Source organism: Puntigrus tetrazona, chromosome 18 (genome assembly GCF_018831695.1).
Source record: "Puntigrus tetrazona isolate hp1 chromosome 18, ASM1883169v1, whole genome shotgun sequence".
Lineage (NCBI taxonomy): Eukaryota > Metazoa > Chordata > Actinopteri > Cypriniformes > Cyprinidae > Puntigrus > Puntigrus tetrazona.
Genome location: NC_056716.1, coordinates 7,836,985 through 7,909,073, shown reverse-complemented (window position 1 = coordinate 7,909,073; position 72,089 = coordinate 7,836,985). Strand labels below are relative to the sequence as shown.

Below are 72,089 nucleotides of genomic sequence, written 5' to 3'. Positions count from 1 at the left end.
CCCAGCGTTGTGTAGTGTGTGCGCGCAACACTGAAGAGGTCTCAGACATTACTCTGGGATGTCGACTCAAGGACATGCGAGCCCGGAGTAGCATGGACATCCAAACTGTAAAATCTAACAAATGTGTGCGGAGAGGACCAACCTGCCGCATCACAGACTTGCTGCAAGGGCGCGCCTCTTGCTAAAGCCATCGACGATGCAACCCCTCTGGTTGAATGAGCTCTAACTCCTAGAGGCGAAGTTTGACCACGCGCCTCATAGGCTAGGGCAATAGCATCTCTCACCCAGTGTGACATAGTCTGTCTAGTGGCAGCCGCCCCCCGTTCTGGCTAGTGCGGTGGACGTAGATCTGGAGAGCACGTACTGGACACAGTAAGTGAAGTTTCTCCTGCTCCGGTGTCATGAATGGCGGAGAGCAGAAGGCTTCAAGGATGACCGGATTTATAGTCGAGAATGGAACTTTCGGAAGATAACTAGGGTGAGGATGCAAAATAGCTTTTACCAGCCCAGGGGCAAAATCTAGGCAGGATGGCGAGACTGACAGAGCCTGCAAATCCCCAATTCTCTTCAGAGAAGTAATAGCTGTTAGAAAAACCATCTTTAGGGTCAGAAACCTGACAGGCGCTGACTCTAGCGGTTCGAAAGGGGTGTCCACCAAGCCTTCAAGCACTATAGCTAGATCCCATGAAGGAACTGTCGCCCTACTGGGCGGCCTCAACCTCTTAGCTCCTCGAATGAAGCGAACAACTAGAGGGTGTTTCCCTACGGAAGCCCCTTCAATCAGAGCATGGCAAGCCGAAATGGCGGCCACGTAAGTTCTGAGAGTATTAGGATGTGTGCCTGAGGACATTTTCTCTTGCAGAAACTCTAGCACTGAAACAATCTGGCAGTAAACTGGGTCTGCATGGTGTGTTGTACACCAACTTTCGAAGATGCGCCATTTCATGGCATATGTTCTTCTAGTGGAGGGAGCCCTAGCGCTAAGAATAGTCTCTATTACATTGGCTGAAAGGCCAGCATCATTTAGTTGGTCCCTCTCAGGGGCCAGACGTGAAGATTCCAGAGCTCGGGACGGGGATGAAATATTGTCCCCTGTGCCTGAGAGAGAGGTCCCTCCTCACCGGAATCGCCCACGGCGAGCCGTCGAGAGAGATATTAGATCTGAGAACCATATTCTGGTTGGCCAACGGGGCGCTATGAGTAAGAGGCGAGACCCCTGTTGACGGACCTTGGCTAGGACTCCGGGGAGCAGAGCAATCGGAGGAAATGCGTAAAGACGCATTCTGGGCCACACATGGGCCATCGCGTCCAGACCCAGGGGAGCTGGATGAGTCAGAGAGAAGTAGAGGGGACATTGTGCTGTCTCCTGTGAAGCAAAGAGGTCCACCTCTGCTTCGTAAAACCTTTCCCAGATTTGACTGACTACTTCGGGGTGGAGTTTCCATTCCCCATGTGTCACAGCTTGTCTGGACAGCAAGTCTGCTCCCCTGTTCATGTGACCGGGAATATAAATCGCCCTGAGGGACAGGAACTTGTCCTGTGCCCAAAGCAGAACCTGCTGCGCTAGCTCGTTCAAGCGGCGCGACCGCAGTCCGCCCTGGTGATTTATGTAAGAGACTACTGCTGTGTTGTCCACCCGCACTAGGACATGGTAGCCTCTCAACTGCTGGAGGAAGTATTTCAGGGCCAGAAATACAGCCTTCATTTCGAGGCAATTGATGTGCCATTCGAGAAGATGACCTCTCCAGATCCCTTGGGCTGGACGGCCATCTAAGACCGCTCCCCAACCCGTGAGGGATGCGTCTGTCGTTAGCATCTTGCGCATGACGACAACACAGACCTAGAGTGGGACCCAAGGTCAGAAACCGGGTCTGAACCACATAGATAGGGTACGAAGCCCTCGGCGCGTAACCCTTATTTGCCTCTGGGGATTGGCCCTTGGATGAAATCCCTGGCTCTGAGCCACAACTGAAACGATCTCATGTGCAGGAGGCCCAAAGGTATCACTGTGGAAGCAGCTGCCATGAGACCTAGAACTCTCTGAAAGTGATGAAGAGTGACTTTCTGGCCTAGCTTGATGCTCTTTAGGTGTTCAGAATGGATTCGAGGCGTGCAGGAGACAGCTGTGCCTGCATTGTGGTCGAATCCCATACGACCCCCAAATATGTTGTCCTCTGAACAGGGAGAGAACGCTTTTCTTGGCGTTGAGTCTCAACCCCAGCGATCCGAGATGAGCTAGGCGACATCCCGATGTCGGCGCAAAGCTCTTGAGACTGAGCCAGAATCAGCCAGTCGTCTATGTAATTTAGAATGCGGATGCCCTGGAGTCGTAAAGGAGCCAAAGCTGCATCCATGCATTTTGTGTATGTGCAGGGTGACAATGCTAGGCCGAAAGGAAGAACCCGATACTGGTAAGCTTCGCTCAGCTGACCGCAAAGCGAACCTCAGGAACTTCCTGTGTTGTGGCAATATTTCTATGTGAAAATATGCGTCCTTTAGATCGATTGTCACAAACCAATCGCCGGTTGGATTTGAGAAACAATCATTTTTATTGTTAACATCTTGAACTTGTATGTTCTGAGGTGATGGTTCAATCTCGAAGATCTAAAATCGGACGCAGCCCCCCATCTTTCTTGGGAACGAGAAAATACCGGCTGTAATAGCCTGACTGTCTGTCTGGTAGAGGAACACCTTCTATGGCCCCTTTGTCCAGCAGAGTTTGCAACTCCTGTATCAACAAATGCGCTGCGTTCGGTTTCACGGAAGTGAAAATCACGCCGCTGAAACGCCGGAGGACGACGATATGCGAACTGAATCCTGTAGCCTCTTTCTATGGTCTTTTGGACCCATGGGGAGATATTTGGCAGAAGCTTCCACGCTGCCAGCTTCTCTGAAAGGGGCACTAATTTTGACACTTCGCTTTGTTGGGGGTTGTTAGATGTTCGGCGTCCTGAAACGTGGCAGGAGGCGCACCGAACATCCAACGCTTCGTTGGAAACCGCTGTTCCCGAAACACCAGTGGCGGCGGAGATTGAACAATGGCTTCCTGAGGGTGCCGGGAAGGAGCCTTTATTTTCTGTTGGAATTTTTCGCGCCTCCCCGGAGGCACTTCACGGTGCTGAGTGCACCGGCATCAGGGCTTCTTTTTGCGCGGAGATTATGCTCTGCAGGTCCGGTCTCCTTGAGGCGGACTGTGAAGCGCGCGCAGCCGCACCCCAGTCTCTACGAGGGGGTGCTTGGCTCGCCACACTGTCCTTCTGTGCGTCACGCCTCAAAGGAACCGGACCTGGTCGGGACCGGGTGGCCGACGGTCCCGACTCTTGAGCACGGCGGGGAAGAAACCTCACAAACGCTTCCTCATAGCGTTTCGCCTCCCGAAACCTAGTGGCGACGGCATTAACTGAGTCGCCAAATAGGCCGGAAGGCGAGACAGGGGCATCAAGGAGGATGGCGCGGTCTTTGTCCTTGATGCCCGTGAGGTTGAGCCACAGATGTCTCTCCGTGGACACCATAGCAGCCATAGAACGGCCGATGGCACGGGCCGTCTGCTTGGTCGCACGGAGAGACAGATCTGTGGCTCGGCGCAGCTCTAAAAACGCCTCTTCATCGATGGACCCGCCTGTGCTCAAGTCCTTCAGCAGGTCAGCCTGGTACGCCTGCAGGACCGCCATGGTGTGCAGGGAAGCACCAGCCTGACCCGCTGCCTGAAAAGCTTTCCCCAACAGTGAAGATGTCATACGGCACGGCTTGGTGGGGAGGGTCGGTTTTTTAGGGGACGATGAAGTCCCAGGGAGAGATAGCCCGCAAGCGCGCTCTTCCACCTGGGGCATCATCGAGCAGCCCCGCGCCTTTGCATCCACGATAGTCGAATAAATCGACGCCGATGGCACGGCGACACGGGACGAATAAGGCTTACTCCACGAGCGCACCAACTCCTCGTGGAGATCGCCAAAGAAGGAGAGAGACCGCCGCTGAGGCCCTCCCCGCCACCCGACAGAAATCTGTCGTCTAGTTTCGAGCGCTTGGGGTTCTCTCGCTCCTGGGGCCAGTCTAGATGTAATCTTTCGACTGCATGAGTTACCACCTCGAGTAGCTCCTCATACGATTTATTGTCGCGGGAGGAGCGCTCTGTGGTGGCACTTTCTGCTTCCCAGAAGCAAGAGATGAAAGTCTCCTCGGTCCGTTCAGAAGAAGCGCCGGGCGCGATAGAGAAACGGACGCGAGGGCTTCGCGATCCGGCGAGAGCGCGAGAGAAAGGGGCTGGTCCGTCTCACGCTGCTCAGCCGGATCGGCACGCGATCCACTCGATCTTCCTTTAAAAAGGCGCAGGCGAGCGCCAAGCACCTTGATGGAAAACAGATCACAGTGCTCGCTTTCGCCTCGAGCCCGAGGATCGCGTGTGCTCTTCCCCAAACACTCGAAACAAAAGTTATGACGATCGCCCTCGGAGAGCTGCCTCTGGCACGGAGGCAAGCATCTCCCTTCCTGATGCGTCATACTTTTTTTCTTTTCTTTTATATATATTTTATATATACTTCTTTTTCTTTTTCTTTTTTTTCTTATTCAGTTATTTATTTATTTATTTTTTCTCCTTCTTCCTCACACACACTCACACACAATGCGGTCCTTGAAGACAAAAGACCTGAGGATGTTTCCGCGTCACATCTATTTATAACCTCCAGGTGTTCATGATCAGGTGACGTCACCTGACCGAGGTTATATAAGCCAAACTTTGGCGTGTTTGACACACGTGCTTCAACACCCGGTTGAACAAAAGACGTTCTCATTAGCGCATTCAGCGCAGCATCGAGAGTAGCTTTTGATAGGGAACTGCATTCACCATTTGTCCCAAGGGGGTTTTTGCTAGTGCCCCTCTGGAACCAGTGCCTAGCCATCCCCTCTCGCCACTGCGCAGAGCCACAGCCCAAGCCTACTGCAGACAAGGGGTGAGGCACATAGTGACCGACAAGCCATCGCCGAAGGGAGCAACAGAGCTGAGGATTGCCATGGAGCCAGAGCCTTACACGTAAGACCAGGTGCGAGAGCCAGCTACAAAGCTCGCCCTGATGGATAGAGCCACAAACAGCAAGAGTGTAGAAGGTGAGCAGTGTTTCTGGGGCTGCAAGACACTGAAATTGACCTAATAGACTGGGAAACTGAACTGGAGTATTATCCGGCTCCTTTCCCCTTGCCCAGAATGGGTTCCCGATACTCCAGTACCCGCTCTTCAAGAATGCCTCATAGGCTCCCTCCAGTGACTCCTCCAGCTCTCCTGAGTTCAGCCTAAAAGATACTCAAAAATGTCTGCACTCCCACAAATTCTTGTCTCCTCCATCGCTGGCTCTTGTCTGACAATGAATTGGCTGTCTGTTTAGGGTCACTTAACAAGATGGGTTGAATCTGCAATTCTGGACTCAAAATATTTTATAACTATGTGATCTGGATACAAACTGAGCAACAGAATTAAGAAAGACTAATGTTAAAGTAGATGCCATTCTTTTTATATGTTATATGTTTATATGTTTTATAAAGAGTGTTCCCAGTTCAGGCTGATCTAAATAATGCAGCCCAACAATCCTTTAACGGATTTGAATAATAGAAGCATATATGTGTGTTATGTGTAGGCTAGGTTAAAAAGATGTGTCCTTAATCTAGATTTAAACTGACAGAGTGTGTCTGCTCCTCGAACAGTGTTAGAGAGATTGTTCCAGAATTTGGGTGCAAAAAAGGATCTGCACCCCGCAGTCGATTTTAATATTCTGGGTATTATCAAACAATGTTTTGAGAATGCAGCGTTTAGCAAGCGTGCAGAACAACCACCCAATGAAGCATTACAATAATCTAACCTTGAGGTCATAAACGCATTAATTAACATTTCTGCATTAGACTTTGAGAGCATAGGTCATAATTTAGATGGAATAACAGTGTAATTTTGAGATGGGAAAAAGTTTTTCAGATGTTAGAATCATGGCTTTTATTTTTCTCGTCAAAATATAAAACTTTGCTACACAGTAGAAAAAGTGCTGCATAAAACAAATAAACAAATAAATATAACAGCTGTCATTTGAAATGACATAAAAACTTTGGCGAGGAAGCAAGGAGGACAAAGAAGAGAAGGTTTTGAAAAGCATGCAAGAGTCAGTTGTTTATTTTGTTGTGGTAGTATGTTTTAGCAGTGGAGACCCTTGCAGAGAAGGAGGAGAGAAGTGACTGATATACACTAATGTCAGTAGTGTTTTAATTTGTACAGTTTTCCTGGAGAACATCAGACAGCCAGGGTGCAGACGGGGTTGTGCGTCTAGATGGAAGGGGGCAAAAGTTGTCTAAGCAAGATGTTACAGTGTAGCAGAAAATCTCAGCAGCAGTGTTTGTGTCCAGTGCTGAAAAATGAGAGGGTGGATGAAGTGAGGATGAAACCATAGAGGATAGGCGAGTGAGGGAGAGCGAGTAAAGGTTACGTCGAAAGGTGACCTGTGGAAGAGTTTGTGTTGTGCCCAGGGTCAGTGTGAGGTTAGAAGTGATGATAAAATTGTCTGAGGTATGCAATGGAGTAACTGCAGTGTTATCAGTTAAGCTATAGCGTGTAGATAAACTCAATTGGTTACCTGATTTGTGAGTAGCTGTGGTAGGCTGGAGTTCTAGAGGTCTGACGGCCCGTTGAAGCCTGACGTAAGCACTGTCCCACACCCTCTCACTACGACGTATTCAGTCATCCACTGCTGGAACTGAGGAAGGTTCACCAGACCACGGGAACATTGGAAGTTGAAACCCCAGGACGCATTGAAAAGGAGTGAGGCCATTGGAGGAGTGGGTCAGGGAGTTTTGGGCGTACTCAGCCCATGGTAGAAATTCGGACCAACTGTGTTGCTCCCTACTACAATATGTTCTTAAATACCTGACGATTTCTTGATTAAGAAGCTTGACTTGGCCATTGGATTTTGGATGGTAGCCAGAGGTCAGGCTGACATTGATGTCGAGCTGCTTACAGAATGCCCGCCAATGTCCTCCAGGAGACCATAAATCCTGAATGCACGATTGAAGAGGGCATGTTTCCATGGCAGTGGGGAGTCCTTTCAGTGGTATTAGGCGGCATGATTTGGAAAAGTGATCAATTACTACTAATATAGTGGTGTAGTCATTGCAAGGAGGTATGTCGGTTACAATGTCTTTTGAAAGATGGGACCAGGGTCGTTGTGGGATAGGTAGAGGTTTGAGGAGACCGGGGAGGAATTCTTTGGGTGCTTTGGATTGAGTACATATGTGGCATGACTTAACGAAGGTTCTGATTTCCTTGATCATTTCTGGCCACCAGAATGAGTTTTGCACTAAATGAATACTGCGAAAGATGCCATGGTGTCCGGCACTGAGAGAGGTATGTGTCCACTGCATTTTGCGTTGTCTCAAGATGGAGGGGACATACTGCTTGTTCGGGGAACACTGGTTAGGTGTATGTTCTTGAGCCTGCTGAATCTCCTCCATGATGTCTGTAGAACTACGGTCATTGGTATCAGTGAAGCAAACTCTCAGAGCACCCTCCAACCAGTGATACCACTCCTCGATGGTGGCTTTCATCGACAGTAACTCCTTATTCCCCACATCATAATTTTTCTCAGCTGAGGTGAGTTTCCGGGAGAAGGCACAAGGGTGCAGTTTAGACTGACTGGATCTCTGAGAAAGAAAAGCTCCAATGGAAAATTAGATGCAGCAACCTCTATGACGAATGGTAGGTCAGGGTCGGGATGCTGGAGAATGGAGGCTGAAGTAAATTTTTCTTTCAGAGCATCAAAGGCTTGATTTGTGTCTTAGGTCCATTTTAGCTTGGTGGGCTTTCCTTTAAGGAGAGACATTAAGGGGGGAGTGACTAGGATGTAATTACGAATAACGCAACGGTAGAAGTTTGCAAAGCCTAGGAATAACAAGATACCCATAGTGCCCCCTAGTGGTGAGAAAAGCCATCTTCCACTCATCACCCTCCTTGATCCTAATGAGGTTATAGGCACTCAGTTATAGGCAGTTTGGGAGCTTTTGCCTTGCTAAAAACTTCAGACAGGTAATTGTAACAGGTGGGAATTTGTACGGGATTGAGGGTCTCATGCTCATGCTTAGGGGAGTCTACAACATATAGAGAGATGGATTCCTGATGTAGTACCCCTATGTGAACAGTGAGGGTTTGTGTCTGATGGGTGATTCCTCCTCCGATTAGTGCGTCGTTGATGGCTGTAATTCAAATGGGGGGATTACAGGGCTGTTTAGAGATCTTGAATTTTGCGACAATGTTCTGGTCAATCAGGTTTAGGACAGCTCCTGAGTCAATCATGGCTGTGAGATTAATAGACATTTAATCAATTTCAATGGTTATCGGTAAGTATTCTGTTACCGAGTAGGGCAAAATTATTAATATTCACCCGTGATTTCTGCTAGTGTGCGAAAGTCAATGGCATAATCAGCAGTGGTGCAGCTTCCCTGGGTGAGGTTTCCATCATTTCCATCAAATTTATTAGGCAGGGCAAAGCTTACCGTCTTGGGTGAAGTGGGAGGAAGTGCTCTGATGAAGTGAGTCAGGTGTTCGTTCACAAATTGCAGCTTGGTGAGTTGTTCCTGGTAGCTTTTGGGCAGTTAACCTAAAAAGTTGAATGCTGCTTGCAGGGTAAAATCCAAAAGTCGTAAAACAGATAAACACAGGCAATGATAAAGGTAAAGAACATTCGGTAAGGCAGGTAATACTGGCAATACTTTGCATTGTATTCTTGGAGGGCCTCTGGTTATAAAGGCCTAAACAGAAAATGAAGGCAGAAGAAGCAGAGGGTCAGCCCAGCTAGTGCCCGGGTGAGGGGACCTTCTGCTGGCTAGAGATGTAACGAATTAGCTCAAAAGGGGGAATATTTATAATTAATTATAGCTAGGTATAAATAATAATAAATATTTAGGTTAGATTTTATAATGAACTGTAGCAGAATTAACATTACAATTATTTGATCTGTTCATCCACCAAGCAGAAAATATAATTATTTATCAGTTCTAGAAAAGGTTATTTTCCTGGCCAAGGAAGAATAGCTTTCTTACTCTGCAGTACTAGCAGTGATTTAGCATGTAGCAATGGTCAACATTCAGTGACTTCCAATTGTGAGCAGCACCCAGACAACAAAACACATTTACATAGGATACAGGAAAGTAAGGAAGAAAGAGAGAGAGAGAAGGAGAAGAATGGCAGTATTTCACATCAATTAACTACAACCTAGTGAGAATCATCAAAAAAATCTAAATTCACCGTAAACTGAAACTTAAACACGCATCCAACTAGTTATAAAAGTTACTTGCATTAGTTTTTGTTGCTGCAAAAGAATCCTGATGTGGTAGACAAGAAGTTCTTGATGATTTCTTTAGGTGTGAGCTGGAGGTTCCTCTTGAAGGTAGGAAAGTCCACGGCGAGATGACAAAGTTATTTGAAGGTAACTTTGGACTCAAGAGTTGAGTCTGTAGAGTATCTGTCTCAAAGAAAGAAAGATTTTGAGCATTGAATAGTTGGTGGGTGTGTCAGGGAACTATCAAAAGTCCCTAACACCATTTCAGTGGAATTGCAAATCAGAGGCATAGATTTTGAGCGGGAGAAAGTCTATTTGTTTGCTTTTATGGCTCATTGACATCTTTATTGCTGGTCTGGAGAGTTGGAGCAACTTTATTCCAAAACACAGTAAAAATGTTATAATGCACTTTTCTATAAAGTAAATCATTATTTGAGGGGTAATGAGAGGAACATTTTGATACCAAGAAAGAACCCTCAAAGATATCAAAGTAGACATACGCCCATAAACATGAATATATGCATTTAGGGTCTAATTAAAGCAAATAACGAGTTTTAATTAGGATAATAAGGTAAAGGGACACACATACAACACAAACATGTATGAGGTATGTTCATAACTGTAAAATAAAGAAAATGTCATTATGTGTGTGCGTGATGTGTATTGCAATCGTGTGGCCAGACCACATCTCTTGTGAATCAACAGGTGAATGCACTTTGACTACATTACAGTTCCCATCACTTCGCCAAATGGTTTTTATTATTTCAAAAGTCTTACAACCATTGATATATATGATATATATGATAAAAACAAAACCTCATTTCCATGTTTAGCCACAAAATTATATATGTACATGTATATGTTAAAATGTATTATGAAACCACATACTCTATCTTTCCTGCTCTATTTTCCTCAGAGATGCACACGCATTAACAAGCATGCTAATGTTGCTAGCGCTACTCTGACAATTGTATCTGTAACATCAACTTGAAAACAACTTGACTTCTCACAAGCGAGGTAACAACAGTGCTGTTAGTGAAAAGGGAACTTAAAGTTTCACTATTAGCCAAAGAGTTTTGAGAGATGCATAGACTCTGAGGTAATTCACATGCAAGGCCTCTGCTGGCCAAATGGGTGCCCTAAGCGGAGTAGTATTGTGGTGCCCCCTTCCTCAAAAAAAACAAAAAAACAAACTACTATAATGGGTCAAAATCGGCCTATGGCTAGGATTTTATGATTGATTTTATGGTTTCAAGCATTCAGAAATCACATAAAATAAAATTAAGCATTTTTAGTATGATAAAACCCATGGCTAATTTTGGTAAGGGTTGTCACGTCCACATTTTGATGAAGAAATTAAATAGGCTGTAGCATTTCTATTGCAAAAATTGGATATTTGAGTTTAATATTTGGTCTATAGCTACTAGCAAAGATTTGATCGTAAATTTACCAACAGCAATTATCAGCCCTTTGCAGGCATTTGTAATAATGTAAATTTGTTTATTTTGTATTACATTATGTATTTTAACACTGTTATTTATTGAAACTGTAATAAAATTTAGCCTACCATATATTACCTAGTTGTTTTTATATAATAATTTATACAAAAAAGTAAACTGTTCAAGCCTCCATGAATCCTATTTACAATAAGGTTTTAAGTATAAAAAACGGAGGTGTGGCATACTGTTAGATTAGCCTTTAGGGTTAGCCTTTAGCCTAGCACGAACACGTGCCCGCTTGCAGCGCTTCTGCTTCCTTGAGCACCACTTCCGGCGTCCTTTCTCCCAGTCGCCGACATCAGATGACGCCGAGGACTGGGGGCCTGGTCTTTGTAGCCGAAGTTGCAGCGTGACTTCTGTGCACACATGCACACAGCTGCGTCTGGTGGCCATGTACATGGAAAAGTCAGGCTAAAAACGTAAAAAGCACAATTTCTGGATCCGGAGAGGGCGCTGCATGCTACTGCCACACTGCCATCTTGGATTACCACAGAGATGTTCAGTGGTTTAAAGCTCTTCTATAGGGATGAATGAATGCTGAAGTTGTGAGGGAGTGCTTTATCAATGTTCGTCAGATCACACACAGCTGTGTGATGGAATATAAACCTTGAAACAGAAAATGCTACTCTCCCCTCATTTCCTGCATTGTTGGGCATTTTTTCAGCATGGCAATGAAGTTATTCATTCTCCCAAGGTAAAAATCCTTCAGTGGACATGTATTACACTTAATCTCAATGGTCTTGAGCAGCTGTGGAGATGAGCTGAGCAAAACTTCCTATTAAAGACCAGAGCATCAAGCATCCTCCAGGAGTTAAACAGCACAGATGTGAAATGTGTCATGGATTGTACTCTCAGTGGCAGGAAGCATTTACTTAAAGTTCTGAAAGACATACTAAGTACTAAAATATTATCAATTTGCTGAATTAAATCTAGGGTGTACTCATATTTAAAATCCTTCATTTAAATAAAATTGGCTAATTTACTTATCTTACAGAAAATTCTGGCATATATTTTGTTGTATTTATTAAGTATATGTTTAATACATTTCAATTTTACAATCTATCCATGAATTATATTAGTGTTCAAATAATTATATTACAAAATTATATTATTACGAAAATCCATATTTTATATTTATTCAGAGGGGGTGTGCTCATTTATGCTTTGCACTGTATACTGACTCCAAGCTTATGAATGGTTATAGTGTATACATGCTGATTTTTAAATATTTCTATTTATCAAAGAATCCTAAAAAAATCGACTTAACTCTTTTTAATATTAATGATGATGATAATAATAATAATAATAATAATAATAATAATAATAATAATAATAATAATGCTTTGAGCAGCAGATCAGAATATTAGAATGATTTTTGAAAGATCATGTGACACTGAATAAAGACGCTAAAAAATTTGCTTTGGTCACCAAAATAAGTTGCATTGTAAAGTTTAAAATACAAATCCGTTATTTGCAATACTAAAAAATATTTCAAATTTTTACCGTTTTTCTGTACTTTGAATCAAATGAATGAAGCCTTGATGAGGACAAGGCCCCTTTATTTTATGATAGTGTTTATTTTTAACAATAAATAAATTATTAACAATCACAGGGTAGGTACACTTAGTGCCCCTTTTTTGGTTTGGGCCACTGCTCATTAAAATGTCTGTGCACTGAATTGGGGGCATTGTGGAAAAAGGAATTATATAATTATATATAATATATAATAAAAGGTATACTATATATATATATATAGGTAAAAGTATATATATATATATATATATATATATATATATATATATATATATATATATATATATATATATATATAAAGGTAAATATAACATTTTAGACATCATTTAGTTTTTGCTTAGCCAAATCAATTCCAAACACAGCCACAGCTACGTTGTACATTTTATGATATCCTCCGACCTCAGTCATAAAGTGAACAGGTGTCATGCCTCAGATTGAAAGGCTTCAAATCTCAGGAAAAACAATGTCAACAGTCACGTTTCTTACAATTAGGCATTGGGCAAAACAAGTAACTACTGAGATCTGTCTGTCAATCATATAATGCAAGTCAATAGGCACACAATCTTAAAAAAGCATGCACAGACATGCTAATTTAACTCAGAATGAATCACAGAGAACTGCCACCTGTGCACTGGTGGTCAGCAGATAAACGTCAATTTTTTTTTTTTTAGTGAACTATTCCTTTAAATCATCTAAAAGCGCACACATGTATGTAAGGGAAATCTAAATATTCTAAATCTAATCTAAATTCTACCAATTTCCATTTTAAGATCTTGGTATTTATAAAAAATCTGCATATAGCCCTGCTTATTTTCCAAGTATATCTATATCAATCAACAGGGCAAAGTCGTGTTCAAGTTGGTGAGAAATAGTGGGAAACTAACCCCTGGCGTTTCGCAAAAATCATGATTGAGTGCTTTCTAGTATAGAGCTGGAATTTGCTGTCTAATTTGCTCCTGAGCAAGCGAAAAAACTGCCGAATAAAGAATGGCTCATATACTATAGGAATTCCTTGGTAGATATGTGATCATCTCAGTCAGCTGATGCAAGTTGAACTCACAAGACCTGCCAAAACTAACTTTTTAAAAGTTTACTACATAAGGCATTAATGGGAAACTTACTATACTATAAAACAAATAACTTGACTTTTTCATTTCTTTCTAAGGGAAAAATTAAAAGCAACTGATCATAATTTAAAACAATATTTGTAGCAGACAATTACAAGTACATAAGCTAGAGCAATCCAAACCTGCTGCCACATTCTGGGCCATCTGCATAGGCTTAGTCACATCTGCTTAGTCACACTGGCTGGAAGTCCTGTTTTGTAATGAAAATCTTGAATGAGAAGCTGTTGACTGTGATCAGTTGGTGGTTTGGCAGGGATCCTAAGGAGTTCTGTCTCCATAGATTTGACCTGAATCTAATGTTCCTATGTTAAAGGTATACACATATTTTAGCTGAAATGTTTGGGTTTTCAGGTTGAAATAACAGATGTGAGTAAGATATACATGCCACAATTCCTGGTATTGTACATTGTTATTTTTTTTTTATATATAAGTTGTAAATTAACAACAAAGGCACGTCGAAAAATTATATTTCTGATTTTATGCACGCAAACAGGCAACATAAAAACATTTTTTGGCAGCCAGTTATTTCAAATCTTAAATATCTAGAAATGGAACTGCTGAAGACTGTGGCTGTATTAGAGAATAACTCGTAAAACAGGTTTTGTGGCAAGCCTAATCTAGTAAAGGCAGTCTGCCTGGAAAGTAACCGGATGTCTGTCCTCCCACTCTTTTCCAGCACAAACTCTGAGCAGGGCTGTGTGCCAGGGAATTCCCACCATGTTTCTCAAGACAAACATAGCTTCACTAGACTGTTAAATGTATTACAAGCTCGGATGCTGTGTTTGTAGTGACTGCTTTTTTTTCTGTGGAAAATAACTTGCTGATGATAGGTGGATGATGTGGGGGTATGATTACTAAGGCCAAGATCAGGTTTTTTATTAAAACACAGCAGTGCCATTCCCAGAAGACAACCCCTGATGGGATTCCTAGGAAAATTCTTACACCATTAAGTTACATTTAGTGGTGGGTGTATGATTCTGGTTTGGTCAAAGAATATTTATTTGACATTGGCTCAGAGTGCTGTGATCAAGAGTGAAACTGATTTCTATTAGTTTCCAGAAAAGCCTATAATAGCATCCAGCATGTGATTGCATGGGGCTCTCCTTTTAACGAGCGAATTAAACCTAGTCACTCAACGTTTGAGCTTTTAATTATGTGGAGAAGGTGTTTCTAAGTTACTAAGATCTCTGCAGTACAACAGAGAATGGCTTCTGACGACACATTTTCAGTTAAACATAGCAAAGTATAGCATAAAGAACTGCATAAAAATGGCATAAAATGTTATGATTTCTTGCTGTCTCTCCATCACACCATGCACAGCAACTGAAACTACACTAAGTTCTGTTGTTTCTGTGTCATACTACAACCTTTCATTCGTACTGGTTCTGATCATGGAGAAGGTTATATAAATGCTTGCTTGAATGGAAATACATGCTTTCTCTCTCTCTCTCTTTTTAGTACCGGACATGGTTGCAGACCAGCTACAGACCCAGCCCTTTTAAAGACCTGGAACAAGTCGAAGCTTTACTGAGTTTATACACAGAACAGGGAGACAAAACGATCCAGAGTGGATGATTTACAGTGCATCGGGCAGCATAAGATCAAAGAGACCCTGATTTCAGTTTCTGTTTTCCACCTACTTTAACCCTAGCTGGACAGTAATGACATGTGAGGCAATCTGACATATGTATTTCACATAAAATAGTCATGCTAATGTGAGAACTCTTGAGTTAATCTTGAAAATCAAAGTGATTAACCATTTCATAATTTTCATTAATTCCCTTAAACAGCTTGAATCAGTTAACAACAATGAGAACAACTCAAGCTGTCAAAATACATTGTGCATTTGGATCTTTTAGCTTTGGCAGTAATGGAATATACTGTATAATTTATCAGTAAAAAAAATACACTACAACAATAAAGTAGCCTTTCTGAATGCAATACCTGGACTGTTATTTAATTTTTTTCTGTCTTGTACCACTGTTCTCTCTAAGGCTGGGTACACACCACAAGATAATCGGGCCGATTTTGAGCCGATTTCTCGCCTTCTGACAATTCTAGGTAACGTCCCGATTATCTTTGTGGCTCTAAAGATTATCTCATCAGATTTTCCTGTGGTGTGATTTGTGTAAAGAATGACTGAATTTGCTCAGTAGAACATTGCAAGCACCCAACCGATTTCCCTGAGCGGGAAGTCCTGATGTTTTCGGTGGAGCCTCGAGAAGAAACGCGTGTAAAATCTGGAGATTATTACATCTCTGAGTTTAAAAACAAGATACAATAAAAAAGACATTTACTAAAAAATAAATAAAGTGATATAAAAACAGCCTACGCCTACAGCCTCGGTCAGTTTTGATGTCATGGCGGGTCGCCACACATAAATTAATGTATCGGAAACTCATCTCACGGCACAAATCTGAGACAACTTTATTACTACCATTGGCTGCTTTTGTAGCCGGCGGCAGTAACCAGACCTCCAAACAAACACAGACTGAAAGGTCATTTAGGCCAGGCGCGTATACCAATAAAATCGTCTACAGGAGCAAAACGATTAAATCTAGGATTGTTTGTGGTATTTAAAAAAATCTGTTTGCAGCAAATACTAGGAGAATCTTCGCAGATAATTTTCCCTCAAATTTTAAACAAACCGCATCACAGAGCGCCTCATGTGATCTCGCGCAGCAGGTTCATCATGATCGTTTAGCGATGTTTAGCAAGTATGCTTGCATCTTTCTAAACTGAGGTCATTTCACTCCAGCGCTTCTCTTTCTTCTTACGGTTTTCAACATTATTATCAGTCCATTAATTAGAGAGTCCTGTTATGAAACTGTTTCTACTATCCAACAGAGCGTTACAGTAGCTGTTTTCCGGTCGCGCATTGGCTATTGTAAAAATGACTGACGTATTCATATAGCCGTCATCGTCTCGATTTAAATCCTAAATATCAAACATGTTCGATATGATCATCGGGGTGAGGTCCAAAGTTTAATCGGTGAACGCCTCACATTACCATAACACATCACCCGGGACCGATCTTGTTGCTCGAAAAATGTTTTGCTTCGATTCTCGTCAGGGGAAAATCGGGCTAAAATCTTATAGTGTGCTTCAGGCTTAAAGCAATTAAGGAATTACAATGGGACAATTATACCACAGCTAATATTTGCCTATTACTGTTTAATGCAGCTTTTGTTCCTTTTCACACTTCTCACAGTATCTATAATAATTTGCAAACCATACACATTAAGCAACATAGTGGATATCGCAGTGATTTTAATGATCAAAGACCAGGTTGTAAATACATTCTATATGGAGATGTTATTGCCCACCCCTACTTCACACTTATTGAACCAGTAAGAATGACTTGTTCTGATTTGAGTCGTGTCATGCTCAACTTCCTCTCACGTTGTCTTAAAGAGAGAACTCCTTCACGATGACCACTACCTGTGCTCATATCCTCAAAAAACACCACCAGCATGCAACCTTACCTTTCCAAGATCCGCTTTTTATGGTTTCCGCATGATCTTTAAACTTCCTGACAGGTTAGACGTGGCTGTGACATGGGACGTTAACCATTTCAGAACATGGCATTATTTCAGCATTCATTCTTAAATGTATATATATATATATATATATATATATATATATATATATATATATATATATATATATATATATATATATATATATATATTTAGAAATAATTTTACATACAAACACACACACACACACACACACACACACACACACACACACACACATATATATATATACATATGTGTGTGTGTGTGTGTGTGTGTGTGTATCTAATTACAAATAATGTTAATTGCATTCCCGTAAGATAAAATAAACTGTTTTATGATATAATTATTAATTTTACAGTTTTATGTACAGCATATCTGAATAAGATATATTTCATTTATCGCACGACCCCATTTGTGGGATATTTAAGAGAGTTTAATGAATTGGGTTCAGACAGTATGAAAGTCCCTTTCCCCTCTTCCCTGCAGATCAACTCACACACCTCCAGAGCTTCGTAGAGATTTCTTGTAAATGCCCCCGCTTCTTAGAATCTAATTTACATATTCATACGTCGCCAGCTCTAGCGCACAGTGATTGGACGGTTGGGCGTTGCGCTGGCCAATCCCCTGTCGTGACATTCTATGTTCCTCACTTAAGCGGGTGTCTTTTATAAATAAAGCGGCGTGGATGGTTGAGAATGTAAATTATACAGTCAACCATCAACACGCTGTAACGACGAAAATATGAATCCGGGTGGTCGCAGGCTGAAACAATGGCTTATAGAACAGATCAATAGTAACATCTATAATGGACTGCTGTGGGAGGATGAGAACCGCACTATGTTCAGAATACCCTGAAACATGCTGGAAAACAAGACTACAACCAGGAGGTGGATGCGTCCATCTTCAAAGTAAGCATTATTTTATTATAATTTATAATTTAGTCTATATAAAATGCTGCTGCTGCTGCTGCTACTGTTAACTTACTATAATTACTACTACTACTGATATTTTGTCACACTGATACAAATATGTACTTTTGTAATACGTAGATAATAATCTGGTTATTTAGATTTATTTAGACAATGGCAATTGGTACGCAAAAGTTCTTGCCACAGTTTTACATTTCTGGCTTTCACGCTCATGCAAACTTATTTTTACAGTAACTGGTATAATAAATATTAGCACTCGTCATTTAATTAGTAATTGTTTAGTTATCATTTTTAATTAAAATATGACTAAAGTAAAATTATTATAATTATGCTACAATTTATTACTAAATCATTTTTTATCTAAATGATATTGTATATTGTTTCATTAATAATGTCCTGCAACTGTTTGTCTATTCTAAAATACAAATAAATATCTGCTTCATTCAGCCCCTCAGTTACTTTACAAGTCTATTTTTTGAAAGCAATTGAGATGTTGTGGTGATATCTGACTAAGCATGTGTTTTCACAGGCGTGGGCGATATTTAAAGGGAAGTTTAAGGAGGGGGATAAAGCTGAACCAGCAACATGGAAGACTAGATTGCGCTGTGCACTCAACAAGAGCCCAGATTTTGAGGAAGTTACTGACCGATCCCAGCTTGACATCTCAGAGCCTTACAAAGTGTATCGGATTGTGCCAGAGGAGGAACAGAAGTGTACGTTTGTGCTTTTTTTTTTTTTTTTTGCTTTTCCAAGAAACATTAGAAATAGCACAGAGGCAAATTCTGGTGCAGATATGCATTAATAGAAGTTAAGTGACTACAGAAGGATTTGATATTTAACTAATTATTATGTACGTTATATTATATATATCTTTACAAGTTAAATGCATTTATTATATTTTATTTTGTAGTGGGTAAAGCCTCTGGCTGCATCACTGATACTGAAAAGGGCTGCTCACCAAGCCTGGATGAACTTCTTAAAGAGGTATTGCCATTTATCCACATGTTAAGGATTAGTTCATCTAAAAATGTCTTTTCAACACAAGTTAAGATATTTTTAAAGCAATCTGACAGCTCTCTGACACTCCATATACAGCAAAGATAATACTATGATCAAAACGCAGTAACCTAGGACATTAATAGAATAGTCTATGTGACATTAAGAGTTCACCCTTAATTTTTACAAAGCTATGAGAATGATTTTGTGCACAAAGAGAACAATAATAGCATAGTTTATTGAGCAACTCTTCTCTCAGAATTACTGTTGTCGTCGTTTTCTTTGCTCAGTATTTTAATAGATTTGTCAAATTGAATTCCAAAGATGTCTGAGGGTAATTAATTAATGATAGAATTTTCTTTTTTGAGCAAAATCCGTTTACCCGTTCAGTTTTCCCTTAGAACGGTTAATGATTAAGGTATTACAGGGCGAATAAATATATTTAGTGTGGATTGTGGCAATAACTGACTCGTGACTTTCTACATAATCTGTACATGCAGTCTCCAAATGATGAATACCTGGGCATCCTGAAGCGTAGTCATTCTCCCCTTGATGAAGGCAGTAACATGCCTTCAGTGCAGGAATGGTGGCACCAAGGATCTCACAATGGTACAATTGTTTGTAACTTTTAATATTTCAGTAATATTTAAGATCAAGTAATTTTAACATGAATACTTTCTTGGTTTCTAAAACGTGTGAAAATCACTTTTTCAAAATGATACATGGAAAACAGAGAAATAATTTGGCTGCAAATTTATGCGCTACATAGCCATTACAAGATTGACTAACTTCCGTCAGAGTTGCTGACTTAGTGTGTTGTGTTGTTCTTTCTTTCTTTCTTTCTTTCTTTCTTTCTTTCTTTCTTTCTTTCTTTCTTTCTTTCTTTCTTTCTGCCTTCTTGTAGTGGTAGGTACTAATATTTTGTTTTATATATATTCACAGCTGCCGTTGTTCATCAAGATCCTGCGGGTACATTTAATGCTGGTACGTTATTTCTGTTGTGTATGAGATGTAGATTCTGTTGTGTCATATTAGAACATTTGTTCAGGGCTTTTTATTTTCTTTTTTTAATTACAGATTTACATTTGTGTTGTTTAGATTAGATTCAGTAAAAAGTATCATTGTGCAGAGTACAGAGTCAAATGCAGAGACAGAAAGCATCTAACATCTAGTTAGCATCTAGACGGAAGTGCAAATGACTGTAAATGCTTTGATTAATGAGTAGTATCACTTTTGCGTTCTCCCTGTCTTCAGCATTCTCTCAGATGATGATTTCTTTCTACTATGGCGGTCGGCTGGTGGGTAGCACAGTTACCACTCATCCAGAGGGCTGCCGTATCTCCCCCTGCCAGCCCCCTCTGGCTGGTAGCTTCTTGTATGGACCAGACAGTCTTCAGAATATCCGCTTCCCATCTGCTGATCTCATTGAGAACGAGCGTCAGCGCCACATCACCCTTAAACTTTTCAGCCATTTGGAGCGTGGTGTACTGCTGCGTGCTAACAGAGAGGGCATTTTTATCAAGCGCCTGTGCCAGAGCAGAGTGTTCTGGAGTGGCCAGGACCCTCAGTATAACCCCAACCCCTGTAAACTGGAGCGAGATGCTGTGGTGAAAATCTTTGACACTGCCAGGTTCCTGCAAGGTAAACAAACATCTTCCCAAATGTATTATAACTCCAGACTTTTTTGTAAATGTCTGTTTCAGTACTGCTGAAATACAGTTCACAATTTACTATATAAAAAAAAATTGTAATTACAAGTGAATGTTGTAATTTTGAATAATAAAAATATTTTAAACAAAACAATTTACTATATAAAATCAATATATAAGGTACTTAAAGGTCATTAATAATATGATCATTATCAGTTTATTTTTATTCAACATTTTTTTAAATGCAATTGACCTGATTCATTAGTTATGTACAAATTGGATCAATGGATATTTCAATGGATAAGACAAATCACTTTTTTTCTTCAGTGCTGCAGTTATATCAGGAGGGTCATTATCAGTCTCTGGAGCCCACTGTCACACTCTGTTTTGGGGAAGAGTTTAATGATTTCAGCACTGTCAAGAGCAAATTAATCATTGTACAGGTAATTATTATAAAAATACTTAATATTCACAATAGACTGTTAGTTGTATACATTGACATTAAATTGTTAGTTGTACAAATTGACAGATTTTTACATTACTGCATTAACTAAATAAACCTTGTAAACAGTAAAAATTTTGACTTTCTTAATATGAATTAAATGTGTTAGTTTACTAATAGACAGTAAAAGTACCTTTTTTACTGCAAATTCTTTTCATTTAAAACATGAAACACTGCAGTGACCTAATGTTTTATCTTAAAAGATCACAGCATTGAACTGCCAGCAGTTTGTGGATGCAGTGACCGCCCGGCGATCCCAGTACAGCAGCGGGAATCTGGAAATCTCAGATGAAATGGCCGGTGATCAGATGGCTCGAATATATCAGGATCTATGCAGCTACCCAGTTCCCCAACGAGCTTCCTGTTTCAGGGACAACCTGCCGATTCCAGTCTGAGGCAGATATCTAAGCCAGCTCAAAGAATGAGTTCGTTTTGTTGAACAAAAAGTGATGCCTTTAAAATCTTATTACATAAAAAAATGATTGACTTCTGTCTTTATAGTATCCTGTTTTCTCAGGGCAGAAAATAGTATCTTATAGAAGGTTTGCAATGTTCTCAGGGATGATGTGCTCGCTTGTACTCAAGGAAATTTTATTTCTTTGTCTTTGTTTATATTCTAGTGTTTCCAGAAGATTTTTGGCCAAAACATTGAACTTTATCTTTCTTTTTTATTCACTGTAAAGTTGATAGGTTTTACTATCTGTATTATTTTTTTTTTTTTTTTATACTTTTTAAGAAATGTAATCCTTAATTGGATATATATATATATATATATATATATATATATATATATATATATATATATATGAATAATTAATTAAGAAATTTAAAATAAGTGAGTAGTCTGGTTTGGATTTTTATGTTCTGAGACCAACAATATGATGGGCCATTGTACAGAACTGGTTTGTCTCAAATCTTAAAGCACATTTAAAAATGATTAAGATATTTAACATTTTGATGTTTACTAAGAACCTTCTATTAGTAAGCTATATATATATATAAAGAAAATGTTTAATTTGGGTGGTCAGTGGGCAGAATATATTACCTTTTTTCCCTTTGTAAATGATAAAACCTTATATAAAAAAGAACAATGTGTTCTACATTGTTCATGTTACTACAGTGTATGTTTTAGTGAATTTATGATCAGGAAATATTCCTGTGTCCCTTTTTCTCTCATAGCTACGTGGTGAGTAGATAGGCCCTATCATTTTGAGGTAAATGTGTATAAAGGAAATTAAGTGTTTCCAACAAAGCAAGCCAGAGGCTAGAGCAGCATGGAACCGAAACTAGCAAGTGAATACTATTTATCAGATTAGCCTCATTTACATTGATTGATACACCACTGACCTACAGTTATGTGAAATTCCTCATTGACAAATTCGTGCCCAGGAAAAAAATCAAGTAATGTAATGCAATGTAAGCAATGTACATTTTCCTAAGCAGTCTGCATGCATCTCCAATGTTCTAAGGAAAACTGCTATGGTAGCACTCAAATAAATATGCATGTGAACATCAATCACTTTTATTTATATAGTGCTTTTAACAATACACATTGTATCAAAGCACTGAACAGTATCGAATAGGAGAATACAGTGATAGGGATGTTATAATGACAAGATTGAACAATTTGCTATTAAATGCAGAGACGGTCTCTCTAATCAAATTGATGATAATCACTAGAAAGTAAGTGCCCCAACTAAGCAAGCCAGAGGTGACAGCGGCAAGGAACCAAAACCCCATCCATACAGAATGGAGAAAAAAAACCTTGGGTTAAACCAGGCTCAGCTGAGGCCAGTTCTCCTCTAGCCAGATGCCCAGCACTTAATTTCCAGTTCAATTTTAAATGCAGCTATGTCAGATTGTGTAAAGGACTTGTGTGTGTGTGTTCTGGTATCAGATGAACATCATATCTGGAGGCTGATCCACCATCTGATCTGGAACAAGCTGAGAAACAGAATGAGAGAGACTAATATTAGCTTAGATGCCATTCTTTTACACTGTCACGAGTACATCATGTGTTATGAGTGTTCCCAGATCTGGCTGGTCTAATTAATGCAGCCTAACAATCCTTTAACGGATTTAAATAATAGAAACGTATTAGTGTGTTATGTGTAGGCTCGGTTAAAAGATGTGTCTTTAATCTAGATTTAAGAGTTTTAACAACACAGGGGGCATGACTATAATGTGATAAGAGCTCACTCAAATATTGAGGAGCTAAACTATTCAGGGCTTTATAAGTAAAAATCTATCCAATGTTTGATAGGGAGCCAATGATGTGTTGACAGAACCGAGCTAATATGGTCATACTTCCTAGTTCTAGTAACTAGGACTCTAGCTGCTGCATTCTTGACCAGCTGAAGTTTGTTTATCAAGCATGCATTTCAGTAATCTAACCTCGAGGTCATAAATGCATGAATTTAAATTTCTGCATTTGATGTTGAGAGCATAGGTCCATGAAACTGCCTCACCCCATTCCTTCAGTGGTTGATCTTGAAGTTACACACAACTACAGCTCTGGTCATCTCTCCGTCTGCCGGCATGTCTCCCTGCAAACCCGAAGGACTCTCTTTCTCAGCGATCTTCCTAAAAGGAAAGAACTTTATGCTTACCCTTATATTGTGTGAGGTGGCTAGCAGACATTCAGTTTAGTCTGTCTGCTTCCTGATCTGAGTCCTAGTTACTCAAGTGTGAGTTCTAAGATTATATGCCATAGTTCTCAAGAGAAGAGTGGAACCAGCCCAGAAGGAATCTCTTTTCAACAGGTCAGGTCTGCCCAAGAAACTAATCCAATTATCTATGAAACCTAGGTTATTCTGCGGGCACCACTTAGACATTCAGCCATTGACACCCAGTAATCTGTGAATTTTATCATCCTGGTAAGCAGGGAGGGGACCAGAGCATATTACAGTGTCTGACATCATACTTGCAAATTCACACACATTTTTAATGTAATTTTTAGTGATAGGTTAACACAAAATACTCAGATGTTGTTGGACTACTCTTTAACAAACTTACAAACCAACAATACTTACGAAAGACAAGAAATGTAGCAGATGACTTAGCAGGCTGCTCTCTTCCTTGAAGTAGACTACAGCTAGTCTTATATTGATGACATCATCAGCGAGTTTCAACTCTTAAAGGAGTCAACAATAATCCCTATAAATGAAGTGCCCCCAACTAAGATTCGGCCATCACCTTGGCTGAAGTGACTGAGGTAGTTAAGTGGACAAGATCTGCCCTCAGGTCAGTACTTCAGGTCTGTGGATGTTGTGAGGCTGTCTTGGCTGACACGCTTCTGTAGTATTGTGTGGAGGCGGGGAACAGTACCTCTGGACTGGCAGATTGGGGTGGTGGTTACTCTTCAAGAAGGGGGACCGGATTGTGTGCTCTAACTATAGGGGGATCACACTCCTCAGCCTCCCTAGGAAAGTCTATGCCAGGGTACTGGAAAGGAGAATTTGTAGATCCTCGGATTCCTAGGATTCAGGAGGAACAATGCAGCTTTCATCCTGGCCATGGAACACTGGACCAACTCTTTACCCTCTGCAGATAGGGTGAGGAGCTCAGTCGGAGTAGACATTTCTGCTCCTCCACATCGAGAGAAGCTAGCATGAAGTGGCTCGGGCATCTGTTCTGGATGCCTCCCGGACACCTCCCGATGGAGAAGACTGGAGGGACTATTCAATTTGACAATTCAATTGAACTAATTTCATCCAGTCCCTCCCTCCAACCACACATCAATTGGTAAGCTTTGTTCCTCCTGATAAATTTGATGACAATGTAAAGGGTTAAGTTATACCTCGACCATCAAGAAACCAAGTTCATATCTGAGGTGTGCTTTTATGATGACACTACTAACTGGTAGAGCGATTGACTGGGCTACATCTGTTTGGGACAATGATCCAAGACTGAGTGTCACGTCTCTGGACTTTGTTTTTGTTTTTGTCTCGTGCCACGTGCACCGTGTGCCCTGCCTTTAGTTCATATTAATTGCCCATCGTCTTCAGCTGTGTCGTGTTTAATTTAGTTAATTACCCTGTGTATTTAAGTCCTGTGTTTTCAGTTCCGTTTGTCCGATCTCGTCCTTATTTTCATGTGGTTTTGTTCAGCCTGCCTGCCTGCCTGCCTGCCTGTATTTGTATCGTTTACTTTCATCTCCGAATGTGGATTAAAGCGTTTATTTTCATTTACTCTCGTTGTGAGCTCTCCTGCCTACCACACGCGTGACAGAAGATCGGACCGTACAAAAGTACAAGTTTAGCAGCGATTATTTCTTTTATTTTTGTTTTCATGTATTCCCCATACCAAGACCCGAATTTCCTCATCCTCCTGCTGGAGCAGGGGGACTGCTCTCTCGAGGACTGCTCCTGCTGAGGCTCGATTGCTCCTGTCTGCTGAGAGGTTGGTTTGTTTGTAGCTGCGTGTAGCTTCGCTTTTCAATTTATCACCTCTTCTCTAACGATCAAATATAATTTAACTGTGTACATATCGTTGATACTATTAAATTAATCTAACTAATTAGACTGCTGTTAGTTCGTTCGCTTTAATCTAAAACTCGGCGGTGAGTTAGTACTCGTTAGCCGATTCACTTTCGCTCCCACCCGCGTTTTCGCGCCGATTGTGGGCTTTTTTCCCCCGCTCCTGTTCATTTGTTCCTCGCGCTCGTTCGCTCCATTTTCACAAGCTCATCAAAACAAGAGTGGTAAGTGAATCCTTCACGGTGAGTAAATGGCTTCTCCTGCATCGCCACTTGCACTGTCTGTCACATGTATAGCTTGTCCTTCTCTGTTAGCGATCAGGGATTCACGTGTGATAAATGCAGGGAAATAGCTAGGCTGACAGAGAAGGTTTTAGAATTAGAGACACGTATCCAAACTTTAATTGAGGACAGTAAGAATGCGAGGGCTGTAGATACTGCTTTGGATGCGACTAGTACAGTGAATCATGTACATTGTTCGGTTCCAGCTTCAGAGCCCGTGCAGCAGGGCAATTGGGTGACCGTGAGGCGGGCTAGTCGCGGGTCAAAACACCGCTCATCCGTTCCGATCAGAACATCAAACAGGTTCTCCCCACTCAGTGACGCACCCACTGAGAAACCTGATCAAAGTGCCCTAGTAATTGGCGATTCTATTGTACGGAACGTGAAAATAGAGACACCAGCCACCATAGTCCAATGCTTACCGAGCCAGAGCGCCTGACATCTTGTCAAATTTAAAAGTGCTGGCTAATGCTAAACGTAAATTTCGTAAGATTGTTATTCACGTCGGCGCTAATGATGTTCGACTTCGCCAGTCGGAGATCACTAAAAATATATTAAAGAGGTGTGTGAATTTGCAAGCACGATGTCGGACAATGTAATCTGCTCTGGTCCCCTCCCTGCTTACCGGGTGATGAGATTCACAGCAGATTGCTGGGTCTCAATGGCTGGATGTCTAAGTGGTGCCCGCAGAACAACATAGGCTTTATAGACAATTGGATGAGTTTCTGGGGCAGACCTGACCTGTTGAAAAGAGATGGTCTTCACCCCTCTTGGGGTGGTGCCGCTCTTCTATCTAGAAATATGGCATATAGTCTTATAGCTCCAACATGACCAACTAGTGCCCAGGTCAGGAAGCAGACAGACCGGCTAAACCGACCGTCTGCTAGCTGCCTCACGTCACAGAAGGCAGTTAATTCTCAGCACATAGAGACTCTTTCACCTAGATATCACACTATAGAGACTGTGTCTGTTCCCGAATTAGAATATGCAGAGAACGTCCAAACCTAATCAAAAGCAATAATTTAATTAATGTCCAACAAATTAAAACTACCTATAATTCAAATAAGCAAACGATAAAACTTGGCTCGCTAAATATTAGATCACTTTCCACAAAAGCACTTTATGTATATGATTTGATCAATGATCAGAAGCTAGATTTGCTTTGTTTGACAGAAACCTGGCTAAAACCAGATGATTATATTACTCTAAATGAATCTACCCCAAAATTATTTCTATAAAAATGAGCCACGTTTAAAAGGTAGAGGGGAGGTGTTGCTACAATTTATAACAATATTCTTAGTACTTCTCAGAGGGCAGGCTTTAAATATAACTCATTTGAAGTTTTGGTGCTGCATATAACATTATCTACAGAATCATGTGCTAGTGATAAATCTTCTGTCATGTTTGTACTGGCTACTGTATACAGGCCACCAGGGCACAGCACAGATTTCATTAAAGAATTTGCTGATTTTCTAACTGAGTTAGTACTGGCCGCAGATAAAGTCTTAATTGTTGGCGATTTTAATATCCATGTTGATAATGAAAAGACTCATTAGGATCAGCTTTCTTAGACATTTTAAACTCCATTGGGGTTAGACAACACGTCTCTGGACCTACTCATTGTCAAAATCATACTCTAGATCTAATACTGTCACATGGAATAGATGTTAAAATGGTTGAAGTACTGCAGCAAAGTGATGACATTTCAGATCACTATCTAGTCTTGTGTGAACTCTGTATAGTTAAACCTGTAAACTCTGCACCTTATTACAAGTATGGTAGAACCATCACTTCCACCACAAAAGAAAGCTTTCTAAATAACCTTCCTGACTTATCTCAATTCCTTAGTTCATCCAATACGATGCAAAAACTTGATGATGTAACAGAAACTATGCACTCTCTTTTTCTAGCACTTTAGATACAGTTGCTCCTTTGCACTTAAAAAGATAAAAGAAAACAATCTGACTCCATGGTATAATGACAACACACGCACCCTAAAGAGAGCAGCCCGGAAATGGAGCGCAGGTGGAGAAAAACCAAATTAGAAGTATTTCGTATTGCCTGGCGGGAGAGTATGCTGTCATACAGAAAAGCATTAAAAATAGCAAGATCTGATTATTTTTCATCCCTTTTAGAAGAAAACAAACACAACCCCGGTATTTATTCAGTACAGTGACTAAATTAACAAAAATAAAGCATCAGCAGGTGCTAATATGCCCCAAGAGTATAGCTGCAATGAGTTCATGAATTTCTTTACTTCTAAGATTGATACCATCAGAGATAAAATTGTAACTATGCAGCCGTCAACTACAGTTTCACATCAGATAATGAGCTTTAGATCCCTAAGGAAAAATTACACTCTTTCTCTATTATAGGAGAAGAAGACTTGTACAAACTTGTTAAATCATCTAAACCAGCAACATGTATGTTAGACCCTATTCCATCTAAACTATTAAAAGATCTGCTTCCAGAAGTCATAGATCCTATTTTGAACATTATTAATTCATCATTGTCATTAGGATATGTTCCCAAAACCTTTAAACTGGCTGTAGTTAAACCTCTCATTAAGAAACCACATCTTGATCCCAAAGACTTAGTAAATTACAGACCAATCTCTAATCTCCCTTTTCTGTCAAAGATACTAGAAAGGTAGTATCCTCACAACTGTATTCCTTTTAGAAAAAAATGGTGTCTGTGAGGATTTCCAATCAGGTTTTAGACCGTACCATAGTACTGAGACTGCTCTCATTAGAGTTACTAATGACCTGCTTCTATCATCTGATCGTGGTTTTATCTCGTTATTAGTGCTATTAGATCTTAGCGCAGCATTCGATACTATCGATCACAACATTCTCTTGGATAGACTAGAAAACTATGTTGGCATTAGAGGAAGCGCCTTAGCATGGTTTACATCATATCTATCTGACCGCTATCAGTTTGTGGCATTAAATGAGGAGGTATCATATCGATCAAAAGTGAAATATGGAGTTCCTCAAGGCTCAGTGCTAGGACCGTTACTTTTCAACCTTTACATGTTACCTCTGGGAGATATTATCAGGAGTCATGGTGTTAGCTTTCACTGCTATGCTGATGATACTCAGCTCTATATTTCAGCGCAGCCTGGTGATACACACCAAATTGAGAATCTAACAGAATGCATAGTCGATATAAAAAGCTGGATGATGAGTAACTTCTTAATGTTAAATTCTGAAAAACAGAGGTGCTAATAATTGGACCTAAAAACCCCACATATAATAATCTAGAACACAGCCTATCACTTGATGGCTGCTCTGTTAATTCTTCATCATCAGTTAGGAACCTAGGTGTGCTGTTTGACCGCAATCTTTCCTTTGAAAATCATGTTTCTAGCATCTGTAAAACTGCGTTTTTCCATCTTAAAAATATATCTAAATTACGACCTATGCTTTCAACCTCTAATGCAGAAATATTAATTAATGCGTTTATGACCTCGAGGTTAGATTATTGCAATGCTTTATTGGGTGGTTGTTCTGCACGCTTAATAAACAAACTTCAGCTAGTCCAAAACGCAGCAGCCAGAGTCCTTACTAGAACTAGGAAGTATGATCACATTAGCCCAGTTCTGTCAACACTGCACTGGCTCCCTATCAAACATCGAATAGATTTTAAAATCCTATTAATTACCTATAAAGCCCTGAATGGTTTAGCTCCTCAATACTTGAGCGAGCTCTTATCACATTATAGTCCTGCACGTCCGCTCGTTCTCAAAACTCTGGCCATTTGATAATACCTAGAATATCAAAATCAACTGCGGGGCGGCAGATCATTTTCCTATCTAGCACCTAAACTCTGGAACAATCTCCCTAACTCTGTTCGGGAAGCAGACACACTCTGCCAGTTTAAATCTAGATTAAAGACACATCTTTTTAACTTAGCCTACACATAACACACCAACACACCTTTTATTATTCAAATCCGTTAAAGGATTTTTAGGCTGCATTACTTAGATTTGCTGGAACCGGGAACACTACTCCTAAAATACGATGTACTTGTGACATCGTAAAAAGAATGGCATCTACGCTAATATTAGTCCTGTTTCTTTCTCAATCTGTTTTCACAGTTTGTATCCAGACTAGATGGTGGATCAGCACCCAGAGATTATGTTCATCAGAGACCAGAAAACCTAGATGCGCCCGTCGACAGATCACCAGATCCTGATGCACACACACACACGCACACACTAAGTCATTTACACTATCTGACACAGCTGCGTTTAAAATTGAACTGGAGGTTAAGTGCTGGGCGTCCGGTCAGAGGAGAACTGACCCCAACTGAGTCTGGTTTCTCCCAAGGTTTTTTTTTTCTCCATTCTATATGCATGGGGTTTTGTTTCCTTGCCGCTGTCGCCTCTGGCTTGCTTGGTTGGGGACACTTAACTTCTAGTGACTATCGTTGAATTGACTACAGAGACCGTCTCTGCATTTAATAAGAAATTGGTCACTCTCGTCACTATATATCCCTGTCATTATACTGTACAGTGCTTTGATGCAACCTGTGTTGTTAAAAGCGCTATATAAATAAAAATGATTGATTGATTGATTGATTGAGGAATATACCGAGCTATTCCTCCACCTGGCCAACGACTCCCGCTACCCGGACAGCTTTCTGTGCGTAATAGCTATACTTCTGCGGACTTAACATCTCCAGCCAAGCTCAGCTGTCCGGGAGCGGTCCTCGAGAGAGCATCACCGCGTACGTCGAGTGGGTGCCCCACTCAGGATCCAGAGCCCAACTCATCCCTTCACCGTATGGTCGAGCCCCAGCCTGAGCCCACCGCTGACACGGGGGCAGAGTCGAGCGCGACCACGGACCCATCGCCAGAGAGAGCGACAGAGCCGTGGAGCATAACAGGACCCGAGCCGAGTACGTCAAACCAGGTGCGAGAGCCGGCAACAGCACTCACCACGGTGGAGCCAGCCGACTGCAAGGAGAGTGCGGAGTAGAGCTCCGCCCACTGCACATTGGCTGAGGGTGAGCTGATTCCCCACCTAGGGCTGCTGGATCCCCAAAAACTCCCTCCATTGCCCGCGCCACGTGCGCTCCCTCCAGTGCCCGCGCCTCGTGTGCTTCCAGTTTTCCCACCCTGGTCATACGCCACCGATGGATCCCAGCAGCCCCTGCGCTCACCCTCAGCTCACCATCTGGAGCTCACCACGGGTCTGCCGGTCTCCATCGCCGTCGAGTTTGAAGGATCCCTCGCCTCACCGTCCTGCCTCCGAGACCCAGACTCCTACTCGGCTCGTAGACCCGTCGGCTCCCCCTGGGCTCCTAGCTCCCTCCTCTGCACCGTGGTCCGTCAGTCCACCAGCTCCACCAGGCTCCATCGTCCCTCCGGCTCTGCCTTGGTCTGTCGTCGACCATCCGTCGCCTCAGGATTCCTCTCCTCCAGCTTCACCTCGTCCCTCCATCCCACCGGCTCTGTCAGGCTCCTCCTTCCCTCCGGCTTCACCTCAGTCCTCAGTCGCTCTGGCTCCGCCGCGTCCTTCCCGTCCCCCGTCTCCGTGTCAGTCGCCGAAGCCCCTGGCTCTTCGGCTCTCCGTCTCCGCCTCAGTCTCCTCCACCACCTGCTCCGCCGCCGTCGGTCTGCGCCATGGAGTCGATGGCTGCTCCTCCTCCATGGCTCCTCCCTCCGCCGGCTCCACCATGGACCACCATAGCTGGGCTCTGGATCTCCTCCTGCTCTGGACTCCTCCTGTCTCCTCCCTGGCTCCTCCCTCCGTCTACACCTCCTTGGACCCTTTTGCCTTCTGACCCGTCCTCCACCGGAACCTCCTCCCAAGATCTGGTATCCCCAATTCCTAGTCGTTTTTTGTTATTTTTATTTTGATGTTACTCTTTAGGTGCGAGGACACTGAGATACTCCATTGATTATTTTATTCAGCAACAACGTGAGGTATTTGAATATCTGGCAGGCGGAAAAGACATATCCACACAACTCTTGAATATAAGAGAATATACTGCCGTTGATTTCGCCACTGAATTCCAAACTCTTGCAGCACAGAGTGGTTGGAATGACATCGCGTTAAAAGAGCTATATCTTCAGAATTTAAACACTGACCTCCAAATCGAACTGGCTTGTAAAGGTTTTATTTTATTATTTGGTTCATAATTTGATTTTATTACCTTATCAATAAAGATTGAAAACCTCATGCAACAAGCACGTCATTGTAAGACCAACAGAAAGGGTCTCCAATAATCACCTAAATCAGCTACAGTCAGTGTATACCAGGATCAAGAACCCATGCAACTTGGTGTCTCACGGCTTTCAGAGGATGAAAGAGATAGACGTTGCCGGAATAATCTGTGCTTTTCCCTTGGAGCCTCAGGCCATCGAACACCGACTGTCCTCACAAACCACAGAGTCACAGGGTGAATATTGAACATTTTCTTTACTCAGCAACAGAATACTAACCTTACGCGTAAACCTCAAATTTAATGAAATGTCTCTTGATCTTACAGCGTTGATTAACTCTGGAGCCGCTCTCAACTTAATCGACAGTAATTTTGTGTAAAAATTTTATATCCCTAATCGACCCTGTACTGCTCCGCTGAAAATCAAAGCCATCAACAACACCTTTATTGGTGAAGGAATCACCAGCCAGACCCAAAGTTTCACCTTCCATGTAGGCATCCTCCATCAAGAATCTATCACACTTTACGTTGTGGACTCCCCCAAGCAGAAAGTGATTCTGGGATTCCCCTAGCTTTCTGTCCATGATCCTCACATTTCATGGCAATTAGGTGAGTTAGTTAGTTGGTTTGGTTTCTGTCATGATCAATGCCTCCCCCACAAACCATACCCTTGTCTTACCATGAGTATTTAAAGCCCTGAAACTAAGCCACCCAAGATCCCATCCTGGTATCAAGATCTCTCCAAGGGTTTTAGTAAGATCAAGGCCTCACAGTTACCTCCACATAGACCCCATGACTGTGCTATTGATCTGCTACCCAACACCATGCCCCCCAAAAGCAAAGTTTACCCACTGTCTCGCAGCCAGGCGATGGATGAGTACATCACTGAAGGCCTTAATTTAGGTTTCATCCGTCCTTCTACATCACCAGCGGCAGCAGGATTTTTTTTCGTTGAAAAGAAGGATGGTGTGTTAAGACCATGTATTGATTATAGAGGGCTAAACAATGTTACCATTAAGATCCGCTACCCTTTGCCATTGGTACCGTCAGCATTAGAACAACTTCGGGAGGCCACCATCTTCACCAAACTTGATCTAAGAAGCGCCTATAACTTGATCAGGATAAAAGGTGATGAATGGAAAACAGAAGGTGATGAATGGAAAACAACGTTTATGACCACGAGCGGGCACTATGAGTACCAAGTTATGTCATATGGACTCACCAATATATACTCAAAGTCAAAAAGCGAACACATCGACCACGTCAGAACAGTTTTATCTAGACTTTTGGAAAAACAACTTTATGTAAAAGCAGAAAAATGTGAATTCCACGTCCGCAAAACCTCATTCCACGGACACCATATCAGCCACCACGGTGTTAAGGTGGATGAGTTAAAGGTCAGAGCAGTGACGGAATGGCCACAACCATCTACAGTCAAGGAACTACAACAATTCCTAGGATTTGCAAATTTCTACAGATGCTTTATAAGGAACTACAGTGTAGTTGCATCTCCTCTCACTTCTCTACTGAAAGGTAAACCTACTAAGTTAAAATGGACTCTGGAGGCTAACCAAGCTTTCACTATGTTGAAGGAGAAATTCACAACAGCCCGATCCTCAAACATCCTGATCCTGACCTACCCTTTGTTCTTCAAGTGCATGCTTCAGACTGTGGTATCGGAGCAGTACTCTTGCAACGATCCAACCAATCAGGCAATCTGCACCCTTGTGTATTCTTTTCAAGAAAACTTACATTGGCTGAAAGGAACTATGATGTTGGGAATAAAGAACGTCGAATGAAAGCAGCCATTGAGGAATAGAGACACTGGTTAGAGGGGGCAATACATCCATTTCAAGTCATCACCGATCATAAAAACTTAGAATACATTAAAAGTGACAAACGCCTTAACCCACGAAAAGCTCGCTGGTCATTATTCTTCACCCGGTTTCAGTTCTCAGGAAGCAAGAATGGTAAAGCTGATGCTCTCTCCCGACGTTATGACCATCACGTCGAAAGATTTGGCCATGAGCCCATCCTACCATCATTTGTTATTCTAGCTCCCATTTCCTGGGACATCATGGAAGAACTACAGTGTGAACAACAACAGGAACCAGCTCCTGTCAACTGCCCTCCAAACAAGCACTACATACCCATCAGCTTACGTCAACGAATCAGTCAGTGGGTTCACACATCTCTTAATTCTGGACACCCGGGCATTTCACAGGCAAACAACTTAGCTTGTACAAAATTCATTCTGGTGGCCTGAAATGAGCAAGGAGATAGCTCTCTATGTGTAGTCATGTTCTGTCTGTGCGCAGTCCAAGACACATAAGGAACTGCCCTCTGGTCTCCTGAAGCCACTACCCATCCCATCTGTCCATTGGATTTGTCACTGACTTACCACCCTCCAATAACATCACCACTATACTCGTTGTAATTGACCGTTTCTCAAAATCATGTTGATTAGTGCCGCTGAAGGGACTCCCTACAGCCATGGAGACTGCGCAAGCCCTGTTCCATAACGTGTTCCGGATATATGACTTGACTGGATATAGTAAGTGATCGAGGTACCCAATTCACCTCAAGTTTTGAGGGCCTTCTGTAAACAATTAGATATGAGCCTCACTTCAGCCTCAATGTCAGCCTCACTTCTGGATACCATCCTCAATCCAATGGTCAGGTGGAATACCTAAACCAGGAGATTGGTAGATACCTCAAGTCATACTGCAGTCAAGAACAACATTGATGGTCTGAATTCCTCCCTTGGGTCGAATATGCACAAAATTCCCTAACCCTAATCCACAGGACTCACCCCCTTCCAATGCATTCTGGGGTTTCAAACCCCCTTGTTCCCGTGGTCAGGAGAACCCTTTTCCGTGCCGGCTGTGGACGATTGGATATGGCGTAGTGAGAGGGTGTGGGACAGTGCCCATGTTCGTCTCCAATGGGCTGTCCAGACACAAGAAATTCAGGCCAACAGACAGCGTCGTCCACACCCTCCCTACCAACCAGAACAATGGGTCTGGCTCTCAACAAAAGATATCAAATTGCTGCAACCAAGCAGGAAGCTTGGCCAACATACTTTAGGCTGCTAAAGTATGTTGGCCCCTTTCGAATTCTTGAAAGAAAATTACCGTATCTCTCCCACTTTCTATGTCTCCCACCTGAAAGCGGTCCACCCAAATACTGACCCCAGCCATGAAGACCCAGAACCACCACCACCTCTAGATATTGACGGGGCTCCCGCTTATCAGGTGAACGAGTTGCTGGACTCGGGACGAAGAGGGGGTCAGCTCCAAAATTTGGTGGACTGGGAGGGTTATTGACCCGAGGAGAGATCTGCCTGTAGCCGCCTGTGACATTCTGGATCCAAGCTTGATCGAGGAGTTTCATATAGCCAGACCAGACCATCCTGCACCACAACCACAGGGATGACCACGTCGAGCTCCAGGAGTCACTCCTAGAGGGGGGTTCTGTAGTTCTAGCACTACTCCTCCCTCTGCTTCTTCTACATCCATTTCCTGTTGGGAGGCCTTTATAAACAAAGGACCTTCACTAACTCAGTGCGAAGTATTGCTAGTTCATCTGCCTTACTGAGCGTTCTACCATATTTCCTGTTTGACTCTGCTGTGTATGATCTCTGCCTGGTAACCTGTGTTTTGATTCTTGGATTTGCCCTCTTGTATTGTTTGCCTGATTAGACTGTATTCTGGTTTTGACCTATTGCCTGCCTACTGACTCTGCCTCTGGATAGTTCCCTGTATTTGATAACTGAGCGGACTGCCTTATTCGTTGCTGAGTCTCTGCCTGCCTATCACTCTGTTTATTGCCTGGCCCTAATTAAATTTCCGCGTATGCATTCCAACTCAGCCTACGTGCTTTTGTTTCAATACACTATTATTCCCCCTAGGTTGATGAAAGGTAAATTCATTACACTCTTATTTTTGCACTTAATAAGATTAAGTAAGAATTGTGTTATTTATTTTTTTGTTATTTATACTGTTGTATTGTTATAGATCCATGCTCATAACGCACCATAGATATCCCCTATCATTCTGTATTGCAATGACACTCACAATGACAAGTATGCTGCTGTGACTCAGATTGAAGCTATATCAGCATTAGCAAGGGGCACTTAATTTTGATGACATAATAGCTGAAGTTTATTTTGAATGCAGTTTACGTTTATCAAAAGTTCCTGTTTTAACATTCTGATTCTGATTTTGCTTTTTCATGTAAAGTTAAGATGGAATATTATCAGCAATAATATAGTTCAGTGTCCGTACATGAGTGATCACATACACACACTTTCTCATTTCCTCTTCCTCATGCTAATTTTACTCTGGGGAAAAGGTGATGTTTATTTGTGTGATCGAAACAAATTAACTGGAACAAAAGTAAGATAATAAGGGGATTTTTTACCCATTCCACCACATTTCCCCCCCAAATACACCTACTGTATATAGCATAGGGGACACTGAGGTAAATTTTGTAATTCAGTATGTACAGTTCATACAGAGAGTGAAAAAAAAGTATTTTGTCAGTTTTCTTTGTTCTTTTGACATGGGCAAAACATAAAGGAACTTTAATTCTAATTCAGCATCAGGGTTTTGTGGCAGAGTCATGTTTAACTAACAATGGTAGTTTTCATTATTTCTGTTAACTCTGTTGGTAGTGACAGAACTTATAGTGGGGAAACGCACCCCTGATCAGATCAGACCTAGCATAGTTAGGGTATCCTAGCCTAGGTAGGGTATCTTTTTGTTTTAGTGAAGTTCATGTTTGAACATTGAAACATCAGCAAATAGACATTGTAATACAATATAATATGACATTTTGCTTGATTAAAGTTTTTGTCTCCTACCCAAAACTATTTAAAAAAAGCATCTGTTTCATAAACTGATAACAGCTTAATATTATTTATATCCCAGTATTTAGCCTCAATTAGCTAGATATAGATCAAGAGTTGTTTTACAGATGTTCTTTGCTGTTTTATATTTATTATAAAAACATTCCATAAATGCATTGTGTGTTAGGTTTATTTGGCAAAGAGTGTTAAGTGCAAATTAACAGATGACCACACTTGTAAGTTTGCAACTGTTACAATAAAAAGTGACAGAAGAGTAAAAACATGCACTGTTAGACTGTAATTTTGCTGTATAGATGTATATATTATGGTTAACTACTGTAATATGCACTGCATTCTGGGTAATTTCTAATAATTTTACAGTAATTTACCATATGTGTTTATTTGCAGTATTCTACTGTTTATATATGTATATACAGACATACGTGTACAAACATATACACATTAAAATGTAGCAGAAAGTAAATATCATATGATAATGTTTAATAGTTTTTCATCTTATGTATACACACACACGTTTTCTATTAGAATTTTAACCAAATAATAATAATAATAATAATAATATAATAGTGATATATACATGCAGCTGTTGGGTTAGTGACTGGGTTAATCTCAATGACCATTTTTTAAAAAGATTTATGCATGTATTTGTAATATTGCAGTCACAATGATTAAAAAGTAAAAACAATAAATAGAATTGATAGTGACAGTGAATAAAAAATATATACTGCTGTACTTGGACTCAAGTCACTTCTCTGAAATTTATTAAATTCAGAAGTATTGATGTGAAATATTCAAAATAAAGACTTTGTATAATAAAATGTAAAATAAATTACAGTGAAACTACTTTAATGGTATACTGTAAGACTGCAAAAAACTATTGAGGATAAAAACACAATAATGCCCTTGGCTTATTTCCATTGCGGCTCTCAATGTTAATATAAAGTCTATGGCTATGTACAGAACATACAAACCACAGTATCTCCTAATCATATTATCATATTTTAAACTATTATTATTATTTAAAAAAAAAAATCACCAAATAAATCACAATCAACAATTTGTGGTCTTGGAATAATAAGGTTCTCTCTGCGTTCTGAGTGGTTTTGAGATATTGAGCTTCAAAGTTTTCAAGTCAATCTATAGCAAAAGTGATACAGGTCAAATGCAGATAGAACCTTCTAATTCTAAGTAATTTTCTGCTTGGAATTATAAGGTTCTATCTGCAAAACATTAACTGAAGCAACAATTTTCAAGAAATACAAATTGTAATATTTATAATGTATTTTAAAACATTAAAATTAGTATTGTATCAGTGTGTGAACATGTATGATAAAGGTAAATTTAATGCTTTCTTTATCACTGTCCCGCTGTGGTTGAGGGAGGAGGACTCGATGAGGAGATAACTTTTTACAGTTTTAATCTTACACAAAGGGCCGGCGGAAGGCAGGCAAAAACCACTCGCATCAAAGGATGAAGACCGGACAACCAAACAGAAACAAACTGGGCTTTTTAAACACAAGGTAATTGACACAAATTAACAAGACACACCTGTAGACAATAAGACAATCAACTTAGGAACAGAAAGTGGGTCACACAGAGCACATGAGATGTGAAAACAACAAATGAGTCCAAATACGTGACAATCACATTTATTCCATATTTAGGACAAATCATTTTTCTTAGTTAAGTTAGACAAGTCAATTCTAATTATTTTGTCCAAGGCTAATGTTAATTTTAGGTAGGATTAAAGTGGGTAATCAATTGCAGGAACAGTTATAAACGTTACTCTAATCCATCTAAACCGAACTTTGTTTCATTCTGACTGATAACATTCTAATGTTGACTACTAAATTGTTGATTAAGGCTTAATGTTGTAAAATGTAGGATGATTTAAGAATTTAAACTGCATGAATATTTTGCATTATCATTATTCACTCAGACTTATAATCAGCACGGATAAATCTAAGTGCTATCCTTACATTTTAAGAACAATTAAAAAGAACATTTTGACCCACCATCAAACGACAGTGACACTTATATTTCATTACGCACAGTAATTTGCTCTGCTGTAAAGTCATTCAAGACAGTTTATTTTGTTTTATGTGTGTGCTAATTATAAGTCACAAATAACAAGGTGAATTGCACTCATTGATTCTGCACATGTAGTAAGTTCAGTCATAATTACAGCTACATCATGAGCCCACCGATGATGGAGGGCTAGAGTTCACTGCAAATGATGAGCCATCGCAACATGGAGTGATGGAGCCAAGGATTGCCGCAAAGCCTGAGCCCATGATATCAGACTAGGTGCTTGAGCCAACAAAAGAGCATGCCACGGTTGAAAAAGCCTACAACAAGAGTTCAGAGTGGAGCTCCGCCCACTGCACCAAGGCTGAGGGTGAGCTAATTATCTATCTGGGGCTGCTGGATCTACAAGAGGAGTTTAAACATTGGAATGTGGACTTTGAAAAGGACCTATTTGTCCCCTATAGTCTGAGTCCCTATAGGTACAAAAATGCCCTCGTCTCCGCCTCCAGCATCCGCCTCGGCCTGTCGACCCGCTGGCTCTGCTATGGCTCCTAGCTCCCTCCTCACTTCCAGCAGAGCAGGTGGAGGTGGAGCCTAGGTGGAGACGGAGAGCCAAAGAGCCAGATCCAGAAGAGCCTAGGAGAAGCAGAGGGCCTAGGAGAGCCAGAGGGTCTGTCATAGACCAGTCAGAGGGTCTGTCATAGATCAGTCGCCACTTCAGGATTCCACTCCTCTGGTTTTATGTTTAGGTGCGAGGATGCACTTTTGCTTGTGGGGGGCGATATGTCATTTGGTTCAGGTGTGTTCAGTTAATCATGTAATTTACTTTCGTTTTTATAAGTTCCAGTCTGTTTGATGTTAGGTGGTCTGGTCATGTCTCAAGATTCGTCTGTGTAGCGTCTTCAGTTGTGTCAGTTGCGTCTAAGATTTACATGGTTGTCATGTGTTGTACCTGCCTACGGTACTAGTGTTTCCTTGTTTGGTATTGATTTAAAGTTGTTAACTATATATATTCTTTGAGTACTCCTTCCCAGAACCACACTGTGACAACTGCTGACTTTAGTAGAATTAAAACTAATGACAGATGCATTCTAACATGTGGTTTGTCTTGTTTCTCAAGAATCAGCTGAATAAATAAAACTGTGAGACTTAACATCAAGTTAACATCAAGAGTTTGTCTACAGAGGTGAAATCCATATTCAACACATATAAAACGTGTGTGTTGGGGAAGGCAGAGCTGAGGATTGTGGGATTGAGTTTTCTGCTAACAGCTGCAATGTCTGTCATTTGGTGTGACAGAGATTGCGACACAGCTCTGTGGTAACAACCACTTTCCACCAAAACATAGGAATGTTTAGAAGAACAAAATAGAAAAATGAAAAATTTCAGTGTGCCTGCAGGTGCTCGACTCTTTCTTTATATGGACAGCCATTCACAGACAGCATACATTCACCCTCAGCATCATAAAGCCAGTGCAGTCTAATAAGACAAACTGAAAGAGGAATCACTGATTTGTTCGTTGTGAGGATATTTGTCATTGGTTGCTGCAGTATGCATTGTATGCATCAGTTGGTTGCGCTGACGCATGTGTTTCAAACTGAAAGATTGTGAGTGTGGCTGCTGTGTCAGCTTTTTTTGCCCACTTTGAGCTGAAGAATGTGAATCCCCAATGACTGTTGCATCAGAACTGCCACAGAAGTCTGGAAGAACTCTGTCTGTCTGCCAGCTATTTATTGTTTTCTTTGAAATGGAAGAGTGTCCAGGAAAAGGCAGAGTTTCTGCCGCATGCTTGTGGTTTAGTTCTCATTGTTATACAAAGTAACCATGAGATTGTCTACTTATTTTTAAAAGTATTCATATTTTCACACAGATGCTATACTTGATATATATATATATATATATATATATATATATATATATATATATATATATATATATATATGCTATACTTTACTTTTGTAGTTACCAGTGTGATATTAGAATACACATAACATTTAAGGTGATCTACATCTCCAAGCAATCTGAATATTCTTCACGAGAAGCTTTAAAGATATCACTCAGAATCTTCAAGTTTTTTTCTTATTAATTTGTTTTTTTGTAGTTTTAATTAAGAAGTTATTACATCATTTGAAACACATTCCCACACATTCTCTTAAGTTCACTTAAAGACACTCATACAAAAGTGAATATACTTGCGAATTAATAGTATTATGGTCAGTTCACACTTCCACAAAAATGGAAAACATTGTAATATGAATCTCTTACGTTTACAATGCTCATTTTGGCCTTGGTGGTGAAGTGTGCAGAAATGTATGCCAAACTAAAATGTAGTCTTTCGTGAAGAGTTTTCAAGTATTTAATATGGTACCTTTCAGGCTCATTTGAGGTTTCTACAAGCATCACTGTCTACTTGAACAAACACGTTGATACATTTAAACCTTAAAAATAATATACATGGACTGTTACATTTTGAAGTAAATCATGTTCACATACCTTTGTTTAATATCATCTGTGTCTTTTTACTAATTATGATAGGTTGTTGTGTATGAAATGTCCTCAATGAAGAGTTAAACAAGACCAAGATAGCATGTGGATATGGGCCACACAGAACTGTGTAGGTAATGTGCATCCACAGAATGGTGTACAAAATGGCGCTATAGTGATGTTACAGTCCCTAATCTTTGAATAAAGTCATTATTTTTGTTTTATTTCCATACAAAAAGTATTCTTGTACTGTTTATAAGTGGCAGAAAGAGAATTCAGATAAATACACATAGATTCTAGTGAAACAATACAGTTAGAGCTTGTAAAATACACAGTATGGAAGCAACAATAAAAGTCCATTCAAATTTAATTTGCTGTTTTATTTATATCAAATACACATAGTGTAAGTAACTATAAACTAACTATTCTTCACAAACTTCACTGGCTACTTAGTATCATGTACTTCGGGAGAAAATGATGAATTTGTATGCTTTAAATCCAACTGACAGTTCTCTCTTAACTGTGGCAGGAACTCATTTACACATATATGTAAATCGGAATATCAGATTGTATCAGATTGTTCATGACACCACCACCACTCCCCCATCAACTGATTTATAAACAGATGATTTTTCATCTATTCCTTTTTTTAGATAGCAGCCATGTATTCCTCTGAGAGAAACACGTGTTGTAACATTTTGCAATGTTGAGTTTTTGCTAGCCACATCTAAATCACTGGGGAATGTGTGCATGTGTGTGTGTCTGTCTCTGTGTAAGTCTAAGGGAGATGAAACAGTGTGAGGGGAACTGGGAGTGTGGTGGAGAGTAATTAGGCTGTGTGTTTTTAGAAGCACTGAGGGAGGTACTGCAGGTGCATGAAAGGAGGGCTCACCACAGTTACCTGACCACAGCCATTTTCAGTGACCAGCAGTCAAACACGTTTCCTCAAATCAGTATCAGTTCAGTCAAAACACCTCTTATTCTTCATCTCTGATTCTTCCACTGGCCTGGTTGTAAGTGGCATGAATAGGGTGCCATTCCTTAATAGCAAGTAGCCAAGAGTTTTACAGTGCTGTACAGTGTTATGCACACTTATTAATCATCTCATTATAACAAAGAAAGTGTAGACATTATGTTAATAAGAAATGTATTGTGCAGGAATATTCAGGAACTAATAACTAATAACTCTTAAAACTCTTAACTCTTAAAACTAATAACTCTTAAAATTATTTAAAAAGAAAAGTGATTTGAATCTGGAACCATGCCTGATTCTCAACCATATATTAGAGACACCTACAACATTACAATTACCGATTAATATTTCTCTTCCTCTCTCTCTTGGATGCACGTTATAAACAGACAAAGTCTTGTCCGAATGTGAAATCTATCATGAAAGGGTTAAAAGGGTGCTCACAATGTAGATTCCCTTGCACTGTTCTGATAAGGGGTTTTGGTGAGATCTCTGGACCTCCCATTGACTCTAAACTGCAAATGACTGCATGATCCCCAGCCTGAGATGTAGTCTGTCCCATAGCCAATGTTCACTGCATTCCAGAACTGGTGCTACAGCTTTACTGTAGTAGTAATATAGTCCCTTACCCTCACATTTGGCTGGTTTAGGTCTGTCGTAGATAAATGACAACAAAACTGCCAATAGGTGGCAGCAAGTCCCTGTTTTGAAAGAGCTATTGAATCAATAAGTGCCTACTTCCCAGTGTGCATACTAGCCATCTTTAATTCTATGTGATATCAGTAGTTGTGAATACTATTTAGGGAGGGTGAATAGTAGGCTATAAACATTTGGACACAGAGAGTGAGTTCATCTGAATGGTTGAAACACTGGATCACTCGATTATTTTAAAAATATTTATTATTTCATTCACATTGCCATGCACTATAATGTCAATAGCACATTTGTGGTAGCGCACGTGCTGATGCTCAGAAAATATTCAAAAACCCATACATTTTTTATATAAGGACATTGTAACTGCCTGCTTTTGGACTGTTAACAGTCAATCGCCATTATTTAATTCATGAATGAACATAACTAGAAAATTTTAAAATCCAATGAGCATGAAAAGTTTCACGTAATACACAAAATTTGTAATCTAAAGGGGATGGTAAGGGGCATGGTAGTTTTTTTTGACTGGGGCATGCCATCCCCCCTCATTTTGAGCCCTGTATATGGGTGATTCTAAAATTGCATAACAATTGGTGTCCCCACAAAAATAAAGTAATTATTTTTTTCTGCTTTTTTTGAAATGGTTATATATTTTATTATTTATTTTAATTAAAAAATTCTTCCACCAACAGTTATTTTGTAAAACATCAACCCTGTTACCACATTCTCCAAAGGAAAACGTAATTTATTACTGATCTCAAATTGGGTTACTAAAAGGTATTTTAATCATGTTTTTATTAGTGTCGTGTTCTTTGCAGTTTTTTGGAAAAAAATAATTAAAACAATTCTGTTACACTATTGTCATCATTGTTACTCTACCTTGGTAACAGAGTTTGACCGTGACAGATGGGGAACCAAATAGTCATTTATATAGCCTTCCTTGTATGGTGAGTCCCTTTTTTTTTTTTTTTTTTTTTTTTTTACAAAGAATACCATAACTTTTGGTTTTATGATACATAAAGCAGTAAAATTGAGATTAGAAATGTACACTCATTTTTCCTAAAAATGTGTATTTTTGATATTTTTACAGAATAGGTAAGTCATATATCACAAGAAATCTAAGATCCTCATTAATGTATAAAAATTTATTGAGACAACCACAGGTTGTAACATTCCTTTTTTTGTCACATTTCTACTTAATGCACATAGACCACATGTACCTCAGTAATTTTGCTGCTTAAATTCTGCATGGCATGAAGGTTATCTGTTTGTGGCACTGCTGAGGTGGTATGGAAGCCCAGGGTTTTTTACAGTTTCATTCAGTTTTTGTCATTCATCTGTATTTTTTGTTCTCTTGTTTCTCATTTTCCTCTTGATAATACCCTGTAAATTCTCTTTTGGGTTTAAGTTTGGTGAGTTTGCTGGCCAGTTAAGCACACCAACACTATGGTCATTTATTCAACCAGTGTGGGCAGGTGCCAAATCCTGCTGGAAAATGAAATTAACATCTTCAAAAAGCTGTTCAGCAGAAGAAGGCATAAAGTGCTCCAAAAAATCTTTGTAAACGTGTGCAGTGACATTGGTTTTCAAAAAACACAAGGGACCAACACCAGCAGATTGCACTCCAAATCATTACAGACTGTGGAAACTTAACACTGGACAACTTATCAGATAATAGTCATACAGTCTACAGGTCTAAGTTAGTTGACATATAGGTGCAAAGTTACTTATCGTCAAAAAATGTTCATAAGGGACCATCAAAATAAAGTGTTACCCATATTGTTATCTTTAACGCCCCCTTCCCGATTGCAGCATTAAGAGGTCTGATGACTTTCTGATGTTATTTTAGGTTCATAAAATACCCAAACTTGTGACCTGAATAGAGCCCACACAGTCATGTGGAATTTAGACTACGGTACATACTTTATTTGTCTGTACATATATACATCATAACATCATGAGATAACCTGTTGTAATGACACTTGTTCATGGTCTGTTGAAGGTTGTTGTTTAATTATGGAGTGAAGGGGATTTCTGACACAGGTAACTGCTGTGCAATCTGTATTTTTAGACAGATCACAGATTCCATTGTCAGTATTAGTTACTAAGAATATTCATTTTTCGTTCTGTTAACTCAGCAATACAGATCTTATCATACAGCAGAACTTTAGAATTACTGTTGCTATAGTGATCTAATAAATATAACAACAACAACAAAAAGTAATAACAATGTCACATAATCAATATTAATTTATTTAGCAGAATTAAAACAACATGTTGACCATTGTGCTTTAAGTTATTTGTTTTATACATGACACCACAGTAAATTAAATAAAACAGTCACTTAGTTGTTATAAGCTATAGAAAACAAATTAGTTTTAAATCAAGATTGCATTTTTATATAGTATTAGTGGCTGCTGTCAAGTCAAGTCACCTTTATATAGCACTTTTAACTATACAAATTGTGTCAAAGCAGCTTTACAATATCAAATAGGAAGATATTTAGTCAATTATGCAAAAAGGACAATAGTCAATTTTGTGTTAAAGGCAGTTCACTGATTTCAATGACTTTATCGTCCAGCTCAGTTCAGTTTAAATAGTGTCTGTGGAAACAAGTCTATGGTATCACTGGAAAATTAAGTTTTCCCTAACTAAGCAAGTCTGAGGTAACAGCATCAAAAAACCAAAACTCCACTGGTGAAAGAATGGAGAGAAAAAAACCTTGGGTGCATTCAACGTTTAGTTGAGGGTCAGATAAATCAGCAGTTCAGGTCCCAAAAGCAACAACGTCATATTCTGTAGAGCACTCATCTGGTTACCTATCAAAAGCTACTCTTGATGCAGGGTTCAATAACACTAATGAAAACATTCTTTGTTCATCCGGTTGTGAACCATGTGAAACTCAATAAATGACAATTTTATTATATACAACTGAAGGTTAAAATAGTCATGGTACGTACACATCTTCAGGTTTCTTTGTCTTCAAAGACCACATAGTGTGTGTGTAATGCTGATGTAAGGGTCCTCCCCTGTCCCAAAGAACAAAATCCAGAGACCCTGGTCGAAGGTTTAATGTGCATTCGGTCTTTCCTTGTGCTTTTGAACTTATCAGAATTTAGTTTCGATCTTGCTGTCACATATCCGCAACGCAACGCATAGTCGTTTATATGTGTGGTTTTTGGTTTGTCTGTCTGCCTGCTTGCTTGCAACTATATTGTTTATTTTGTGTTTGGAAGACTAAAATACTTATTTATGTTATCTGCTCATCTAGCGCTCCTTCTCTACAACCACACCATGACACTTACTCCATGCTTAATCTGACTAAGAGGACGTAAAAGATCCATACCTGACCTTTAGAAAGTACATACCATGCTGCATGGAGACACACCCACACTACGGGCCGATCTGGTTGCAAAACGTCTCGGGTTATTTGACTATAATCCTGTTCCCTGAAAAAGTGGGAACGAGATGCTGCACTCAATAGTGCTATTGAGAACGTCTTTTGTCTTTTGATCAAAGAGGTCTCAGACATGACTGTGGGATGTTGACATGAAAGACCAGAGTAGCATGAACATCCAGACTATAAAATCGAACAAATGTGTGTGGAGAGGACCATCCTGCCGCATCACACACTTGCTGCAAGGATGCACCTCTTGCCAAAGTCATTGAAGATGCAACCCCCCTGGTTGAATGGGCCCTCTTAGGCTAGGGTATTAGCGTCCCTCACCCAATGTGACATGGTTTGTTTAGTGGCAGCCACCCTCTGGTTCTCAAAGTTTCTCCTGTGTTCCTTCTAGTCCTCAAGGTGTCTCCTGTTTCTCAGTGTGCTGAGGTGTTTTCTATCCAGACTACCTGCAAAGATACAAGACCCATTACTTCAAGATCTCCTCTGGTGAAACTAGCATTTTAACTTTCCACTTACCTTAAACGTCTCCGGCTTGAATCACATCTGCTCATTGTCTGTTGAAAATAAACAAACATCTTTTATTTTACATGTTGTCCCTTCTGTTACAAATCTAGATCTAGATACAGATGTTTCCGACAGACTGACAGACTGCTTCCCGAACGGTGTTAGGGAGATTGTTTGACAGATTGGGTTTTAAATATAAGAAAAAATCTGCCACCTGCATTTGATTATAATATTGTAGGTATTATCAAACAGCCAAAGTTTTGAGAATGCAGCGGATGAAGAGGACTATAACGTGATAAGTGCTCACTCAAATATTGAGGAGCTAAACCATTCAGGGTTTTAAAAGTAATTAACAAGATTTTAAAATCTATCCAATGTTTAAAAGGGAGCCAGTGCATTGTTGACAGAACCCGGCTAATATGGTCATTCTTCCTGGTTCTAGTAAGGACTAGCTGTTGTGTTTTGGAAAAGTTAAGGCCCATTTAACCAGGTGGGTTGCTTCCTATACTAGGGCCCATACACCATACTATGTAATTTCTAAAGACCAGGTATAATGACCTTTTATGTTTGTTGTTTGTTGTGCAAATGTTTATCAATTATACCCATTTGGAAACTATTCTTGCCTGGAAAAATAAACGTGAATCTTGGTTAACTTATAATATTGTCTGAAATAACTTCTCTTGTAGGTTAGTGACTTCTGAGGTTTTCCGCATTGTTGGCGTGCTAGGGTGAGTCAAATCAACGATTGATGGATGGAGCCGGGGGCACGTTTTTGAGATCTTGACTTCTGGCCACCAAACTGGCTTAGCATGCTATTACTTAGGGAACGCATAAAAATGACTCTTTTTTAGTCTATCGAGGAAATGGCTGCATTAAGGTAAGCGATCTACAGGGTAGCCTCTGACTAAGACCTGGACTAGCCCAGTGTCGTGAGTCTGTTCTGGCCAAACAAGGTCTCTAAGTGACCCAGACTCCTAACGAACGATAAGTCAACACTAGGAAGTATTATAGTTAATTAATGATCCAAATTTAATCACAACATTTAAATAAATATAACTAAAATCACAAACGATTGGAGTCAGATACAATTATGTATAAGGTCAGTACTACAATTGGAAACGCAAAAGATTAATAAATATTAGTGATTTTCAAAGAGATGCAAGGAAAAGACTGAACGCCTTTAACCTTCGACCAGGGCCTTTGGATTCTGTTCTTCAGGAAAAGGGGGACCCTTACATTATCATACAGACGTGGACAAAATTGTTGGTACCCTTTGGTCAATGAAAGAAAAACTCACAATGGTCACAGAAATAACTTTAATCTGACAAAAGTAATAATAAATAAAATTCTATAAATGTTAACCAATGAAAGTCAGACATTGTTTTTCAACCATGCTTCAACAGAATTATTAAAAAAATAAACTCATGAAACAGACCTGGACAAAAATGATGGTACCCCTAACTTAATATTTTGTTGCGCAACCTTTTGAGGCAATCACTGCAATCAAACGCTTCCTGTAACTGTCAATGAGACTTCTGCACCTCTCAGCAGGTATTTTGGCCCACTCCTCATGAGCAAACTGCTCCAGTTGTGTCCGGTTTGAAGGGTGCCTTTTCCAGACTGCATGTTTCAGCTCCTTCCAAAGATGCTCAATAGGATTGAGGTCAGGGCTCATAGAAGGCCACTTTACAATAGTCCAATTTTTTCCTCTTAGCCATTCTTGGGTGTTTTTAGCGGTGTGTTTTGGGTCATTGTCCTGTTGCAAGACCCATGACCTGCGACTGAGACCAAGCTTTCTGACACTGGCTAGTACATTTCTCTCTAGAATTCCTTGATAGTCTTGAGATTTCATTGTACCCTGCACAGATTCAAGACACCCTGTGCCAGACGCAGCAAAGCAGCCCCAGAACATAACAGAGCCTCCTCCATGTTTCACAGTAGGGACAGTGTTCTTTTCTTGATATGCTTCATTTTTTCGTCTGTGAACATACAGCTGATGTGCCTTGGCAAAAACTTCGATTTTTGTCTCATCTGTCCACAGGACCCATTCTCCCAGAAGCTTTGTGGCTTGTCAACATGTAATTTGGCATATTCCAGTCTTGCTTTTTATGATTCGTTTTCAACAATGGTGTCCTCCTTGGTCGTCTCCCATGTAGTCCACTTTGGCTCAAACAACGACGGATGGTGCGATCTGACACTGATGTTCCTTGAGCATGAAGTTCACCTTGAATCTCTTTAGAAGTCTTTCTAGGCTCTTTTGTTACCATTCGGATTATCCGTCTCTTAGATTTGTCATCAATTTTCCTCCTGCGGCCACGTCCAGGAGGTTGGCTACAGTCCCATGAATCTTAAACTTCTGAATAATATGTGCAACTGTAGTCACAGGAACATCTAGTTGCTTGGAGATGGTCTTATAGCCTTTACCTTTAACATGCTTGTCTATAATTTTCTTTCTGATCTCTTGAGACAACTCTTTCCTTTGCTTCCTCTGGTCCATGTCGAGTGTGGTACACACCATATCACCAAACAACACAGTGATTACCTGGAGCCATATATATAGGCCCAATGGCTGATTACAAGGTTGTAGACACCTGTGATGCTAATTAGTGGACACACCTTGAATTAACATGTCCCTTTGGTCACATTATTTTCAGTGTTTTCTAGGGTACCATCATTTTTGTCCATGCCTGTTTCGTGAGTTTATTTTTTTAAATAATTCTGTTGAAGCATGGTTGAAAAACAATGTCTGACTTTCATTGGTTAACATTTATAGAATTTTTATTTATTATTACTTTTGTCAGATAACAGTTATTTCTGTGACCATTGTGACTTTTTCTTTCATTGACCAAAGGGTACCAACAATTTTGTCCACGTCTGTATATAACTCCTCACAACAGATTAGTAGTGTACTACTGGAAACAATGTTTAATTTTTTTAGAATGCATATCTTTGGCTCAACACTGACACTAAGTTTACATGTGCATGATATATTTTTACCATAATCAAACGTGTGGAAAAACTATTGGATTTAAATATTATTTTTGCATAATGTTAACTTGACCAAATATATGTCTTATATGACCAAATAATGTATTGTATTCCGGTTTCTGCCCCCTCATTACAGTAGGGCACACAGACAAGAAAACAAAAACAAAAGAGTCCAACTATGTGACAAAAGCGTTACTAATTCATCACTGTAGTTCATACAATTTAGTACTGCATACACACATCAACCTGTAATTAAAGAAATACTTAATAGTCCCTTTCAATTTTGTTTGGCATTGGAAATGACATACATTTTGTCTTTTACCCCAATCATGATACATTTTCTTTGGAGTGAGTAAAGATAGATAGCAATTGCATTGTTTGTGTCATGTACTTCAGTCACAAATGTAGAGGATATATTAAGCTGAACTTTGCAAAGGTAATTTCCAATTCTTGCAAGCTCTGTTTTTTATTTTCACACAGACAATATTCAACAATATGCTTTCTTTTCTGTTCTTGTGAACTTGTGAAATGTCATTGCCCAAAAATATTTATAAAATACTGCTGTTGCTATTGTTTCAAGAAGTTTAGTTTTTCAAGCAACGATGTAGATGTTTAAAAGTCAAATCTGCAGTTTATTTATAAAGATAGTGTTTGCTAAATAAACATGAGATACAGTTTGTTTTGGGTAACATTATATTTAAGAGGCATTCATGGTCTCATGCATCTTTTATTTGTTACTGGTCATATAGTTTGGGCTAAGCACAAAGTTATATACTTATAACTATAACTTATTAACTATATTTATTTTGAACTTGACCATAGTACAGCACTGACTATGTTTGCTTTTGTCTTTGTTTCCTTTGAAACTTTTATAATGGCTATTATTGTTTATTAAAACATATAAAATTATATTCATTCATTACACACACACAGTGATATATTTCAAATGTTTATTTCTTTTCATTTTGATGATTATAACTGACAACTAATGAAAACCCCAAATTCAGTACCTCAAAAAAATAGAATATTGTGAAAAGGTTCAATATTGAAGACACCTGGTGCCACTCTCTAATCAGGTAAATAATTCAAAACACCTGCAAAGGCCTTTAAATGGTCTCTCAGTCTGGTTCTGTGGGTTACACAATAATGGAGAAGACTGCTGACTTGACAGTTTTCCAAAAGATGACCATTGACACCTTGCACAAGGAGGGCAACACACAAAAGTTCACTGTAAGAGGCTGGCTGTTCACAGAGCTCTGTGTCTAAGCACATTAATAGAGAGACAAAGGGAAGGAAAATATGTGGTAAAAAAAAGTGCAGAAGCAATAGGGATAACTGCACCCTGGAGAGGATTGTGAAACAAAATCAATTCAAAAATGTGGGGGAGAATCACAAAGAGTGGACTGCAGCTGGAGACAGTGCTTCAAATACTGTGTTGCATTTTCCAATAGGACTTGGCACCTGCACATAGTGCCAAAGCTACCAGTACCTGGTTTAAGATCACTCTTAATGACTTTGGCTGTATGTTTAGGCCCCCACAGAGATTTCAGCATCATCAAATGTGTCTGGGATTGCATGAAGGGACAGACGGATGTAAAAAAAGCCTACATGCACAGAAGATTTGTGGTTAGTTCTACAAGATGTTTGGAACAACCTACAACAGCCGAGTTCCTTCAAACACTGTGTGCAAGTGTACCTAGAATAATTGCTGCTGTTTTGTAAGCAAAGGGTGGTCACACCAAATATTGATTTTAATTTAGATTTCTCTTTTGTTCATTTATGAAAATAAATAATTTTATTTAACACTTCCATTTTTAAAAGCATTCTTTGTTTGCAGCATTTTTTTCACACCTGCCTTTCGCACAGTACTGATACATATTTATAGGCCTAAAACATCAGTACAATAGGTCTATGTGCATATTTTATGATGTTTCAGGCTTATTAAAATCTGGCTTCTGCTAAAGGGCTCTTTAAGACAAAGTCCAACCAGGCATTGAAATCTTAAGCAGACACCAAAAAACGTTAATTTTTAGTTATGGTACTTTGTAGAGGTTCTTTGTTATTAAGCTGGTTTTAGCGACCACAGTCATTTAAACATACAAAATGACACTATTAAAATAGCATGGTATTTTTGGATTACAGAAACAACAATTCTGGTGAATAGAATGCAATACTAAAATGAGCTGTTAATGAAAAATGGAAACTTATTCAGAAAAGAATGTATAGCATGCTTTCATGCAAATCTTTCCCAACTGCAGTACCATTTATATGATTTATTGGTACTTTTATTTCATGCATGCTCATCGGTTCTGCTCGTTTTATGCTTTTTTTTTTTTTTTTTAGTACAACGTTGAATATGACAAGTAGGCTAAATGCCTTGTCCATTTTAGCAGAGACCTCTCTTGCATTTTAGCAGAGACCTCTGCATATTTTGCATGTCTTCCTAACTTACACGCCTAATTTTGATCATCAGCTCATTAGGAAAGAGCTCTATAAACTCAAATGAGTGCTATTCTTCTGGCTCCCTCTATGCTGTTAGCTTGATTACCTTGAGTACAGAGCACGTTGATAGTGCATGATGTCACAAAAGCATAAAAGTGTAAACAGTTTGCATAGCATGAGATATCTATGTAAAGCAAATTAAATAGAAGTTCTGAATGAACTAATCATTAAAAATCGTGATCGATGTTCATTTTAAAAAATGAATTAAAAAGGTAGTCGGAAGCAAAAGTGGATAGATCTTTCCACGGGGCACTGGCTCACCCGGAACAAGGTCAATGGCGCAGTCCCATGGCTGATGTGGTAATGCAATAATGTGAATTTGGGTTCTGGTTCTAGAGGGCAGGCAGTCTAGAGTAGCAAGCATGCATGCTGGAAGAACAGCATATTGACAGGCAGATGAATTCCTCCAATCATCATCATAGTAGAGTAGCTAATAGAGTCATCATAGGTAGCTAATTGGAGTTGAGAATCTACATCTTGCTGATAAGTCGTCATCAAAGACTTTTGATTCCATCCGCTGGCTGCAGCGAACGTCCAAAATATGATTGAATACTCTTGGATTGGCATAGTATCTTGCATGAGATGGTACAGCTCTTCTCCCACAGATGCATCCCCATTTGATAGTAAAGAAATCACATAGGCAATTTGACCTTGATCAGAAGAATATAATTGTGGTTGCAAGGTGAAAATGAATGAGCATTGCAGCAGAAACCCATTGCCCTCCCCTGGCTTCCAAGAGTAGTGCACCAGTTGGGCCATGGGACTGGAATTTGATGGCAGCGAAGAAGTGCTCTGTGCTAGGGAATGGCTATTTGTCTTGACAGTTGCTTGATGAGGAGATGATGATGTGTAGGTGTGAATGATTAGTACTGGTGGTTGGCAGACAGGAGTGTTGGCTATTATTTGGCTGGTGGATAGCGTGGCAAATCTTTATAATATTTATGCCAAAATTATCGATTAATATTCAAAATCATGCAATTAGCCATTTACATTTCTTTAAGGCAATGTCATCTATTTTAATACTGCTCTTAGGAAAATTAACCATGGTATGTGTAGTAAAACTGTGGATATACAATTGGAATTCAGTACAATACATATTCACGAACATTTAATTAAATTGTGGTTTACATCTTTTAAGTCTTTGGTTCTTTTAATCGTGATGATTTTGGCTCACATTAAACAAAAAAACAATTCACTGAGCCAATTCCCTTCTCTTCAATTCCCATTACCTACTGCCCTGTCTACACACACACACACACACACCTGATTCCACTAATCACACACACCTCATTACAGAGCTGCTTTCAATCAACCACATGCTACTTAAATGATAGACTTCCTATTGATTACTGCAAAGTATTATATAGCTAGCTTAAAAAGCCATTCCAGTTTGAAGTCTAGTTTACTAGTATTACCTTGTCTGTGTAGTGTCTGGCCACATGATTGCAATACACATCACGCACGCACATAAGGACATTTTCTTTTAAGCCATGATTAAACAGTTATGAATATACCTCAACCTAATTAAAACTCTTTGTTTGCTTTTGTTAGACCCTAAATACCTGTATGCATGTCTGTCTCTACTTTGATATCTTCTAGAGGGTTCTTTCTTGGTATCAAAATGATCATCTTGTTATCCCTCAACTGATGATTTACCTTATAGAATCATGAAGTTCATTATACCATTTTTACTACACTTCCTTATTTTCTCCTATCTGTTACAATCATGCATTTAAATCCTCTCTTACAGATAAAGTTTAAGGAATTGCAAGATAAAGAATTCTCAGTGTTAAAGATTTATACATTAGTAATTATTTTGAGATTCAACCTTCCTCCTAATTTTTTCAGATATCTTCAGGTCCGGAATTATGTTTGTTTTAAATTTTTTAGATTTTGTAGTTTTGTCTTTAGAAAACAAAAATTTGTATTTATTTTCAAATTCCCCAGATGTCAAATCAAATCAAATTAAAATTTTATTTGTCACATACACAGACATACATAGTACGACATGTAGTGAAATGCTTTGGACCATCATCCCATCCACATACAGATACAAGATGGGGGTAGACATGATGGGATGACAGATATAAAGAAGTACAGCATTACATGAGGAGAGGTGAGGCGAGAAAAAAAGCCAAACCCAGACTGTGCTCCTAAGAGACCACAGTGTGGTAACGGGAAAAAACACCTCAGCAATAGAAGCACATAGTTTAGACACTTTGACAACATGTAAGACAAGGTAAGTCTCTGGGTTATTGGGATCCTCCACTGGCGAGCAGTCATCCTTCTCTGGCAGCTGTCAATGCAGCGCTTGATCCAGACCCTTCTGCCAGGCAGGCGGAAAGGTGGGGGTGAGGAGTGCGAGAGCGTCTTCACTGCTGTGATCTACCGGGGGAGTTGTTTTTCCAACAGTGGCCTTGGCCGAGGCCAGTGCATGGTAGAGGGAGTCGAAACCAGATAAGAATGGAATTTGTTTAGGCTTGGTGCGAGTAGTCATAAGCAATTTACCCAAACTACTCTATTGTCCAATCTGGTCCTCCAATTGATCAATTTTCCGATGCAGAGCCTCGAGCTTCCCCATGATGTTATCCAAAGTGTGGTTTACAACCACAGTCTGAGTCCCGACAGATCTGCCCACCGCTTCAATTATCCCAGGCAGCTTTTTGGGGCTGTGGACAGCTGCCCTCGTTCTCTCATTTTGTCGATATACCAGGGCTATGCCCAATCCGATCAGCAATAGCCCAGCAATCAAAGATCCGAAAAGAAAGATATCTTCAATATCCTCCATGGAAAGAGGTGCCAAGCACACGAGACGCCACTTCTTCCACGCGTCCACCGAATACCCGGCTGCCATCGTCCCGGCAGGACAGTTGGGTTCCCCCGAACCCACGCTTCTCTTTGAGAAGATGGTGTCAATTGCATTGAGAGACCAGTTGTTCAAATCCATGTTTTAGCTGGAGAGCAGGGCAGAGAGAGTCTCTCAAGTGGAGAAGAGTAGACACAAGACGAGACTAAGAAGCACAAGCAGGCAAGATCATGGGTAGGGAGAGGGGAGGAAAACACGTCTGTCTCCGAGGACGGGCAGAGAAGAAACAAAAGAGTTTAATCTCTTTGTTAACTTTTCCTCCTTTCATTTGAAAACTGCTTGGGAAGAAGACCTAGGAATTCAGATTACAGAGTTTGATTGGGATACATGTCTTTTACCCGTTTATTCATGTTCTATAAATTCGAGGCATCAACTTATTCAATACAAGATTTTACACAGACTTCACTATTCTAAAACAAAGCTCAGCAAATTCTATCCTTCTGTTTCTCCCATCTGTGATAAGTGTAAAGTTGCTGAGGGTACACTGGAACATCTTTTCTGATTGAGGTTTTGGGTAGAAATAATTTATTTTTGCCAAAGTCTATAACTGTGTTTTACTCCTGACCCTATGATAGCTATTTTTGGTTGATCAGATTTGCTTGAGTCACTCAGTCCAAAGGTACGGTCATCTATCCAATACGTTATGATTGTAGCCAAGAAAATTATTTTGTTTTTTTTGGAAGAAAAATGTTAGGCCTCTCATCTCTGACTGGTTAACTGGACTTACATCTACTCTACATCTTGAAAGAATTAGACATTCAATCTCTAGGAATGCTGAAAAATTTGATAAAATGTGGGAACCAGTATTTGCTTTTCTTTTGAGCTACAAGGACCAATGATGTTTTAATTTTTTTTATTTATATAATTATTGTAATTTATTTTTGGTCTTGTACACCGCCTGTCTTATTTTTGTGCTTCTTCTTTTGTTATGAAGGGTCTGTCTGTCTGTTATTGTTTGTTTCTCTCTGCAAAAACCATAATAAATTGTAATCTAAATTCACCAGTTCAGCCTAAATCTGGAGGTTTGTACTTGTATTGCCTTCATGTTACGGGATTCTCTTTTTGTCATAGTTGCAGAAAGGGGTTTCTTGACATTGCTGATTGGCTGGAACTTCGGTGGTCATTGAAGGCTTTGGCAGCCAATGAACAGGGTGTTTGCTGGAGAAGCAAAGTGGGCGTCTGGTTGAAGTTTACCACATTGCAGTCGGAGACATGATGGGCTAAACAAATTCACAGAAAGAAAAGAAACAAGAGAAAAGCAATAGAAGTAACGACTATGGGTTATGTTCTCATTGTGGCTAGGTCGCAGCAGAAGTGCAGGCTGGAAGCACGCTGGAACGTCTCTCAAAGACCTTAAAAAGTGAACATGGCTAATAGCATAACTCGGGCAAAAAGCATAGACTAAAAGCGCATTATTGAATCGTGTCCTGAGTTTTAAACTCAGCTTTGTGTTTTAACCAAAAAAATCCATGTGCAGAAGTTTATTGGAACAATCCAAAAGAGAATAGTCAGATATAACAGGCAGAAGTTCACTAAAAACTAAGGCAATCCGATTGGCAAACAGTTTCAAGGGATTTTCAGATAGCAAAGACGGTAAAACAGGCAGTGGGTCGTAACACAAACATCAATCCAATCAGGTTACCAGAATACAAGGGTGATCCGAAGAGACAATGGTCAAAAAAAACAGGCAAGATCATACACAAGGTAGCAGTCATAATAAACATGGGAGAAATGTGTTTGTAACTTGTATATATATATATATATATATATATATATATATATATATATATATATATATATATATATATATATATATATATATATATATATATATATATATATATAGACGAAACAGTTGAAAGTTCTTGTCAGGAATTCAGTCTGGCAATCTCCTTCCTGAATTTGGATTATCAATGTGATATTTTCTGTTAATGTTCTGTTAACTGTCCTGTGAAAAAGTTGCCTTAAGATTACTTTCCTGGACACATTTATCAATGACTTTTATTTATATAGCACTTTTAAGAATACAGATTGTGTCAAAGCAATAAACAGCATGGAATAAGAGAACAGAGTGATAGTAATGTATAATGACAAGATTAAAAACTTTTTTTAATAAAATGCAGAGACAGTCTATGTAATCAAATCAACACAATTGTTAGAAATTAAGTGTCCCCAACTAAGCAAGCCAGAGGCTTGCTTTATGAGGATTCTGTTTTGTTTTGTTTTTTGGAAAATCAAAAAAAAAATCTTAAGTGATAGGAATAAGTTTAGGGCAGTAGAAAATAATGGTTTTTAAATTGGAACCAAAACCAACGTGTGTGTGTGTGTGTGTGTGTGTGTGTGTGATGCACAGGAGAAACTGTGGCAGCTGCAGGTGTTTAGGATGGGATATTAAAATAGTACCAGCAGCTAAGAGAAGCCAGTGGTCAGACCTCAGACAAACGTTCAAGCATAGAGATCTGACCCTTGTGACCACATATTCCTGTTTCTCAAGCACACATACAGTGTAAGTATAATGGCATTAAATCATAGCATTAATGCATAAAATCTTTTATTTCCAGCTTCTCCTTTATTTGGCCTTCTGATATTCCTCACTGAATCGTACTCCTTTATACTGAATTGTTGTTTCATTAACTTGTCATTAGGACATGAGCGATATCTGTTACACAAGGTTGTGTTCTTTGGTACATGAGGTTTTTACATGCTACAGGAGGTTGTGTTCTGTTTACCCTACACTCCAAAAATTATTTTATTTGTTTGCTCCATTTACTTAAGCAAAATAATAAGTTAAAACAACACAAATCTGTAGTTTTTTACTCAGTTGTCATTTGCACTCAATTTTACTGTGTTAAATGAAATCACATTCGTAAAATATTAAGTTCACTTAATCCATTTGTGTTGTGTTGCACTGATTGAAACTGGGTAGTTCACAGCATGCTTTGCATATGGATAGATCAGGAGAATAAAGGTTTAAATTAAATACTGTTTAATGTGTCAAGACCTTTGATATCTGTTATGTTCCCATTAGATAAAAAAAAAAATAGGTGAGTATATGACATAAACAGACTACATGGTTATTGTGTGTGTGCGTGACAGCTACTGACAACCTAAGCACAAGGTTGCTTCACCAAAAAAACAAACAAACAAAAACAAAAACATTATTTTAGATTGAACATTTAAAATAGCAAAGTAAACAAACATTAAAAGCTTAACAGGGCCTTGGAGGCCTCCACACCTTGTTTTGAGTGTGCTCTGACTCCTAACCCTGGAGGGAGTCCAGAGGACTCATAATCTAAATCATAGCTCATGACGAGCTGTGACTGGTGATATGGTGTGACTCTAGGGACATTTCAGACCTTTCAAGATCTCAACACATCTCAGCCTGGCAGGCTCCACCTTGAAGGTGCAGGACCCTGAGTGAGAAGAGTGAGATAGGGTCTCACCCGTCTCAGACTCCTCTGTGAGCTCAAGCTCCCATTGCGATCCCCACGAGTGCTGCCGCTGCTCTGCCTTGGTACGAGCAGGACCAGAGTTGCAAGGATCACTGGCGATAGGTTCCCTCTTTGAACAGATCCTTCCAGGAGCGAAGCACGCATAGCGGCATATGCTTGCAATGTTTGCAGTCAGCACTCTCAAGAGCTGACTCTGCATACTTTGCCCCCAGGCAAGCCACGCATGAATGGTGTGTTGTCCGGCAAAATTTTAAGCTAGCATGGATGAGCACATAAGTGGTAGCGTGGCTCACCCTCGCCCCTCATTGCCTTTTTTTTATTTAGACAAATTTTTCTTTTTTTTGGGAGACACAGACACACAATACAGAGTGCATCGCTCAATGACAGAAGGCTGGAGCTGGAGGCATACCACATGCTTTTATGCTTCCCGGCCAATGGCCTCACCTGCCTTCGACATCCCACCATTTAATTGGTTTTATGCTACACACGGTTCAGAGCTGTCACACTGGAAGGAATTCCCCATAGTGTCATTGACATGGCTCAAGTTCCTGAAGAGGAACTTATGTGCACATTTGAGTAGGATAAAGTTTTTAACCGATTAGAAAAAAATGTACAAGAACTACAATGGAAACACATTTGTATCACAACTATTTGTTGTTATGGTTATTCTAAAATGGATGAGCAAAATCTGTCATCTAAGTATTTGTGTGTAATAACTGTCTACTACTAACGACTGCAAAAACAAAAAACGAGTGCATTCCCAGACAGCAGCATTAGACTTCAAAAGCATCGACCGCATTTATTGTGTTTTGTCAGCTCTCTCTGAGGTGGAAATAGGCAAATTTACCTATATCATAAATTAAAATTATTATATGTTCCTTATTATATAGCCTTTTGTATTCTTATTGATATGAAGCAACAGTTTACCAGGAAATGACGTTTCTGTTCTCTTATATATTAGGGGTGTGATTCGGTGCATATCCTAATATTGATGAGTTCTATGTGTTCCTGGGTCAACATATTTTGTTGACCCTGGAACAACATTTTAATCCAAAAATTTAATTTTGACCATATCTCTACAACTATTCCCATGAGTAATGCCTAAAATCAGAGGAAACGATCGTCTCAGGTTACAACTATAACCATGGTTCCTCTAGGGAACGAGACGCTGCGTCACAAACGCCTTCGGCGTGAGCCGTTCTGAACCACGTGTGAAATCTGTCCAATGGAGGGGAGCGACATCATGGACAAGATGACGTCACCGACCAGGACGTATAAAGTCACGCTCTGCGCGGCCGGCACCAGCCTCTGTAGTGAAGCAAGTGCCGGCAGGGGTGCGGGAAGTATGGCATCGGGGCAGCGTCTGCGTTCCCTAGAGGAACCATGGTTACAGTTGTAACCTGAGACGTTCCTCTTCAGGAACTCGAGCTGCGTCACAAACGCTTTGGGAACGAGATGCCCACGCCGCCATAATTCCAAGGCCCTGCCTGAAAAGGGGTCCTCAGACCACCCATCAGGATAAGACAGAGGAGCCAGGGGCGGCCCTCATGTCTAGATTGTAAAAACGGGTGAAAGTGGAGGGCGTGGACCACCCTGCAGCGTTGCAGATGTCCCTGAGGGGCACACCGCTAAGATAGGCCTTGGAGGCCGACATACCCCTAGTTGAGTGCGCTCTGACCCCGAGAGGGCACGGGAGTGCAGAGGCCTCATAGGCCAGGTGGATAGCCTCAACTATCCACCTGCTAATAGTCTGCTTAGCAGCAGCACAACCCCTATTAGTCGGACCAAAATAAATGAGTAAGTGGTCCGACCTCCGCAGAGATGCAGTTCTGTGCACGTAAGTGCTCGCACTGGACACATGCAGTTGGACTTTTGCTGGTCTGGGTCCTGGAAGGGGGGAGGACAGAAGGCCTGCAGTACGATCGGTTGCGGTGTAACAGAGGGCACTTTAGGTGTATAACCCACTCGTGGGTATACAAAAGCCTTGGTCCAAGTAAGTAGGGGCCACTGAGAGGGCCTGTAGATCTCTCACCCTCCGAAGAGAGGTGATGACGAGGACAAATGCTGTCTTATAAGACAGGTAAGGGAACCTCTTCGAGGGGCTCGAAGGGTGCCTTACACAGAGCCTCTAACACCACAACCAAATCCCAGGGGGGTCTCAGGCTCAGCATAATGGGTGTCTGCCCACTGAGTGGCCACCAATAGGGTCATGATATGCAGATATGGCTGACACATAGGCCTTTAGGGTGGAGTGGGATAACCCGGTGGAGAATCTCGCCTGAAGGAACTCCAGCACTGAGCCTACTGGGCAGTTAACTGGGTTTAAGTGGCGGTCTCCACACCAGGAAGTGAACAATTCCCACCTCCTGACATACACGCTCCTCATAGAGGGAGCTCTGGATGGTCTCATAAACCTCAGCTGAAAGACTAGAAGCTATGAGTTGTGCCCCCTCAGGGTCCACACCAACAGCTTCAATAACTCCGGGCGAGGGTGAACTATTGTTCCCCCCGCCTGAGAGAATAGATCCGGCCTCAGGGGGATTTCCCACGGATGACCGTCTACTAGGCCGATCAGGTCCGCGAACCATACTCGGCCCGGCCAGAACGGGGCTACTAGCAGTAGTCTGATTCCGTCCTGGCGCACTCCTGCCAGAACTCCTGGGAGCAGGGCAATCGGGGGAAATGCGTACAGGCGAAGCTTCGGCCACGCCTGTGACATGGCATCCAGTCCCAGGGGAGCTGGATGAACTAGAGAGAACCAGAGGGGACATTGTGCATTCCCTCGAGAAGCAAAGAGGTCCACCTCTCAAGGAGGCGCGAACACAGCCCTCCCTGGTGGTTGATGTAAGAGACCACCGCTGTGTTGTCGGAGTGCAGCAACACATGGTGACCTCTCAGGTCTGGGAGGAAGTGCTTCAGAGCACGAAATACAGCTAACATCTCTAGCAGATTGATATGCCACCCCTAGTGGTGATCGCTCCACAGACCGTGGGCCGGGCGCCCGTTCAGCACTGCGCCCCAAACAGTTAGGGATGCATCCTTCGCAAGCGAGATGTGGCGAAAAAGAGCTCCTAACATTGGGCCCTCAGGGAGTAACTCCGCTGTCTCTGCCCTCGTGCCAGAGCGCGGAGCCTTCCAGCATGTCTCCCCAGCCGGATTCACCCGAGGGTGAATTTTTTAAACAAATTTTTTGAACGCCACCGCCTGTTTATGGGCCTCCTGGTACCTGTCGACGACCTCGTTGACAGAGTTGCCAGAACAGGCCAGAAGGCTGCAGGGGGTGTCAAATAGGCAGGAAGAGTGAGTCTTGGTGGAGCGTCTCCCCCGTGGCCAGAAGGCTGCAGGGGTGTCAAATAGGCAGGAAGAGTGAGTGCGGGTGGACGTCCATGACGTCGCTCCCTTCCATTGGGCAGATTTCACACGTGATTCAGAGCGGCTCACGCTGAAGGCGTTCCCAAAGCGTTTGTGACGCAGCTCGAGTTCCTGAAGAGGAACCAAGGTTTCCTCCACAAGTCTAAGGCACAAACTTCACGGCGTGACACTTTGATCTTGCGAAGTGGGTTTCCCCTCGGGGAGAACCCCTTGGTCCTGAGCCACCACTGTAGGGGTCTCATGTACAGCAGGCCAAAAGGTATCACGTTGGACGCAGCTGCCATCAACCCCAGCAGTCTCTGATACTGCTTGACAGTGAATGACTGGCCTTCCCTGACTCTCTCGACTGACGTGAGGATCGACTGCACACGAGCCGGAGACCATTGTGCCCACATCGTGGTCGAATCCCACACCACGCCTAGGTATGTGGTCCTCTGAGCGGGACGCAATACACTCTTCTTGGCGTTCAGTCTCAAACCCAACTCCCCCATGTGAGACAGAACAATCTCGATGTTGAACTGCCATCTGCTCTGACTGAGCTAATATCAACCAATCGTCGATATAGTTGAGTATGCGGATGCCCTGGAGTCTCAGTGGAGCCAGAGCTGCGTCCATACACTTTGTAAATGTGCGGGGTGAGAGTGCTAGGCCGAACAGAAGTACTCGATATTGGTATGCTACGCCCCCGAAAGCAAACCTCAGAAACTTCCTGTGTTGAGGAAGGATGGATAGATGGAAGTATGCGTCCTTCAGATCTATGTTGACAAACCAGTCCTCGGATCTGATTTGAGTCACCACATGCTTGATGGTAAGCATATTGATCTTCAGTCTGTTGACTGAGCGGTTCAAGACCCTCCGATCTATGATGGGACGCAACCCCCCATCCTTCTTCGGAACAATGAAATAGCGGCTGTAAAACCCAGATTCCACAGCATGAGGAGGGACCACCTCGATGGCCTCCTTCCTCAGCAAGGATTCTACTTCCTGTTCCATCACCAGAGCCTGCTGGGGGCCGACTACTGTCGGTGTGACTCCCCTGAATGTCGGTGGTGGAAAACCGAACTGAATTCGATAGCCTTTCTCTATCGTTTGCATGACCCATTGAGATACATTTTGCAGAAGTTTCCACGCTGCTAAATAATCTACTAAGGGAATCAGCCTCTCGAGGCTGACCTCTGGTATGTGAGATACAGGTAACTCGGTGGCCTGAGGCGGCTGACCGGCAGGCAGACGCCGGGCTAGCTGTAAACGGGACCCCCGCAGGGGTGGCGCGTTCCCTGGCCGTGACGCACCCTCGGGTGAATCCGGCTGGGGAGACGTGCTGGAAGGCTCCGCGCTCTGGCACGAGGGCAGAGACAGCGGAGTTACTCCCTGAGGGCCCTGAGGAGGAACGGGTGCCAAATGACAAGGCATAACCTGATCCTCCCCAGGAGGGGCAGCCCTCAGAAGCCCTGGGCCACTCACATCAGGGCTTCTTGGCCGAAGACTTCCTGTCCAGAAAGACCCTCAGATCTTTGGACCCGGAAGTCCCCGGCCCAGAGTGCTGCTTCGCCCCCTGCTGTTTCTTAGGGGGGGAACGAGAGGCGACGCTCTGTTTCTGCGCTCGCCTGTACGAGGAGCTGGCACGCGGTGGGGGCATCTCTCGTCCCGATGCCCCCTGAGATCGACGCGGGAGGAAATTTTTGAACGCCGCCGCCTGTTTACGGGCCCCCTGGTACCTGTCGACGACCTCGTTGACAGAGTTGCCGAACAGGCCAGAAGGCTGCAGGGGGGTGTCCAATAGGCAGACCCTATCTCTCTCTTTCATATCGGACAGGGTCAGCCAAAGATGCCTCTCCGCGGCCACAAGGGATGCCATAGACCGCCCCACAGCACGGATGGTCTCCTTTGTGACGCGGAGGCAGAGGTTAGCGGTCCGACGCAGTTCTGCGATGTCATCGGAGCTGACCCCCTCTCTCTCGTCGACCTCTTCCAGCAGGTCGGCTTGATATGCCTGCAGCACCGCCATAGTGTGCATGCAAGATCCAGCCAGACCCGCTGCTGCGTACCCCTTAGCCACCAAAGCCGACGTTGTTCTAAGTGGCTTTGATGGTAAGGTCGGAGCCTTCAAAGACGATGCTGCACCGGGGGACAGATAGGTGGCGAGAGACTGTTCCACCCGGGGCATCGCCTTATAGCCGTACTCCGCGACTCCCGCCACATTTCCATAATAACAAACAGCAGTGGGGGAGAGAACACGAGCAGAGTATGGCCTTCCCCAGGACCTCGACAGCTCATTGTGGAGGTCTGGGAAAAACGGAAGGCTTCGTCTTAGAGGTGGCTGCTTTGCTCTCAGAAATCTTTCATCTAATTTAGATCTCTGAGGCTCAGCGTATTGCTCGGCGGGCCAATCGATGTTCAGCTTGGCTACCGCACGAGTTACCACCTCTAAAAGCTCCTCATACTGGGGCGTGTGCAGTGGCGCGTCGTCCACCGCGTCAACATCGACCTCCTCGGAGGAAGAGTGAGTGCGGGTGGACGTCTCCCCCGTGGCCGAAGAAGCCGAAGTTCGGGCTTCGGATACACGGGATCGAGCGCCCAATCTGGCGAATTCCGACGGAGAAAAGGACGAGCCAGTCTCCATCTCCTCCGCCAGATCGAGTTCGCCGCTCCGCCTCTGCGGCAGCGGGTCCCAAACCCCTGGGAACGCTGGTGAAGGCTCCCTCCTCAAAGAGAGCCCTCCGGGAGCGGAGTGTTCGCAGCGGTAGCTGCAAACAATGCGGGCAATCAGTCCCCTCGAGGGCTGACGCCGCGTGCTCCACTCCCAGGCACGCCACGCACAAGCTGTGTGTGTCCCCACCCGTGATATAGCGAGGGCAGGGATCAGCACACCGCTTGAAACGTGGCAGATCACCAAGATGCTTCTTTTTTGACTTTCTTTTAAGCCCCTCATCAGCCATCTCTCTTTCAGTTTGAAATAATATATATATTTAAACTGGACAGACAACAGTAAATAGACAGACAATCACATAGAGCGCTTACTGAACAGCAGAAAGCTGGCGCTGGCCGTGCAAAGTGTGACTTTATACTTCCTGGTCGGTGACGTCATCTTGTCCATGACGTCGCTCCCCTCCATTGGATAGATTTCACACGTGGTTCGGAACGGCTCACGTCGAAGGCGTTCCTAAAGCGTTTGTGATGCAGCTCGAGTTCCTGAAGAGGAACAATAAATGACTGTGATGACACAATGACAAGCAACAAACACTGATTCTAATTCTAAACTTCACAAAAACTATAAAATGGTTTTTCAAATCTGGTTTCATGATTCAGTTTGATTATCATGCCAATAATTCGATTTTATTCAATATCCTACACTGAAAAAAAAGAAAAGCAGTTTTACTTTTTACTTAATTCACTTAAGCAATGCACTTACAGTCTACTTAATAAATTAAGGTTTGAGATGTTAACATAATTTTATTGTGTGAAGTCATGTTTTAAGTTTTTGAGTATTTATCGTCAATTTTTTATCCTGAATTTAATTATATATACAATCATTTTTGTTATACAACATGCTAACGTGCATTCAAGCTGGAGGTTATTAAGCCTCTTATTAAGAAACCATAACTAGATCCTATTGAACTGGCAAATTATAGACCTATTTCAAATCTACCGTTTATTTAAAAAATTCTAGAAAAAGTTGTATCTGCTCAATTATGCTTAATCTTGCAAAAAGATCTCTATGAAGAATTTCAGCTTTCAGATGCCATCAAAGCACAGAACGTCTCAGGTTACGAATGTAACCATGGTTCCTCTAGGGAACGAGACGCTGCGTCACAAACGCTTTGGGAACGCCTTCAGCGTGCGCCGTTCTGAACCACGTGTAAAGTCTGTCCAATGGAGGGGAGCGACGTCATGGACGAGATGACGTCGCCGACCAGGAAGTATAAAGTGACGCTCTGCGATGCGGCACCAGCCTCGTGAGTGAAGTAAGCGCCGGCAGGTGCGGGAAGTATGGCATCGGGACGCAGCGTCTCGTTCCCTAGAGGAACCATGGTTACATTCGTAACCTGAGACGTTCCTCTTCAGGAACTCGAGCTGCGTCACAAACGCTTTGGGAACGAGATGCCCACGCCGCCATATTTCCAAGGCCCTGCCTGAAACGGGGTCCTCAGACCACCCATCAGGAAAGGACAGAGGAGCCAGGAGCAGCCCTCATGTCCAAGTTGTAAAACCGGGCAAAAGTGGAGGCGTGGACCACCCGCAGCGTTGCAGATGTCCCGAGGGGACACCGCTAAGATAGGCCTTAGAGGCCGCCATACCCCTTGTAGAGTGCGCTCTGACCCGAGAGGGCATGGGAGTGCAGAGGCTCCATAGGCCAGGTGGATAGCCTCAACTATCCACCTGCTAACAGTCCGCTTAGCGGCAGCGCCACCCCTATTTGTCGGACCAAAACAAATAAGTAATTGGTCCGACCTCCGCAGAGACGCAGTCCTGCGCACATAAGTGTCCAGTGCTCGCACTGGACACATGCAGTTGAACTTCCGCTGGTCTGGATCCTGGAAGGGGGGAGGACAGAAGGCCTGCAGTACGATCGGCTGTGGTGTAACAGAGGGCACTTTAGGTGTATAACCCACTCGTGGGTATAAAAAGCCTTGGACATGCCTGGGGCAAAGTCCAGGTGAGTAGGGGCCACTGAGAGGGCCTGCAGATCTCCCACCCTCCGCAGAGAGGTGATGGCGAGGAGAAATGCTGTCTTAAAAGATAAGACCGGTAAGGAACCTCTTCGAGGGCTCGAAGGGTGCCTTACACAGAGCCTCTAACACCACAACCAAATCCCAGGGGGGAATTCTGGTCCGCACTGGAGGTCTCAGCCTCAGCACACCGTGGAGGAATCGTGTAACTAATGGGTGTTTACCCACTGAGTGGCCACCAATAGGGTCATGATATGCAGATATAGCTGCCACGTAGACCTTTAGGGTGGAGTGGGATAACCCGGTGGAGAATCTCGCCTGAAGGAACTCCAGCACTGAACCTACTGGGCAGTTAACTGGGTTTAAGTGGCGATCTCCACACCAGGAAGTGAACATTTCCCACCTCCTGGCATACACGCTCCTCGTAGAGGGAGCTCTGGATTGGAGGATGGTCTCAACAACCTCAGCTGAAAGACCAGAGGCTATGAGTTGAGCCCCCTCAGGGGCCACACCCACAGCTTCAACAACTCCGGGCGAGGTGAACTATTGTTCCCCGCCTGAGAGAGTAGATCCGGCCTCAGGGGGATCTCCCACGGATGACCGTCTACTAGGCCGATGAGGTCCGCAAACCATACTCGGCCCGGCCAGAGCGGGGCTACCAACAGTAGTCTGACTCCGTCCTGGCGCACTCTCGCCAGAACCCCGGGGAGCAGGGCAATCGGGGGAAAAGCGTACAGGCGACGCCTCGGCCACGCCTGTGACATGGCATCCAGTCCCAGGGGAGCTGGATGAACTAGAGAGAACCAGAGGGGACATTGTGCATTCCCTCGAGAAGCAAAGAGGTCCACCTCTGCCTGGTAAAATCTCGACCAGATCTGCTTCACCACGTCGGGGAAGCATCCATTCCCGGCCTCAACCCCTGTCTCGACAGGGTGTCGGCTCCGTATTGAGATGCCCAGGGATGTAGATCGCTCTCTCAGCGAGCAGATTTTGTCCTGGGACCACACAAGGATCTGGTGCGCCAGCTTGTTCAAGGGGCACGAACGCAGACCTCCCTGGTGGTTGATGTAAGAGACCACCGCTGTGTTGTCGGTGTGCACCAACACATGGTGACCTCTCAGGTCTGGGAGAAAGTGCTTCAAAGCACGAAATACCGCTAACATCTCTAGCAGATTGATATGCCACCCCTGGTGGTGATCGCTCCACAGACCGTGGGCCGGGCGCCCGTTCAATACTGCGCCCCAACCGGTTAGGGATGCATCTGTCGCAAGGGAGGTCCGCGACATAGAGCTCCTAACCTTGGGCCCTGATTCAGGAACCAAGGCTTCCTCCACAAGTCTAAGGCCCGAACTGCACGGCGTGACACTTTGATTTTGCGGAGTGGGTTTCCCCTCAGGGAGAACCCCTTGGTCCTGAGCCACCACTGTAGGGGTCTCATGTACAGCAGGCCAAAGGGTATCACGTTGGGCGCAGCTGCCATCAGGCCCAACAGTCTCTGATACTGCTTGACAGTGAATGACTGGCCTTCCCTGACTCTCTCGACTGACATGAGGATTGACTGCACACGGGCAGGAGACAAGCGTGCCCACATTGTGGTCGAATCCCACACCACGCCTAGGTATGTGGTCCTCTGAGCGGGGCGCAATACACTCTTCTTGGCGTTCAGTCTCAAACCCAGCTCCCCCATGTGAGACAGAACAACATCTCGATGTTGAACTGCCATCTGCTCTGATTGAGCTAATATCAACCAATCGTCGATATAATTGAGTATGCGGATGCCCTGGAGTCTCAGTGGAGCCAGAGCTGCATCCATACACTTCGTAAATGTGCGGGGTGAGAGTGCTAGGCGAGCGGAAGTACTCGATATTGGTGGTATGCTACGCCCCAAAAGCGAACCTCAGAAACTTCCTGTGTTGAGGAAGGATGGATATATGGAAGTATCGTCTTTCAGATCTATGTTGACAAACCAGTCCTCGGATCTGATTTGAGTCACCACATGCTTGATGGTAAGCATTTTGAACTTCAGTCTGCTGACTGAGCGGTTCAAGACCCTCAGATCTAGGATAGGACGCAACCCCCCGTCCTTCTTTGGGACAATGAAGTAGCGGCTGTAAAACCCAGATTCCACAGCATGAGGAGGGACCACCTCGATGGCCTCCTTCCTGAGCAGGATCTTACTTCCTGTTCCATCACCAGAGCCTGCTGGGGGCCGACTACTGTCGGTGTGACTCCCCTGAATGTCGGTGGTGGAAAACCGAACTGAATTCGATAGCCTTTCTCTATCGTTAGTATGACCCATTGAGATACATTTGGCAGAAGTTTCCACGCTGCTAAATAATCTACTAAGGAATCAGCCTCTCGAGGCTGACCTCTGGTGTATGAGATACAGGTAACCCGGTGGCCTGAAACGGTTGACCGGCAGGCAGACAACGAGCTAGCTGTAAACGGGACCTCCGCAGGGAAGCGTTCCCGGCCGTGGCGCACCCTCGGGTGAATCCGGCTGGGAAACGTGCTGGAAGCTCCGCACTCTGGCACGAGGGCAGAGATAGCGGAGTTACTCCTGAGGGCCCTGAGGAGGAACGGGTGCCGTCTGACCCGGCATAAACTGATCCTCCCCAGGAGGGGCAGCCCTCAGAAGCCCTGAGCCACTCATATCAGGGCTTCTTGGCGTGGACTTCCTGTCCAAAAGGCCCTCAGGTCTTTAGGACCGAAGCCCCGGCCCAGAGCGCCGCTTCGCCCCTGCTGTTTTTAGGGGCGAGAGGTGACGCTCTGTTTTTGCACATGCCTATATGAGGAGCTGGCACGCGGTGGGGGCATCTCTCGTCCCGATGCCCCCTGAGATCGACGTGGGAGGAAACTCTTGAACGCCGCCGCCTGTTTACGGGCCTCCTGGTACCTATCGGCGACCTCATTAACGCGAGTCGCCGAATGAGGCCAGAAGGCTGCAGGGGCGTCAATAGGCAGACCCTGTCCCGCTCTTTCATGTCGGACAGGGTCAGCCAGAAGATGCCTCTCGCGGCCACAAGGGATGACATAGACCGCCCTACAGCACGGGCGGTCTCCTTAGTGACGCGGAGGCAGAAGTCAGCCGTCCGGCGCAGTTCTGCGATGTCATCGGACCTGACCCCTATCCTCATCAATCTCTTTCAGCAGGTCGGCTTGGTATGCCTGCAACACCGCCATAGTGTGCATGCAAGCCCCAGCCAATCCTGCTGCCAGCGTACCCCTTAGCCATCAAAGCCGACGTTGTTCTCAGCGGCCTTGATGGTAAGGTCGAGCCTTCAAAGACGATGCCGCACCGGGGACAGATAGGTAGCCAGAGACTGCTCTACCGGGGCATCGCCTTACAGCCGCACTCCGCGACTCCCGCCACATTACCGTAATGACTAGCAGCGGTGGGGAGAAAACACGAGCGGAGTACGGCCTTCCCCAGGACCTCGACAGCTCACTGTGGAGGTCTGGGAAGAATGGAAGGCTCCGTCTCAGAGGTGGCTGCTTCGCTCTCAGAAACCTTTCATCCAATTTAGATTTCTGAGGCTCAGCGTATCGCTCGGCGGGCCAATCGATGTTTAATTTGGCAACCGCACGAGTTACCACCTCTAAGAGCTCCTCATATTGTGCCGTGTGCAATGGCGCATCGTCCACCACGTCAACATCAACCTCCTCGGAGGAAGAGTGAGCGCGAGTGGACGTCTCCCCCGTGGCCGAAGAAGCCGGAGTACGGGCTTCGGACCCACGGGATTGAGCGCCCGATCTGGCGGACTCCGATGGAGAAAGGGACGAGCCCGTCTCCATCTCCTCCGCCAGATCGAGGGACGCTGGTGAAGTCTCCCTCGTGAAAGAGAGACCTCCGGGAGCGGAGTGTTCGCAGCGGTAGCTGCAAACAATGCGGACAATCAGTCCCCTCGAGGGCTGACGCCGCGTGCTCCGCTCCCAGGCACGCCACGCACAAGCTGTGTGTGTCCCCACTCGTGATATAACGAGGGCAGGGATCAGCACACCGCTTGAAACGCGACGGAACACCAGCGTGTTTCGCCTTAGATTTCCTCTTTACACTCTGATCATCAGCCATAATATTTCTTTTAAGCTAGACAAACAGACAGCAAATAGACAAACAATAACACGTAGCGCTTACTGAACGCAGAAAGCTGGTGCCGGCATCGCAGAGCGTCACTTTATACTTCCTGGTCGGCGACGTCATCTCGTCCATGACGTCGCTCCCCTCCATTGGACAGACTTTACACGTGGTTCAGAACGGCGCACGCTGAAGGCGTTCCCAAAGCGTTTGTGACGCAGCTCGAGTTCCTGAAGAGGAAACTGCACTTGTTAAAATTACAATAGACTTGCTTCTTGCGTCAGACCAAGGCTGCATCTCATTGTTTTTCATTGTTTTACTTTAATTAACTTTTATTTGGTCCTCTGCTATTTTCAAGATAAATGTTGCCGCTTGGTAATATTAATAGAAAAAACAGGTTTAATTTTTATTGCTATGCGGATGATATTCAACTAATTATCTCAACCAGACCAGATTACTAAATTATCTTAACTAACAGAGCATGTTAAAAATATAAAAGATTTGATGACAATAATTTTCTCATATTAAATTTAGAAAAGACAGAGATATTACTTTTTGGACCAAATAACAGTACACAAAATTTCTTGGATTACAATTTGAAACTAGACGGATTATTAGACGGCAACATGTCTCTTTAAAATCATATTTCCCATGTTACAAAAACAGCATTTTTCCATTTTAGAAACATTGGCAAGCTACAAAACATGCTGAACAAAACACAGAACACCTGTTTCTGATACAGAAAAGATATTTCATGCATTAATGACCTCTAGACTAGACTATTGTAATGAACTGCTAGCTGGATGTCCTGCATCTTCAATAAACAAGCTACAAAAAGTCCAAAATGCTGCTACCAGAGAATCCTTACCAGGTCAAGAAAATATGATAACCCCAATTTTACAGTCTCTGCACTGTCTATCTATTACATTCTGTATCAGTTATATTCCGTATCAAAAAATTATTACTCACCTATAAGGCCCTTAACGGTTTAGCTTGTGCATAACTTGCTCTAGGCCCAACGAAAACCTTGGACTAAAGCGGGCCAGCTGGGCCTAGAGATGTGATTATAAACAAAGGCAGCGTTTCAGCGCCATAAATCATTTTATAAAATTAACAGGTAACAACAGCTTAAAGACTTTTAAAATAGTTTCTGCTCAGATAGCAGCGAGTGTTTCAAATCTTTTCTGTGTGAGATCTGAGGTGAAATTTTTAAATAATTATGATGACCATACAAGGCAGAAATATTTATGTGCTATGTGCTAG

General features: G+C 42.1%; 3 protein-coding genes and 1 pseudogene across 5 annotated transcripts in view; 2 read left to right on the top strand and 2 right to left on the bottom strand.

The window, feature by feature from the left end:
* Positions 1-15,402, top strand: part of dusp22a (dual specificity phosphatase 22a) — a 90,049-nt gene extending 74,647 nt beyond the window's left edge. For all 3 annotated transcript variants that reach the window (XM_043265018.1, XM_043265019.1, XM_043265017.1), the window contains one exon: positions 14,920-15,402. In XM_043265018.1, the coding sequence (XP_043120953.1) occupies positions 14,920-15,036 (117 nt within the window). In that variant the 3' untranslated portion in view covers positions 15,037-15,402. The remainder of the gene's footprint in view (positions 1-14,919) is intronic.
* A 2,251-nt stretch (positions 15,403-17,653) lies between these two features.
* Positions 17,654-21,782, top strand: irf8 (interferon regulatory factor 8). The gene is given in 9 exon segments (XM_043263908.1): positions 17,654-17,832; positions 17,835-17,890; positions 18,441-18,624; positions 18,822-18,895; positions 19,408-19,516; positions 19,850-19,891; positions 20,162-20,548; positions 20,884-20,999; positions 21,262-21,782. Coding segments are annotated over 9 exon segments (1,269 nt in total). The 5' UTR covers positions 17,654-17,723; the 3' UTR covers positions 21,454-21,782.
* Positions 21,783-60,222: 38,440 nt separating this feature from the next.
* On the bottom strand, positions 60,223-63,074 carry LOC122362727. The gene is made up of 4 exons (XM_043264297.1): positions 62,631-63,074; positions 61,911-62,108; positions 61,513-61,622; positions 60,223-60,382 (listed from the first exon to the last, which is right to left on the bottom strand). Exons 1-4 carry the CDS (start codon positions 63,072-63,074, stop codon positions 60,223-60,225), a joined length of 912 nt encoding a protein of 303 aa, XP_043120232.1.
* Positions 63,075-63,319: 245 nt separating this feature from the next.
* On the bottom strand, positions 63,320-68,941 carry LOC122362726 (annotated as a pseudogene).
* Between the last annotated feature and the right edge of the window lie 3,148 nt (positions 68,942-72,089).

Coding starts and splice junctions, on each gene's coding strand:
- LOC122362727 (XM_043264297.1), bottom strand. CDS start 63,074: ATGGAACAGGAAGTAGAATCCTTGCTGAGGAAGGAGGCCATCGAGGTG. Junction 62,109..62,630: donor TCAACTATATCGACGATTGG/TTGATATTAGCT, acceptor GCCCAATGGAAG/GGAGCGACGTCATGGACGTC. Junction 60,383..61,512: donor TGTTCGCGCCTCCTTGAGAG/GTGGACCTCTTT, acceptor TCTCGGGGTCAG/AGCGCACTCAACTAGGGGTA.